The sequence below is a fragment of the Furipterus horrens genome, unplaced genomic scaffold (genome assembly GCF_987537825.1).
Source record: "Furipterus horrens unplaced genomic scaffold, mFurHor1.1.pri manual_scaffold_12, whole genome shotgun sequence".
NCBI classification, from domain to species: domain Eukaryota; kingdom Metazoa; phylum Chordata; class Mammalia; order Chiroptera; family Furipteridae; genus Furipterus; species Furipterus horrens.
In genome coordinates, this window is record NW_028327182.1 from 88892948 (window position 1) to 88965036 (window position 72089).

Sequence of the window (72089 nt, forward strand, 5' to 3'; positions counted from 1 at the left end):
TGCCGCAAGGCAGCAGAGGTTTTTTGGAGTCAGAGTTTTCCTTCTCTGATGTGCCCTGACTGGAAGATCGAACCAGCGACACTTAGCTCGCAGGCCGACGCTCAATCCACTGAGCCATACCAGCCAGGGGGAACTGACATTATAAGCACAAAATGGCACTGGAAGACGAAGGTCTTGAGTAAGGTGAAAAATTGTTCTGTTGATGAAAATCAACAAAATGGCACCATGATTGCCAAAACCTTTTACAGGTCTTAATTCAGTGGGTACAGTATGGTTGATTTCTATTTATTGCCCAATAATCACCAGAAAAATTTTAAACTCTTTCTGCAGTTTCAAAAATTTGACAAATTAATTTTGCTTGGAGACAGACATTATGTTCAGAGTCCATTTTCCCCCCTCTCTAGTCAGATATTCACATGTTCATTGCCATAGTGATTTCATAACTGGGAGATAACAACTCCTTTTCACTTGTCTGGTACCATGTTGGTATCAGAAACAGAATCACTGGGACTCTTGAGATGAATAATCTTGCTTGGGTTGAATAGCTATTTCTCAACTCATTTCTCTGATAGATAAGGTTGGACTGCTTCTGTCCACTCCCATGGCTTCAGGCCCCCCTGTGCACAGACATGGGTGTGTTGTTTTAAGAAAGAGGATCATTGTACTTAAGCATTTTTTTTTTCCCTTTTCCGAAACTGTATTACAAATACCTTTACTCATGCTCCTCCTGGTCCATTCAATGCTATCTCCTTTTTCCCTTCCCAACTTCCATCACGTTTCCTTGTCTTCAAATTATCTCAATCAGAGTAACTCAAATTGTGCCCATAAAATGTTTAGACAAACATATTCAAGCTTATTAGAGAATGGTGGAAGACAAATGAAAATAATGATAATGATAAAATATAACTTTTATTTAAGGTTAACCTCTGCCAGGCATACAGTATCTCCTTTAATTTTTTTCAGTCACCCAGTATGGTAGGTGACATGTTCATCTTGGTTTTAAAGAGGGACTAGGTAACTTAATCAGGGTTGCACAGATAATAAGTGGGTGGCTAGGACTGAAGAACACATGCTTTAGCGATGATGCTATATTGTACTTACTGACTTGTATATCGAGGGATATCAAATTGTGGGGGATAAAAATATAGAAATTTTATCTGTAAATAACTGCTTCCAACTGTGCTAGTTTAAATGCCCTTGCATTTCATAGTTCAGTGAGATTACATAATGTTTTCTTTTTACTTTAAGTACATTTTATTGGTTATGCTGTTATAGTTGTCCCAATTTCTTTTCCCTTTGCTCCCCTCTACCCAGCAACCCCGTCTCTCCAGCAATCCCACCCCCCTTAGTTAATGTCCATGGGTCGTGCATATAAGTTCTTTGACTTTACCCTTTCCTGTACTATTCTTAGCATCCCCTGGTCTATTCTGCACCCTCCTACTATGCTTCTTAATCCCTACACCACTTCCCCTCTTCTTCCTCTTCCCCCTCCCAGCTGACACCCCTCCAAATGCTCCCCAAACCTATGATTCTGCTCCCACTCTGCTTGTCTGCTTAGTTTCTTTTTGTTTTTATTTTTTAGATTCTGTTTTTCATTTGTTTAGAATTATCTTATTTTGTTATATAAAGCTCAATTCTGATCGTTTTCTTAGTGACATATAATATACATTCAGAAAAGTGTATAAAATGGAAGCTCATAGATTTTTACACATGTACAAAAGAAGTAACCACCATTAGATTAAGATAAAGAACATTTTCAGCACCACTGTTAGGCCACTTACCAGTCAATAGCTCTCCTCCAAGGTAATTACTATTCTGAATTCAATAATTATCAATTAATTTCACCAGATATTGAACATCATATGAACAAAATCATGGAGTATGTGTTCTGTAGTCCCGGCTTCTTTTGTGCTGCATAAATCCTGTGAATCATCTGTGTTGTGTGAAACAGTAGTTAGTTCTTTTATATCCTATATTTTGAGAATATAGTTACTGATTTATTCATTCTCCTGTCAACGGACATTTGTGTTGACTTGGTTTTTGGCTATTCTGAATAAAACTGCTATAAGCATTTTTGTAGATGTTTTCTGGTGAACATATACATTTATTTTTTATGGGTATATATTCAGGAATGGAAATCCTGTGGGTCATGATGTAGTGTATGCTAGCTAAGTATATATTACCAACAGTTTTCTAAAATGGTCAGACCAGGTATATACCCATCAGGAACTAATTAGAGTCTCTATTGTTTCATATTTGTAACTTTGCATTAATAGGCCTTTTCATTTTAGGTATTATTGTAAGTGTGTAGTGATATCGCTTTGAAACATTAATTTGCATTTTCCTTATGAGTAATGAAGATGACTTCTTTTTGTATACGTATTTATTATTTTCATATCTGATTTGCTCAAGTAGATATTAAATACTTAAGTTTTCTGCACACTAAAAAATTTGATTTGTTTGTTTTTCTTATTGATTTGTAAGAGTCCTTTATATGTTCTAGATATGAGTTCTTTTGCAGGTGTGTATATATATATTATGAATATCTTCCTCAAGTATGTGACTAGCCTTTTCTCTCTTTCAGTGTCTTATGTGAATAGAAGTTCCCAGTTTTAATTCAGTTCATTTTATTAATTTTTTATGTGCAGTGATTTTTCTTCCTGTTTAAGAAATTTTTGGCATACCCAACGTCACGTAAGTTATTTTCCATATTATTTCCTCTAAGAGATTCTAAAACTTTCTTGGTTTATGAAGCCTTTAAAAGGTTAGCATTTTTTTTTCTCCCAGAGAGCTGCTAAGCCAAAAGAAAGAACCTAGCAATTCTGTTTATTAATTATATAGGTACAAACAACTTAGTTTTTTATGAGTGCGACTAGAATGCAAATGTTAGGTGTGCGTTTATCTGAAAAAGCAGCTCAAACAGGTGACTCTTGATGCATCATTTTTGCTCTATTGTACAAAAGGAAGCATATTAAACCTTGGAAGTCTGAAATGATTGAACTGCAACCAAAAGTGATTTTTTTTTTTTATTGGATGCTGTAGAGACTTCTGAAATAAAGACTACCATTATGAAGTCAGCAGTAGACCAGTAATTCACTTTTATGTTCCCAGAGTTACTTACCTGTTTCTTTGATGTAGAGAAACATTGAGAAGGAGCATTCGAGATAAATAGGAAAGAAACAGAACAGACATTAAGCTTATTTCATTTAGCTTGTTGACTTCCAAAGTCAGGAGAAATTTCCAAAAAAATGTATATTTCTTATAATTCGATTATATTAAAAGTTGCAGGGGGAATCTGGCAATATATAAAAAAAATTCAGAGTCAAAGAAACAAAATCATAATTTCCTTATGTATCCAAAAGAGTGCAAAGTAATTTCTTCTTTCAAATGTTCTTTCTCTTTTATCTTATTTCTTTCCATGTTCCTTCCTTCCTCCCTCCCTCCTCTCCCTCTCTCTCTCCCTCTCTCTCTCTTTCTCTCTCTCAACACCCACCATTTTTATTAGATGTACTAGTGATTCTTCCCACATTGTTTGGTACTTTTAAATATTTTGATTATTTATTTATTGGTATCAAATTTTAACTTAGTGATTATGGCACAATAAGGTTGACATATACTTTGTTCTATTGGAGAAACTTATTAGAATTTTTACATTATTTTGTTTTAATTTCATAGACATTATAAAAGGCCATAGTCAACCTGACCAGAATATGGTTTAAACTATCATATTATCAGTTGAAGCTTACATTTTCTTCATTAGGATGTTGGAAAGTTTGAATTTATATTTATCTCAATGTATAATTAATTGGGTTTTGCTTTTTGATGCAAATATAAGCTGTGTTTTATTCATATAATAAAGGCCTAGAAATAAATCAATGCTTTTATTTTATCACATAGATCAGATGGGCCATATAAAAATTTACAAGGTAAGTCAAAGGCTTTTCAGGTACAAAATTAAAGTTGATGAAGAAGCTCCTGAATCAGAGAGCAAAGTGCAAGTTACAATCAATGAAGTTTTCTTTAATTTTTATTGTTTTTAATTTGATGATTTCATGATAATGTTAAACTATACACTTCAGACTTTTCTGTTTTTCTAAATTGGTCATCTTAATGACATTTCTTATTAAATATAATGTTTATCTGTCTCTACTACAAAGCCATGATAATTAGAACAATTGTACATTAAGGCTTTCAAATGGGTACTCTTGCTTCACCTTTTCAGTTAGAAAGTGCTTTAGTGTTTCAGATATGGGAGACCCTTACTATTTTATGGAAGATTTTTTAACTCCAAAAGACTAATTTAAATGATTTAAGAAATTATGTGTAGAGAGGAATCATTACTTTTAATGACTGAATATAAGGAATTCAATCGAATAACTATTGAAAGTAGTAATTAGAAGTTCCAATGCAAAACTGTCTTATAGAACTTTGATTTTACTTCCAAAATGAAAGACAAAGCTTCATCTTAAGCAAAAAGATGGATCCGTGAATCTATATGAGTTATCTATAGAATTACTTCTTCTTTTCCACTTAATCCCAGAACTATAATTAAAACAATTTTTCAGCTTCATTGAGATACAATTGACACATAATATGTAGGTTTAAAGTGTACAATGTGATAATTTCAGAAAGTATCTATTGTGAAGTAATTACAACACTATGGTTAATTTCTCAATCACCTCACATAATTACCATCTTTTAGTTACAACTTTTCAAATCTATTCTTTCTGCAACTTTCAAATACACAATATAGTGTAATTATTATATATGCAACCATAGTCAACCTGTATATTAGGTTCTCAGAACTTATTCATCTCATAGCTGGAAATGTACACCCTTTGACCACGTACACCTGTACCTGCCATCTTGCCTCTGGCAACCAACAACCTACTGTTTGTATTTTTGAGTTTGATGTTTTCAAATTCCACATACAAGTGAGATTTAGTAGTACTTGTCTTTCTATTTTTGACTTGTTTCACTTAGCATAATGCCCTCAAGTTTTATCCCTGTTGTCACTAATGACAGGATTGCCTTTATTTTTATGGCTGAATAATATTTCTTTCAAAATATATGCCACTTCTTCTTTATCCATTCCTCTGCTGTTAGACACACAGGTTGTTTCCATGCCTTGGCTATTGTAAATAATGATGCAATGATCATGTGTGTGCGACTATATTTATGTAGTGCCTTTATTACATTCAGATACATATTCAGTAGTGGAGTTGCTAGATCACATGGTAGTTCTATTCTTATTTTTTTTGAAGAAACTTCCTACTGTTTTCCATAGTAGCAGTACTGATTTGCATTCCCACCAACAGTATATAAGAATTTCCCATTCTCCACATCAGTGCTAGCATATATTATCTCTTGTCTTTTCGACAATGGCTTTTCTAACAGGTGTAATTTACATCTTTCTTATGATTGGTGATGTTGAGCAACTTTTCATGTACCTGCTAGCCATTTGTATATTTTCCTATAAAAATATCTACTCAGGTCCTTTGCCTACTTTTTAATTGATTTTTTGAGTTTATTAGTTCCTTGTATATTTTGAATATTAACTCCTTATCATATATATGGTTTGTAAATATTTTCACCCATTTAGTTGATTGAGTTTTCATTTTGTTAATTGTTTCTTTTGCTGTGCAAAAACCTTTTAGTTTGACAGGGTCCTACTTGTTTATTTTTGCTTTTTTTGTATTTGCTATAGTTTATAGCTAAAAAGTTCATTGTGAAGACTAATGTCAGAATAATTTTTCCCTGTTTTCTTCTCATATTTTTCTGGTTTCAGATCTTATATTTAATCCTCCAATTTATTTTGGGTAAAATTTTTGGTAGTGTAAGACAGGGTTCCAGTTTCATTCCTTGCATGTGAATATGCAGTTTTCCCAACACAATTTATTGAATAGACTATCTTTTCCTCACTGAGTAGTCTTGACTCTCTTGTCAAATGTTAGTTGACCATATATAAGTGGGTTTATTTATTTATTTATTTTTAAATTTATTTATTTGTTTATTTTATTTTTAGAGAGGGGAGAAAGGAAAAAGAGAGGGAGAGAAACATCACTGTATGGTTGCCTCTCACTCGTGCCCCTAACTGGGGACCTGACTTGCAACCCAGTCATGTGCCCTGACTGGGAATCGAACCAGTGACACTTGGTTCACAGGCCGACACTCAATCCACTGAGCCACAGCAGCCAGGGCATTATAAGTGGGTTTATTTATGGGATCTTGATTGGTCTAGTTTCTCTGTTTTTAAATTAAAAAAAACAAAAATGTTTTTGTTGGTACCGTGCTGTTTTGATTACTATTGTTTTGTAGTATAGTTTGAAAAAAGAAAGTGTGATGTCCTCAGCTTTCTTTTTCTTTCTAAAGATTGGTTTGGTTATTTGGGGTCTTTCATAATTTCATATAAATTTTGGGATAGTTTGTTCTAGTTCTGTGAAAAATGCCATTGGAACTTTGATAGAGATTACATTGACTCTTTAGATGGCTTTGTTTATGTGGACATTTAAACAACATTATTTGCTTTGATTCATGAGCATGGGATGTCTTTCCATTTATTTGTGTCTTCTTCAATTATTTTCATCAATATGTAGTTTTCAGTGAATACATCCTTCACCTCCTTGGTGAGAGTTGGCACTCTTGTCTTTTTTTTTGACCTTCACCTTTAGAAAATGAAGAAATGAGGAACTAAGTGGAAAATTAAGAACTGGTTACGGAAGCCACATTGTGTCTGATAGGAAGAGCTGGCACAGAATGCTCACTCTGTGCCATATGCTATATTACAAGAAGTTGTAGTTTGAAGGAATTTCCATTACATCACGACTACTCAGCTTTCCTTTCTTTTCCTCTTGTCCAGGTGATAGAGGCTCAGGGGATTGGGTCGGCAGAACTGGTTTGCTGGATAGAACTCAAATTGCCAAGAAACAACACACCTTTTAGGACTGAGAGAACTTGTCAGAGCAAATAATGGTGGAGTTAGAAAGAACCGTAGAGTTTACTTATTCCAACCTGCAATTTTAGATTAAAAGTCACTATCACCACTAAATAACTAAGGTCCAGAAATTTTAATTGCTTCATCAGAATCCCATAGCAAAATGACTATGGACATATCACTTATAGTCTCAGATTGTTCATTTTGTTAAAAAGTTTAAAAATACCTAGTATAAACTTTGACATATATGAAGCTCCTAATGAATACAGGCTTGTATTATTCTAGTTAAACTGTGCTTTGAGCTTTAATCTTATTAATAGTTATCATGTTGATCATTGGTCCAGCTGAAAGAAGGACCCAAGGTCTTCTAACTCCAGGTTCAGTTTTTTCCTACCCCTTTGCACTTCCCTAACAGCCCGCAGACTCCTTTGAGATGTAGGCATATGTTTGAAAGTAGGATCCCCCATGGCTAGAAAGGTGCAATTCAAAGAGAAAAGGAAGCGTGGCTGGTACCAACCTGAACACTAATTGGAGCTTCAGAAATCCCAGAGCCAGGGACTTGTCACACATGTGAGATCTAGGCTCATTTAAGTTATGATCAAAGTTCTGCCTGGTTCATGCTGAGAGGTAGGTTTTTTTTTTCCCTCCCATGTGCCCCTTGCTTTTGTTTTGCTCAGCTTTAAAACATTTGTTCTATTTGCATGAATGTATTCAACAGGCAGATTGCTCCCCGCCTGAGAATTCTTCCCCTGAATGCAAATAACATTTCTTAATCTCTCACAGCTGGTTCAGGAGGTATGCCTGATGAATCACCTAGAAGAGATTAAAAAAAATAAGGATAAAGAGAAGAAAAACAAATGCAGAACATTATACAACCCTTGAGCAGCCCATTAACTATTTAACTTATGCAAAATATGCACTGCATGGGAACTGTTTGAGGTAGAAACCACAGGGCTTTGTCTTGGGCAATGGAGAGACAAGTCAGAGAGCTTTGATGCTTTTAAAAATGCAGAAAGGTTAGGATCAGTTGAGAGTTCCATGCCAATCTTGTGAAACACACTTGGGTTAAGAAAATAAAGTCTTATTAAAACCATAAATGCTCTGGATAGAGTTTTACTCTTTTCCTGCTGGAGGGGGAAGGTATTTTTTTTTTTCAAGACACCAGGACTTAAGGTCTTTCTTTTGGTCCTCGCAAATTCTTTTTATGGAAATTTGGTACCTATAAAGACCACTAGCATGCCTCTACTTTATTTACCAATAAAGACAGCTACTTGTCTTAGGTTTTTTGTTCCTCTGCTCTGAGAGGTGTTAGGAAATTGCCGGAGGCGGCCAGCAGGCCAGTGAGCAGACACGGAAGGGCCAATTTGACACTTCAGCTGCGTTTGCAGAGCTTGGTAACATATTTGCAGGCAGAACTGAAGTAAAGAAGATGCACATCTGTTTCCAGGGGATTTGCCTTCCAGTAGATCACTATTCCCATGGCTAGGGAGGAGACCAGCAGTGGGGAGTAAGCAAATAGCAAAATAGCTTCTTTTCTCAAATGCAGAAGTCATCACGAAACTCGGTGTGTCTCCATATCTTTCAAAGGGCAACTATGTTGGCGTGTGGCTCTCCTCGCCTGCGGAGGTGTGTATGTGGAAAGAAGTGAGTTTGACGGGAGAGAAAAGGGTTGGCTTTCATACCGCCCAAGTGTCGATGAGGAAGACAGCAATCCTGAGAAGGGGGACTCAAGAGGCACCAGACGTGTCTGAAACTGTGGGGCTGGGAGGCGGTGCATTCGCTTATTCATTCCTTCATCTCTTTAGCAAATATTTATCCTAATCCTGTTCCTCCCCTGATTAGGACCCCTCAGTGTTTTTCTTTGCTACCCAGAGCATCAAGCAAATTTCTCTTCTAGATTCTCAGGGCTCCAGTGATATGGCCCCTGCCTCCTCCCTCCACTTCATCTAATGCCATTTCTCCTGTAGTTCTGAAACCTCATCCACCGGACCCAATGAGCAGAGACAGGGATTGAATCTTCATGGCACTTTATTCAGATGGTCAGTGATCAGAGAAAACAGCAGCTTTGTACCCTAACAGACTATCTTACATTCCATTATAAACAGGCCCTTTTTATAAGGAGAAGAAAAGTGTAGGTAAGTGGTTTGGAATTCAGGGAAAATGTTAATCAGATAAAAGCTGCAGCATTCTTTCCTCTGTGTCCCTCCCGTGGTCCCTGTGCCCTGGGCAGTGGTCTTTGTGTCCTGGCTGTTGTTCATCTCACCCTGGAGCACAATGACTCAGATACCATCTTGATCGCTGGCAGGGCTCCTGAGGCACAGAGGTGGAGCTGCTTATGGTCTCCTCAGTCAAGGTGGGTCCTACCTCCAGTTCCTGAAAGAGTAGCTTTCTACATACACTGATTACTAAGCTTATTAGCTATTCCCTGAAACTAACATCTTCCAACATTTGAGTCTCCCATCACTCTTACAGACCTGGCACTGAGATGCTCAGTAGTGGATGGGTGAAGGAAGGCTGCAAAGCCTAGGGAGGTGAATTACGGTGCAAGATGCTAATCCAGGAAATCTAGGTATTCTCAAAAGCAGCCTGTGGCTTTCATTCCTAAACTTCTTCAGAGACAGAGCCCTCAGGCAGAGCAGCATCCAGCAGTGGGGGGGAGGGAGGGCCTCAGTCAGGAGAGCAGAAACACAGTGTATCAGGGTCCCTAAACTCTAGGAAGAGGTTGCTGCTGGATCCCGATCTGAATGTCTTCGTATTTATGAGAACAAGTTTCGCCGATGTGTGTTCCATTGCCTGTGTGGCCTATTTGTCTAAGGCACTTGTCCATCATCCTCGCTGTGCCAGAGGAAGCCAGGAAGTGCTGCTGCTGTTAGACACAGAAGGCTGCTGAAGTATGTGTTTTCTGCTCCTGGTCCCTGGCATCTCACTGAACCGAGGCCAGCGCCTGCATCACCATCGACAGGGCTGTCCTAGAATGTCCCAGCGAAGCTACCAAATGCCCTGACTTCACTAAGTGGGTCTTCCAGGAATCCTATCTATAGTTCCTCGGGGTGCATTAGGGGAGCAAGTGGGCGCTCCTCCCACCCTGCCCTGATGGAGCCTCCTCCCCCCAGCAGGGGTTCCTCTCCTGCTCCACAGGCTGCCACATCCTGTATGGTTTCATGTCTGAGCCTAGGACATTCAACTAATAGCATATAGCTCTGGCGGCTAAAGAACTTGGCAATACTCCTTATTTCTTCCAGAGTTCAAGAACACACACGCAAATCCGTTTCTAAGAGTCTGATGGTTCTCAAGGTAGTGATGTGAAGTGAACTCCGACAGTGATTGCTTTGGCTTTGCCTTTTTTGTAGATCGGTGTGAATTTAGAAAGGACCTGGAGGGAGACCCCTGTAGTGACCTGTCTCCGTGCCCTTCTCTGTTTCCTGACTTCTTCCATTCCTGATGTAGAGATAGGACCAGAGCTGAGATCTGTAAATCCCAAGGCAACACACGGCGTTCAGAAGATCAGGGCTGGGTGAATGAACTAGATCGTAGTGGCGACACAGTCAACCTACCGTGGGACAAAGAAACAGCGTGGCTGCCTTGGGAAGGAGAGGGGCCTCTGCTCTTTGGGGCATGTCCTGTGCGTTGGGACTCAGCTCCTTTGTAAAGAAGCCAGTGCGTTGGCAAAATGAACGGCTGGTGTCTCTGCTGTGCGGCATTCCGTGGGAATGAATCTGCATGAAGAGGCGCCAATAAATGCTTTGTCCCGGGGGGTGCTGAGAACTTGTGTGCTGTGCCAGAGGGATATAAAGCATTGACTTTTAAAAGCTGAACCTTAAAAAAAAAAAAAGCAGGGGTTCCTCTCCTGCTCCTCAGGCTGCCACATCCTGTATGATTTCATAGCTGAGCCTAGGACATTCAGCTAGAATTAAGTGTTTCCCACCTGGTCATTTCTCCCCCGAGAGGGAAAATTGGTTTTCTGTTGGAACATGAAAGCCATTGAAAGCAGAGCTCACCAGAGAAATACAGGCCCTGCACAGCACCTGCATGGCCGTGAAAGGAACTCCCAGGCTCTTCACAAAACGTTTCAAACTACTTTTACATCAGAGTCATCATTCCTACAAAGTGCATCTCTCCCGGAGAGGGACTAATCAGCCTAAGGACATGGCATCATGTATACTATTTAAATAGCTGTGTAAATAGGAGTTCTCAGTAACTTGTTTCCATCTGCCTGTTAGAACGATTGTAGATCACGGAGTCTCCAGGTATGAAGCAATAAAGCAGAAATTCAGATGATAATTAGGTATCATGAACAGAGCCCTGAAGGTTGAGCATTGCCTGATGTATAGTAAGTGCTTAATAAATGTGAAGTAGTTATTATTGGTGGTGGTGTTTTTATTAGAAGGTTTATTAGCACTATAAGTGGGGTCATGCCTTCTCTGCGAGAGTTGGGTTTCTTCTGGCTGTTCTCCTTGAAAGAGGTCAAGTCTTTCTCCTCAGTGAAGTCTGTCTCTTAATGTGCTCTTTTCACAGAAACACTCTGGTGGGTGTTTCCTGGGATGCCTGTCTTTCTTTTTTCTCAGTTCTCTGGGTTGGATGGCTTGGAAAGACAGAGCTATATAAGCATCTTGCATGTCATCTAAACTAATCACTTTTTAAATTAATCGACTGGGGTAACAATGCCTGATGCCCCAGAGTAATTACAGAGAAACGTCTATTAGTGTTTTATAAACTTTAACCGACAAAATGAATTCGATTACTTTTGCTTAATTGAATTAACCTTTAAGAATCTGTACATTTATATTAACATTGGGCTAATTCACCTCTAATCATGGCATGAACTTTGAAGAATATCTGTGGGAAGCTAGATTTTTATGAGATGAGCCTAAAGGTAGCACAAATTTTCCACTTCTATAAAGGTTCTTAATGTCAGTTTACAATTATATTTAAAAGTGTCCAAATTAATGTAAGAATTGCTGGTTATTAAACTTCTTTTATCTATTTAAAAGACTGTAGCTTATTAGGATAAGCCAAACACAGGAAGTATCTATAGCTGAGAAATACCTTCTTTAAAATCAGGTTTGTGTTTCTCTAAGCTGTTAAGATTGTAGCTGCTTTTGCTTTTACTTGGTAATTATATATGAATCAAAAGTAGAGTTATAGTTTGGTCATTAATTTCCTAATTTGTAGAAGTTCGATATTGTTCTTAAACATCTATACCTACATTTTTCTTACAAGGTGACTGTAGACCTGTTTCCTTGTGACAGTCCCAGTGTGCCTGAAGTATCCTGGTTTATGTCTCCCATCCCAGTGTGTCATGGATTGTACTTTCTCCACTTGCAAAAGTGTCCGGGTTTGGACAGTAAATCTTTTGGTCACAGTATTTATCCATCATTGGTAGATAAAATTCTCAACATATGTCACACCAACAATGACATAAAAAACAGTACTTATGGAGTAATGAGGAGAAAACGATTTGGGGCCACAAATAAAAATAGCATTAAGGTGAGTGAGGGGAGGCTACTGGGAGATCAGTTCATTTGCTTTGGGTGATGTGAAAGTAGAAGCAATTAGTTTGGATGACAAGGGTCCAATCATGAATATGAAATCATCAATCATGGAGGGTCTATATTTGTACAGCAAGACGTGGGGAGTTACTGACGCTTTCTGAGCAGATATGTGGCACATTGAACACTGTGGTAGGAAAGTTCCTTTGGCCACAGTATATGGAAAAGTTTGGAGTGGCTAATGAGCACGCTCCTAGACCAGGACCACTAACAATTGGGTCCATTAGGTATTCTAAAAGGAAGTCTTTGAGCAACAAGCAAGCAAAACTCTGGTCCACCATCCAAAGGAGTCATCATATGAAGGGACTGGGAAGAGGTAGATAATGGTTACAGTAGAAATAAATTTGGAACATGAGGCTTGAATAATGGGTAATTCCCTTGTCCTACTAGCATATAGTGTCAGTGACCTTATTATGGTTTTTGTGGCTACAGAGAAACTTGTGCCTTGAACATTTAACTCAGGATCTAAATAAGTGATTCCTTCCCATATCCTTATTGATTATACAGGGCCGTATTTGAGACATATTGGCATTAAAGTGTTAAAAGACTTGTGGAGACTTTGAAGTTAAAATCAAATTGAATTTTACTTCATAAAAGGGTTAAAAGATCTATGGAATTAGTACAAATTTAAGTAACATTGTTAATGAGATCTATATGGAATGATTAAAGTTTCACTTAATATGCTCAGGAGAAAACTTAATCTTCTGAGCTCGCCAGCATGGAACACCACAGTGAGGTTCTTCCACACTCATCCCATAAGGCCTTTGACAGAAGCAGTATACCCAGACCAAGATTACTCTGTCCTTACCCAGGATTGATTTCTTACGTTAATAAATTATCTGCTCCTTGTGCACAATTCCCAAACCAGGGCTGATAAGGCTGATGCACCTATGCATATCAAATGGCAGTTTCCCAGATATTCCTTCGCTTATTTTAAAGTGGTAACTGGATGGATTTTTATAATTCACCAATGTGTTTATCACTTATTGTCTTTCTTCTTTAAGAATTTCATCTTTTATCTTCACCACCTTCGTGCTAAGTCATAGTAAACCTTTCGGAAAGTAGAAATCAAACAATACATTGAAGGGGAGTGAAGAAAGTGCCCACTTCCATGTGGTTTATAATAACATCTAAAATTCCCAGCTGACATTTCAGAAACTTGTTATATATATAGGCAGCAAAAGTGAGAGGCAAATGCATCATAATTATTGAAAGATACTATGTCTAATGCAGACAGGAAAGTCTTAATATATGGGTAATCATTTATACAGTCATAATTGAATCCACTGTCTTTTATTTATCATCTGATAGAATAGGCTTTGTTTAGCATTCATCCAATATTTATTAATAATCAGTAAGTTCAAATTCCTTACAATTAATAAAATTATATATAATTATGTATCATTTTAATCGGTGAAACTATAATATTCTTCAAATATAAATCTCATTGTAAATAGCTTAATAAATGACAAGCTTTACTTTTTATCTCTCAGGAGATTCTGTTTGTAAGCAGTTTATGTGCAAAATTATGGTATCACAGTTGGTGAACTGAGAAATCTAAAGGAAAAATATTTAAAGGTTTATACCCAATATTACATATGTATTAACAGTTGCAGAACTTTCAAAATGGTAAACTGAGGATCTCCATAAATCTGTCCCAATGTAAAATCAATGAAAATGGTGGCAAAAATTGTCAACATCAACTTTTTCAGAAATGTGGAAATCAACCAAACGCTTGTAGCATGGGGTGTGTTTACTCAAGAAACACTGTGGAAGTTCGGTGTGAATCTCAAGTTTTGGGACATCGTAATCTGATCCTGTCCTCTTCTCCCCAGCTTTGCAGTCACCTTCAAAACCAGAGCCTGGCAGTAAGTTGAAGGGTCACATTGGGTTTGGAGTTTCTCAAAAAAGCTTCATTCCCAAAGGACTGTCAGCATTTGACCTGTCTAGCGTCTCCCTGCAAAGCTTCACTGGCAGGCTACTCTCATTATTTGACCTGACTCAGAGTTCCCTCTGTGGGAAAAGTCTTACCCACAAGGCCCTTGTGAAAAACGATCACCAAGATTGCTTAACTTGCAGCTGCAGAGTCTGTGATACCACTTGGCACAAACCAGAGTCTGGTCAAAATCTTACAAAAATACCTGGGGATTGAGACGCCCACAGGGACATTTGTAAAGGTCCGTTATATTCCTAGGGATGCAGAAGGCCATGGGCATGTACAGAACTGTGTGCATGACAAGGAGACCTGAGACGTCCAAATCCTTTGCCTCTGGCTGACCTAGAGGCTCTGTACAAGCCTCATGTTTAGACTAAGGTATAGCTGTAAACTGCCGGAATGTTGAATGCATGTTTCAACACACATATAGAGATTTCTGAGAAGTCTGGGAGACTTACTGGTTCAAGGAAATCTCTGAAAAATAATTAGGTCATTTAGCAGAGACCTCAGGTGCCTCACATTACAGGGAATACAGGCTACAGAATTAGTCCTGGAAAGTCACTAAACAAACAGCGGCAACAATAAGAACAATAAAATAGCAGCAACAGTAAACCTGGACAGGGGTATCTGCTTTATATAGTTTCCACATTATATTTGCCAAAATATTCAGTTTTCAATAACAAGAACAACATAACTATAAGACATAAAAAAAGGAAAGGCCATAAACAGGGAAAAAAAGCACTCAATAGAAACTATCCCTGCAAAGTCATAATGTCAAACTTACAGGAAGAAGACTATATAGCTATTATAAATATGTTTAAAGAATTAAAGAAAACCTTGTCCAAAGGATTAAAAGTAAGTATGATATCTATGTGTCAACTAGGAAAGAATATCAATAAAGAGATATAAATTATTTAAAAAATAGAAATTTTGGAGTTGAAAAGCACACTGATTGAAATGAAAAATTTGTTAGAGTTGCTCAACAGCTGATCTAAAATAGCAGAAAAAAGAAGGACTGGAAAATAACTTAATTGAAAATATCTGGTCTAAGGAAGAGACAGAGAAAAGAACAGGAAAATAAACAGAACTTCAGAGACCCGTGGAACTGTATCCAGCATACCAAAATAGACATAATGAACATTTCAGGAGAGGAGGAAAGAAAAGGAACAGAAAGAATATTTAAAGAATTGAGAGCCAGAAACTTACAAAATTTAATGAAAAATCAATCTGTATATTTAAATAGCTTAATGAGCCCTGAGCAGGACAGACTCAAGAAGTCCATACATAAACACATCATAGTTAAACTATAGAAGGCTAAAGATAAAGAACAAATTTAAAAACATCAAGAGTGATTCATCATGTGCAAGGGATCTTTATTGAGAATAACACCTGACTTCTCATCGGATACCATGGAGAACAGAAAAAAAAAAAAAGGATGGCATACTAAAAATGCTGAAGGAAAAAACAGCTGCCAACCAAGACTACTATATTCAGCACAAAAATCCTTTAAAAAACGAAGGCGAATTGTGCTGGCCAGCTAGTTCAGTTGGTTAGAACATCATTCTGATTCACCAAGTTTGCCGGTTTAGTTCCTGGTCAGGGCACATACAAGAAATCAACCAATGAGTGCATAAGTAAGTGGAACAGCACACACACTCTCTCTCTCTCCTTCCTCTCTCTTTTCAAAATCAATAAACAGAAAGAAAAAATGAAGGGGATTTAAGATATTTTCAGATAAACAAAAACTGAGAGAATTCATGGAAATCAGACTTGTCTGACAAGATATAATACAGGCATTATTTCAGACTAAAATGAAAGGATACTAAATGGTTGCTTGAATTCACACAAAGAAATATTCAGCAAGCAAGCAAGAATCAATTTAATAAAGTCAGAAGTGTAAGAGGGTACATAAGTATCAACCTTACAGATATGCAAACATTTATAAGGGAATACTCTGAACAACTTTATGCTAACATATTACCTAACTTAGAAACAACGAAAAAAATTCCAGAAAGACATAAACTTCTGAAACTAACTCAATGAAGAAATGAAAAATCTAAATAGATACATAACAAGTAAAGCAACTTAGTTAATAATTAAAAAACTTGTCATGAAGAAAACTTCAGGCCCAGATGGCTTCAATGAAGTTTGGAAAACTTTAAAAAAGAATTAAAGGAAAAACAGCTCATGGACATGGACAACCGTATAGTGATTGCTGAGGGGAGGGAGGTATAATGGGGCTAAATAGTAATGAAAAAAAAAAGCAATAAAGATTAAATTAAAAAAAAAGAATAATAAGAATTAATACCCCAAACTTTACAAACTCTTCCACAAAAAAGAAGAGGGGGGAACTTCCTGACTCATTCTATAAGACCAGGGTTACCCTGATTCTAAAACTGATGAAACGTCATGAGAAAAGAAAGCTATAGACTTTTTTCTTTTCTTTTCTTTTTCTATCAACATTTTATTGTGAACATTTTAATATAAAGATAACTTGAAAATTATACACTGAATACCCATGTTGTCTGTGGATTCAAGAATACCATATATCTACCAGTTAGATGCTATACTTGTAAACATTTTGCTATATTTGATCATCCATCTAACTCTAATTCATTTTTTTTCCAGCTTGTGAAATAACATGTTATGAAATGTATTGAAGTCTTCAACCTGCTTTAAAATGTACCAAAATTAAGAAAGTTAATGGTAGGTAGACCTTTCCAATTAAGGTGCAAAAACTTTAACCAACTACTAGCAAACCAAATCTAGTGCCACACAGAATGGACTTCTCACCATGATCAAAGACAATTTATCCCAAGAATTCCAGGTTGGTTTAACTTTCAAAAACCAATGATAATACACCATATTAATGAAATAAATGACAAAAGCTGCATGATTATCCCAACAGATGAAAAAGAAACCTTTGACAAAAGCAAAACCTTTTCATAATATAAAATACTCAACAATGAGGAATAAAAGGGAGTTTTCTCAACCCTATAAAGGGCATTTATGAAAAAACCACAACTGACATCAAATGTTCAGTGAGAGATTGGATGCGTTCCTCCCAAGATTAGGGTAAGACAAGGATAGCCACTCTTGCCATTTCTATTCAACATTATATCAGAAGTTTTAGAAACATTAAGTTCAGGACATTTAGAAAACAAACAAACAAGCAATCAAGAGTCATCACATTAGAAAGGAAAAATTAAAACTATCCTTAATTATAGATGACATAATAGAAAACCCTAAGAAATCCACTAAAAAGCTATTAGACCTCATATATGAGCACAGTGATATTGCATGATTACACCATTGATAAAATAAATAAATTGCATTTGTATACAGTATCAATGAACAATTTGAAAATGAAATAATGAAAATAAGTCCACTTATATTAGCATTAAAAAGATAAAATAATTGGTAATAAATTTAATAAAGAGGTACAATGCTTGCATATGAAAAACTAAAATGTTCTTGTTAAAAAATTAAAGAAGTTCTAAATAAATGGAAAGACATTCCAAATTCATGGATTGGAGAAAAATATTATTTAAGTGAACATACTCCCCAAATTTATCTACAGATTCAATACAAACTCTGTCAAAATCTCATCTGGCTATTTTGTAGAAATCAAGAAAGCTGATCTTGAAATTCATGTGGATATGTAAGAGACACAACGAAACAGTCTGAAAAAATGACAAAAATTTTGATTACTTACATTTCTGATTTTGAAAAGTAATAGTCTACATGAGTTAAGATACTATGGTGCTGGCATAAAGAAGCAGTTGAATAGAACAGAATAGAATAGAGAATACAGAGACATTTCTTTACTTTGTGGTGAATTGATTTTTGACAAGGGTTTTAAGACAGTTGGAAAACAGTAATCTTTTTAACAAATGATGCAGGAGCAACTAGATATCCATATGCAAAAAAATAAAATTGGACCCTAACTTACACCATACAAAAAAGAAAAAAAACTCTGAGACCTAAATTTAAGAGCTAAATCTATGAAGCTTGAAGGAGAAAAGAGAAGAGTAAATTTTACTTGACTTTGAGTTAGGCAGTAGCTTCTTAGACATGACACCACAAGCACAAAACAGAAGTGAAAGGTTATATAAGTTGTATATTAATTTGGCACTTGGTAATTTAGTAATTGAACAAATGATTCAATGAAAAGTGAGCAAATATTTAGTAAATGGTTTTCATAAGAAGGAATACAAATCACAAATAAGCACATGAAAAGATGCTCAGTATCATTAGTCATCAGTGATGTGCAAATTAAAGTTACAATCAGATATTACCTCATACCTAGCAGGAGAGCTATTGCCAAAAAATATATAATAAATACTGATGAAGATTTGGAGTAACTGAATTCCTCTACATTGCTATTGAAGTGCAAAAAGGTATAGCCACTCTGAAAATCAATTTACCAATTTCTCAAAATGTTAATAAGCACACTTACCATATGATCCAGCAATTCTACTCCTAGATATATACCCAAGATTAATGAAAACACATATTCACATAAAGACTTGTACATGAATAATCATAGCATCATTATTTGTAATAGTCAGAAAATGGCAATAACTCAAATATCTATTAACTGATGAATGGATAAATAAAACGTGATTTATCCATGCAGCAGAATATTATCTGTCAATATAAAATACTAAAATATTGATATATGCTACAATATGTATGAACCCTGAAAAGATTATACTAAGTGAGAGAACCAAACCCAAAGTATGATCTCACTCATATAAAATGTGCAGATTGGGCACATTTCTAAAGACAGAAAATAGATCAGAGGTTGCCTGGAACACTATGTGGAGGGTGGGGAACTGGGGAAAACAGTGACTATGGATGGGTATAGCTTTCTTTTGGTGGGTGATAAAAATGTTCTAAAATGGCTGTGGTGATGATGATTATACAACTCTGTGAGTGTGTCACAAAGCACTGAATTGTATGTTTCTCTAGTGCTGCCAACTCAGGAACAAGGACTTGGGGACATGAACCATTCACTTCTGGTGCCAAAGGAAAATTAGGCTTCTCTCTCCTCTGTGAGATATGGCCAAGCTTAAGTTGAACACTGGCCAGAGGAAAACCTGAAAGCCCCCTCTGTAGACATCTCAGTATGAACACAGGCCATCAGCATCAATTCCACATGAAAGCAGAGATATTTGAATGAGTCATTTTTATGGTATGTGAAGTATATCATGATAATTTTATTTAGAAAAGTATACTGGCTTTTTTTTTTTTTTTTTTGGTTTTCAAAGCTTTCTCTTGGTTTCTCATCCTGGGGCACTGCTGCTGTGCTTGAGTACAGATCATTTAAAAGGTAGCAATGAAGTAGGTTTAGAAAAGCACAGAAGGTATAAAATTAGAAGGTCCCGTATTCTCGATTCTCACATCATTGGAGTATAAAATAAAATGATTGTTTTTTCATTAACATTTTCCAACAATCCATATTAAATCTGACCCCCATACCCCATACAACATATTCAAGTGTCTGTTCACTTTTGCTCATTGAAATAAAAATATAATGGAGGTCAATTTAGAGAGAGCACAAAGCTCATATTCATACACGAGTTCAACCCATTCCTCTTGCAACTAGAGCTTTGATCGCCCTGCAGCTTCTCCAGCTGTGCAGTATCAAGACTGATGCCTCACATGCCCATGCTTGCACATGCCCTCAATCTCCAGCCCTTCCTCCAAGCTGAGGATGAGACTGCTGCTCTCCACATAAAGTCACCCCTGCTAGTATCCTTTCGTAGTCTGGGGAGAGTCAAGGGTAGAACTGCCCATTCCGCTGCTTCATAGTTAGCCCTGCCAGGAGGTACTGGGGCTACCAGGCAGTCCTCTGTAGAGTAGGGCATTCATTAGTGTCTTAGTTTTTTTGGGGGGTGGGGCCTTACCCCCTCAGCACCTTGTTATGTAGGGTAGTTCTGCTTACAACAGTTTAGAACGTCCGATGTTCATAATGCCATGTCTGAAAGAAAGCTCTGTAAACATCAGAGGCTGGTTATATAATTTCTCTGATTCTTCTTAGAAGAAGTGGAAAGCAACAGTGAAAATACAAGTTTATCTTTTTGATGTTATCTAATGAAAGTTCTGGTAGGGAAAAAGATCAAAATATTGTATTAAATTAAAACAGTTATGAGGATTATCTCTGATTTCATTTATATATTTTAGTTCCAGGTGAACCATCAGGCCTCATACTCTTGTATTATATTGTAAATCTTTTTATGTCTTGCCTTCCCAACTACTTATGAGCTATTTGAAAGTTCATGTATTATGTGTCTGTGAAACTCCCATAATGCTGTGCACATAATAGGTGCTCAGTATATAATTTTTTAAATTGTCCTTTTCTTCTTATTTATGAAGTAAAGGTATGGTACCAATTCCCTGGTGTATGATTTTTCAAAATGTTTTGTTTTAATACAAAGAAATAGTAATTCTTCAGACTATTAAAATACTGATACTAGAATACAGAAGTTATGTCCAGAAAGTATCCAGCCAGTACCATGAAAAATGGAGACGTTTATTGAAGAAGATACAAAACACAAGAAACATTGTACATAGGACAGTGATGCCTCTGGCCCCTTCAAAGTTATGACCTTCTTGAGGAAATCCGGTTCATTGGTAGCGGTTTGAGTCAAGGCATTAACAACTGCAGCACGATGTTCCTTCTGCGCTGGTAGCAAAAGCTGCAGAATGAATTTTGCTGCATGTTTCATGGCAAGATCCTGCTCAAAATCTCAGATGTAGTAGTTTTTTGAATGCCCAGATCAGCTTCCAGTCCTTGCACTGTCAGTCACCAATCTTTATTAATTACAGCCCATAGATGGTCAACATTCTCTGGTGTTCTGCTTATTGCAGGCCTTCCAGAATGGGGATCACTTTCAACAGATTCTAGACCATTTTTGAAGTGTTTGTGCCACATTTTTATTTGTGCTGCATTTATTGCAACATCCCCCAAAGCCTTCTGCATCATCTGAATAGTTTCCACGGAGGAATGTTCAAGCTTAATGCAAAATTTGATGCAGATTTATTGCTCTAGTGGCTTAGTCATTTTGAATGCAATGGCCACATGGTACACATGCTCACTCAATGGCATCTACCAACCCCACAGACTAGTACAGTGAAGTCGTCATTGTTCACACATGCACAGTCCAGTCCACTCTCCTGGCTGCCAGGTTACATCGATGTCGCTCAAATCATTCTCATTATATTAACAATGGTTGAACTTTTTCTGGACAGATCTCGTATAGCAGAGACTTCTTAGAGCTGTAAAAGCTAAAATAAAACTTTATGGCACCTGCCAAAAATCCATATTGGCTTTAGTCTACTATCTGAACTTCGCCATTCTCATTAGACACTTGAACTTGGTTTATGTAAATGAGATTAAATATATTAGCCAGTTGTGTGGAATGTAGATACAGAGAAATTTCCTTTGGCCCAACTTCCAGTTGTAACTCAATATACATATTGTACGCATAACAGAACTGGGCAGGAGGATGATGAAAAATCACTAAGTCACTGCAAGTAATTTAATTATAATAGAGTTTTTATGAGGGGTGTTAATGTGTGCTACCTCAGCTAACCTGACAATAAAGGTTTCACAAGCTACAATGACATCTGGAACCAAATCACATGTAGAAATTATGCAGCAGCAATAAAAGCCACTTAATTAGCATTGCAAATAATGTTCCAGCATTTATGAGTTGCCTGCAAATTTGCATACAGATACATAATTACATAATTTGCAGCTGTGTGTTTGTTCCATAAGACCTTGTTACTTTGTTAGCAGAATATGTAAATCAGGTATTAATTCTCTTTATCTTTCTCATTATCAGTTTTCTAAAGATGTGTGGTAAGTCACCATGAGTTGGTCCAACTCTTTATCTGGATTTCATCACCTTGTCTTAGACTGGTTTTAGAGAAAACCATATCCCATGACTTATTTAGCAAGAGAGATATTTTGAATGATTTGTAAATACCATTTGCTAATGAGTGAATATCATTTATTAGCTAACTTTGGCTTTCCCTGTTCATCTTTGAAATTCTTTACTTGCTCTGTTATCCTAGAAATATGGCCTAGTTATGTCTTACTGGTTTAAAGAGGCTAATTATATATTTACTGTTATCTGTATCTTTCAGATAGTAGCCACTGTTTAATATTCTAAATTAATACAGTTCACTGAAGTGCAGGAATCTAATCTAAATGGAGTCGTACCTAGTAAGAATATTAGATACGGAAAGCTAAGCAGATCTGACAACTAAACACAGAATTGAGAAGAGGTGTACCCAACTTCATTTATTGTCCATCCTTCTATAGGAAAGGCTAGTTGAACAATTTTAATAAATTTTATCAGTACAATTTCAGGCAATAGGATTATAACATTTTTATATTTCCGATCCAGAAGTGGTGAAGAAAAATGTTTTATTGTTGGTTTGTGATTCACTACCAGTAAATGGTCAGATTAGCATATGTATAATAGTTGAGTGTGTCATGATGGCCTGAGATCGTCTGAGCTTAGACATGATGAGTACAAGATATCTCAGAGAAGTCTAGGGTATCTTTTAAAATTTTTTAAAAAGATGTTAATTATTTGTTTTTAGAGAGAAGGGAAAGAGAGGGAGAGAAACATCAATGAGTGGTTGCCTCTCAGGTGCCCCCAACTGGGGACCTGGCATACAACCCAGTCATGTGCCCTGACTGAGAATTGAACCAGCGACACTTGGTTCGCAGGCTGACGCTCAATCCACTGAGCCACACCAGCCAGAGTTAAGGTATCTTTTGAGATAGGACACTTCTGTTTTACACCCTTGGTACTGGAGCAAAAATTATTTCTGGATGTCAGATTAAACCTAGAAATAAATAGGCTTTAAGAAAAAGTGCATGGCGAGGATGGAATTTGAAAATGTAGACTTTGTTGTTTATTCATCCAGTTATCTATTTATTTAACATTTTTGGAGTAGGTGCTAAGGAAGAGGAAGGCCTGAGCTAGGTAATTAAACTGGGCGCTGAGGATAAGGATGACAAATATGTTAAGTCTGATCTATAAGGCTTACAAGGTAATATTCTTAGTCACAATCAAGTATGTTTTCTGGATGCTCATCTTTAGGAAGTGCTGGGTTGGCTATGTATAATTCAATTTTAGTAAAATAGATACTGTCCTAGTTTTATAGGAATTTTAATCAAAGGTAAAACCCATGTGCAAAACATAGATAGCTGTTAAATATAAATATGCAATATGAAACTATGAGCATGTATATTTTTATGGTTTATTGAAGGGGTACTTCATACTGAGACAGAGTTAAGGGAAGAAAAATCTCCATATCCTTTGGTACTAGGTTTCCTGAAGTTTCTTCTGCTTTCACGGTAATAGCCACTGAGTTAATGCCTTTAATCGCAGAGGAGAGCAAATATCTTGCATGTGGTTGAATTCACTAAGAACCTAAGGAACTGTCTTTAGCTTTTCTTTCCGCTATTCTACTCAGCCTTTTAGAGAAGGTAATTATGCAGGGCGGGGCAAAGTAAGTTTACAGTTGTTTGTATGGAAAACACAATAATTAATACATCAATAATAGAAGAATAAATTGTGCTTTGCATACTCACAACTGTAAACCTACTTTTGCCCCAGCCTGTATGATAGGTTTCAAGACCTTCCTGCTCCCTAGATGCTGTCTCTGTGCTCGTGAGTGGTCTGCTGAGCTGAGCCCCACCCACCAGCTTCATGGGCCATGGAGAGTGTTACCATAGCATTGGGCCTTGTTGATTTGGGGATAGAGATTACATCATGTGAAAAGATGGACCATTGTTTACATATGGCTTTTGTATAAACAGGGATCTCATAAATGGAAAGTCGTTGTTTGCTTTCTTGGGGTAGCCCTTTGTTCTCTCCAGGATATTTTAAATCTTTTACAGATTATTTTAGCCATGATAGTGAACATCTGGTTGTTAATGTTACTCTCTTTTAAAACTACCTTTGCGAGGAATATATCATTTCGTTGATAATGGAGTAAGTAAAATAGAAAGGGTCTTGCCTCAGACTTGCCTTAAATTTTTGATCACTACACTCTTCAGTGAACCCCAAACTCAGAAACAGTTATCAAAAGAAAAAATCTGACTCTGGATGCTTGATATGGTTGCACAGTGTACATTCTGAAGATTGGTTTATTGATCCTAGCTGTGTTGCTAGGAGAGTACTTTCATAGTGACTCTTCTTTGAAGTGGAAACCGGCCATGACTCACAGTGATGGTGAAATTTTTCCATTATGTGCTTCTGTGATTAGTTCTCCCTTTTTTTCTTAATTTAGCTCATGATAATTTTTAAAGTTTTGCAGATCATAATATTGCACATAAAACCAGTCCCAAGAAACCACTGGTTCATTTTCTCAGCGTGGAAGCCTGCGCATGTCCACAGAAGCCATGGTGGCAGCTTCAGGGTGGTTACGTCTGTGGCAGGCCAGCATGCTTTTTGTCATCTGTTGCATCTCTAGAATCCCATGGAGTCAACCTCAGAAGTGAAATTAGGGTTATTTCAGTCTCTCCTCCATTCCCATTATGCCACTTTGTTCTTTAGGTTTTTCTTACTATTTTGTAGAAAAGCTGAATGATTATTATAACTGGATCTGACAGTCACACAAGCAGGAGCATGAAATTAGGAGGCAGCTCAGAATTTTTTGTGGCTACTCTTCCCGGCCTCCAGGGTCTACTTTGGCAAAGCCATTCTGGAGGCTGAAGACTTGCCCTCTAGTTCTGTTACGTGCTAATGGGTCACATCTTTCTCTGTATGGAATGAGCTGCACTTGTTTGGATTGGGTAGAATGATTTATCTGGTCTATAGCTCTAAAGACACTTATGAAATAAAATCACTGCTCTTTTTTCTTTAATATCAGAAGTGGTGATTAAGATAAACATTTTTTTTTCTAATAGAAATGTGAGAAAAATAGAGAAATACTCAAAGAATAATTTGGCAATTTTCAATTTAGGTAACAGAAATGAGTAAAATTGTGCCTAAAATTACAAAGATTATAACATTATGACATTAACTAAAATTTTTCTCTATGACCTTAATCAAGTGACTGAGTAATTATCTCCTGAACCCAACAGTACTCCCTAGAAAGAGGCAGAAAGTGTTCTTCTATGCCAGACTAGTCCCTAACTTCTTTCTTCTCACCTATTATGAAAGAACCAGTTCTTGAAGTTTATGTTTTCTATTAAGTGATACAATGAAGAAATCTCATCCAAAACTTGTAAAGTTGGACTTACCCCAAGGAAACAAGTATATTATTAAGTCATTTGATTTTGTGATAGCAAGAATAATGTGTCAATAAGTTCTAATAATATGCTTTGTATAATATTTCAGAGATATCTTATTTAATGTTTAATCTCTGGCACTTTCATTGCAAGTAGTAAAAAATAACTCTAGCTTACATAAATAGTCTTAAAAACATATTATTGTGCTAAAAATGACCAGTTTTCATGTTAAGATGTGTAGTGTAAAGGAGAAAAAAGCATATCAGTCAGAACTGCCTGAAAAACAGAAACCACTCTAGGTTTTTCACACAGGATGGTATTTAATTCAGGGTGTCAAATGGTTGAACACTTTATGAAGTGCTGGGAAAGGAAGGACAGGCTCACCAGGCGAACTATCCAGAGCAGTATATGCTTTTAGAGAATCAAAGGGTCCCAGACCCAGCAAAGAGATGCCAGGGAGCATATGTTCCTCCAACATTTAGGAAGATCATTTTCAGGAGAACAGTTACGTCCACCACAAAAGTCTCACGTGGGCCACACACTTGCATGTTTGCCTGCCACGCCCCGAGACACGTTAATATGGCTTCTGCCCTTCTCCATTCCAAAGTCTTCATGAGAGCCTCTCCTGGGCAACTCCGCTAGCTGGGGATGCTGGTGGAGGCACTTCCCAGGCACTGCTCCTGCTGGGCAGCTGCCGAGGGACAGGGCAGTGCTGTGTGGCCGTGAGAGAAATCACAGCGTCGTTTATTATGAATCCTCTGGAGTCTCCTAATAAGGTCAAGCATCACTCAGTCGGAAGGACTTGGCATGGCTTACAGAAGGAAGTGGCCTAATTAAAGAAAGCAATAACCTTAAACCCTGCGTGATACCACATTCCTAGTGTAATTTAGTGAGAATGGGAAGGCCCACCTACCCCTTCCCCAGTGGTCGCTGTCATCTGTCTTTCTCGTCACCTGTAGAAGACCGCGTTCTGTACAACTGCTTTCCATGGGGTCCTTCCCACTCTGATTTCACTTCCCATCCCTTTTATAGCGTTTGGTACACAGGTGTACACGTTCTGTCCTGTTTCCTCATAACTTCTTCCTTCCTTACTTCACTTGCACCTGCTGTTTTTCTTATTTGTATCACTTCTCGCTGTGGGAATCAGCTCAACAGCAAGATGATGGTTAAGAGGTTTACATCCGGAAAAGGCCTGTGAAGTAATCTTTAATCCATTACCGAACTGAGGCAGGTTATTTTAACTGAACAAATGGGGAGTCTGGCGCTTGTCCATCTCAGTTATAGTTTGCTCCCATCTCAGCCACGTTTTGGAGAGCGTGAAGACTAAGGTGGGATATAACATCTTCTGTTTTGCCTGTAAATTTTCATTTCACACCGCGGCGTCCCGCACAGCATCCGTCTTTCAGGCCTTTGAATCCCTCTGTTGTTACAGTGTCCCTCTCTGCTCAGTTATTACCACTCATGCTTATACTCTGGACAGGGCTGTCACCTGGAATAGCTTAATATCGGAAATGTTTTCTGACACTTTTTCCACTGACTTTTACTGCCTGTATCCCCCTCCTTACTGACCTGTCCTCTGATCTCATCTGGACCGTCAGTGAACCCCATCCCTCCTTGTCTCCTAATGGACTCATATTATTTACTTCCCTGTTGATTCTTCACAAATGCTCTTACACCTACATGTTGTATTAGCTTGGCTTAACATTTAGTGACTGACATTTAGGAGAAACTCAATTTTTAAATGACTAAATGAAACCCACTCCTCCTTTTCTCTCCTTTTATTCCTGGGACCCTGGGGAAATAATCCTATCACTTTACTTACTGACTAAATATAAACTACAATTTCTATCTTCAACTAGGCCCTTTGTGAGTTATTAATCTTTCTTATTATTCCTAGTTGGAGAGTGTCTCTGCCCAAGTTTCCTATAAAATAGTACGTGAGGCAAATATTAGGGGCTACATTTTATTTGAATGCAAGCAGAGGAATGCAAAACTTAGGGAAAAGGGGAGTGAGGCAGGGGCTGAGGGGCTAAAAATACACTGGCGTTGATGCTGAGCTGGCCGCAGCTACATCCCACAGAATAACATCAGAAACACCATCCGTCCAAAGAGTGGAAGATACCTGAATACACCTGCTAGTAACTGTCTTCCATAGGTCAAGTGTCAGCTCATGGGGCATCATGTCCTTCACATTTTTGGGTTCCACATATTAGGATGTTGAGAAAATCTTGTGGCCTCTGGCACTTGAGCATCAATCAAAGCTCTGGTGAGGGAAGAGAGAGGTGCACGACATTGGTACCATGTGGATGCCATCAGGGTTAGTTCATGAGTGATGTAAGGGACCTTGAATAGCCATCGCAGGAGATTCCTCAGTCTTATACCAGCGGGAGCAATCCTGTTCTAGGGTCAAGGGGCCAGCAGAAGCCCTTACCAGGGATTCTCTGGCTGGAACAAAATCTAAGTTCACATTTCTGGGCTGGCACACGAATCAGTCTGTTCCTTTTCTTTCCCCATAGAAATTGTCTCAAGTTATTACTATTATCAGCTCAGAGGGAAGTCTGGTCTATTCCAGTACGAGTGGCATATTTATAATGTTTTGATATTGTAATTTTTATTATTTTCAAGGGCAGAATATTTTATACTTATATTTCATGTTGTACTTTTGAGTAAATGTGAGTGTCATGTGAAAACAGCCCAACGAATAGGTTTGGTCAGTGTTATTATATTAATTTTGATACTGACGCAGGAACTCAGGAAAGTTGAAAGTCTTATCAAAAGCCATGGAGCTAAAGTGTTTCGGTGAAAAGGACTTTCCATCAGGAATCAAAAGGCTTGATTTTTAATTCAAGCACCATATCTTACTCTCATGTTATCACTTTTTTCTTATCCCCGGGGCACTAATATCCAGACCAGCCTGGTGTGCTGGGCTCAGTGATCCTTTGACTTGTGGAGCGCGCTTATGCTAAACAACCCACCAGCATTTTATGGAAGTCTGTCTGCACAGATAAGATTAGGAGAAAAAGGGAGTGAGAAAAATGTGGATTACCTGGCTTATGACTTTGATGCGTTAGAAGCAAAGGCAAGCCAGTTTGGCCTATTTATTTTGAAAATGTCCATTGGTTCAAATTAAAGAGAATCTGGTTCTCCCTAAAACAAAACAAAATGCATACAGCTCTTACCTCTCTATCTTCTCTCTTTTGACAGTGAAAATCATTTTGGTTTTTAAGTTGCAATCGTTCATGGTATTGAAGATAATATTATATAAATACATCTTATTGAGTGATTACTTTGAGGTTGAAATGTGTAAATTAAGGCTAAAGTCAAGGTTTCCTTTTCCTTCAAGAATGAGGTCTTCTGAAAAATTTCAAAACTAAATAGGCTTTTGTAAAATTATAAATAGCTGCAACCAGAAATAGCAGAATCTGGTAAATCTAGGCTGCAATTGTAAACACTTCTGGTCTTAATGATGTACAGGTATGAAGAAATAAATGAATAGAACGCCACAAAAATGTTAGCCTCTTTCTGTCACCAGGGAGTGGTGTAGTTTTTATGTCTTAAAAATATATAGATTGAAAAAAAACACATATAAGTTGTTCCTTCCTGGTGCAAATAACAAGATGATCTCTGCACGTCCAAAATAGATTGGATCAGTCCTCATTGCTTAAATTGGATACTGCAAGCCTTCCATCCCATTTGTCCTTTAATTTCCTCACCATTTTTTTCTGGATTCACATGGCCATTACAACCTAACAGGTGGCGACCTTCCACGATCAATCATATCTGTTAGTTGCTTGAAGAATTTCTTAGTAATTATTTTCCAGAATACTTTTCTTTCTGTAGCAAAAAAACAAAACAAAACAAAACAAAAAAAAACCAATAAAACAAACACCAAAACAAGAAGAAAGAAAAACTGAAGTAACACACAATAGCCCACGCTTCTTGCCAACATCAAGTAAATTAACCTGTGTAGTTGGAAGCTGACTCAATATTTTTTTCTTGATGAAGAAGAGATAATTAGCACATCTACAAAAAGCAGGTAATTTTTATTATCTGTGAAGACGGCCACAATGAATCCATCATTACCTGCACGAATAAGAAAGCAGTATGCTGCAATTCATTTTCTGAGCTGCTGTGAGCGGGGAAGAAAAGCCATTCAACCATATCTTTTTCTTTATAATTAGCATTGCTGAAACAACTTTAAAGGCAGAACCGAAAGCAGATAAAAGTGTAGACTGGTAACAAGTTGGGAAGAGTTTATTATATAAAAAAAAGACCTGTAATTATTTAAAGAACATACTGAATGGAAGACCCGGGCTTTGAAAGCGTGGACTGTTGAACAATAGGAAGTCCTGGAACAACTCATGCTGTAGTCATAAATAAGAGAGGGAACCTAGGCAAGAAATTAGGCTCCCTTAGAAAAAGCGAGCTGCAGAAAAGGAATATATTAATAGCTTGACAATGAAATATGCAAAATGCATCTTTACATTGCAGAAAAAGTTTGCAAGGCCAAGCTTGATAATTGAGCAGAAATCAGGACCGTTGGGATATAGTCTTTGATCTTGTGCCATTGTTTATATTCTTAACGCATCTTGGTTTTATCGGATGTAAAATTATAACAAAGTCCATGGCATTCTCTAGTTTGCCAGTGGGTCATGTTCCAAGATTATTTGGATCCTAAAATCTAAACAAAAGGAATTGTGTAGAGCTTCTCTGGTTGTGTTCTGACATGGGGTGCCAGGAACAGAGAAGTACCCTCTTCATACATAGCAAACGGTGCCTATGGCCAGAGGCAGGAGCACCTGCCGTGTGTCCAGGTAAGTGGTCGTGGAGACTCCTGGAAGTTAGGGACTGAGCATTATGGGCAAATAGGATGTTCTTCTTATAAAAACTCCTAGGACTCTTTTGCAGCCCTGGGTCAACTCCCTGTGGTTGTCCGACTTCTCTAAAGTGTCATGTGACTGGCTTGCCTGCTCCTCTTTTAACTGCTGCCATCTTCAGCTTTCAGCCGTGACCTCTCTACTCAGCCTGCTGGAGGAGAGGGTGCAGCAACTCACCTGTCCTCCTTCTGTCCTTAAAGAAGCCTAAGGCCCTGTTGAGGTTTTATAACAGTTGTTACCAGTTGCAGCATTTATTCTTTGAGTATTTTTGGAAGATTTGTTGTGTTCTAGGCATATGATTAGACATTAGCAACATACAAATAAAAAGGCATGGTTCTCTGTTTGGAAGGAAGTTGGTGTCAGACAACAGCTGATTGAAATAATGTGACAGTCACCGCACATGTATTAGGATGGCTACTCTCAAAAAAAAAAAAATTAATTCTTGATGAGGATGTGGCAAAATTGGAACTCTGGGGTGTTGCTGTTGAGAATGTAAAATGTGCATTCATTTATACAGTGGTTCCTCCCAAAATTAAAAATAGAATGGTCACGTTGGTGGTGTGGACTCTTCTGATCTGGGGATTTCGTTGATTTAGTCCTGGGATGCCTGATGTGGAGATAAAAGCATGTCTGACGGTATGTTTATTTATTTCTCAAGTATATTTTAAGTGCTTTCATGAAGCCTTTGTACGATGAAGACAATGGACAAGTAAATAGATGCCGTGGGAATTTCAGATCGAGATCATGTTAAGGAAAACTATAGTACAGTCATGTGGGGAAGACTCATTGGGTGAGAACCCTTCGAAGGATTTTTTAAGGAGGAGACATTTGAGCTGAGATTGACAAGAGTCAGTTTTGTAAAAAAAAAAACAAACAAAAAAAAACCTGATGAAACATTCCAGGACACAGAGACTGAAATTCTACATCTATAGAACCCTGTTTTTCACTAGGAGTTTGCACTACATACTCTTACAAGAAAATCAGAAAAAATATGCCCATTTGTATGCGAGGCTAGAATTTGCCGCTGTGTGGTACCATTGGGCACATGCATCTGGGGCAGGGTTTACAGTTTTACGCAGGAGGAATGTTCTCTTTTAGAGAAATGATCCCTCACTTTTATATAGTTCTTTAGAGTTTATAAAGATCATTTATATTCACGATGCTGTTTTGGTAGATACCGGTTTCAGCCCTAAGATGATTATATTACAAATGAAAGAAGATCCAATTCAAGTCAATAGTAATTTATATAATTTTACAAGATTCTGAGAATTTCTGGTTTCAGGCAGAGTGGATTCTGAGACTATATAATACCACCAGGATAGAGTCCTCTCTCTCTCTCTATCTCCTCTTATTTTCTCCACTTTCTTTATTCTCAGTGATGTGTTCTGCATGGTAGCAAGCATGGTTACCAGCACTTTGGGCTACCAACCTCCTCTAGCTTGCGAGCCTAGCCTACAGATGGCAAGAAAACACTTTCTCTCTGAGAGCTGCAGCAAAGGCCCACGGTGTGACTCAGTAGTCTCCGTGGCCAGGAGCATGATGAACTCCTGCTGGTCAGGAGTGAAGGTCACCCCCATCCAACCCACAAAGACTGGAAGTGGGAGAGGCTTGACTCTCAAAGGGAAAGAAAGGGGCAAGGAGCAGAAATTATAACTACCATAAAATTATAACTACCCTTTTTATGTATGAGGTTAAGAAGCTTGGCACAGAAAACAGAAAACTTAAGTTTCCGACTGTACAAACAGGGTTCTTTCTACTCGAATATTTCATCTCTTCTATGGGAAGCAAAGGCCAGACTCCTAAGAGAATTCAACTAAAGGGTACAAAAAGCACATGATGAGTCCTACCTTTAGGGAGCATCCACATTACGAAGGGAACTTCATTTTGGTTGACTCAGAAAGCAGCTCTGTACTTCCTGCCTGGCTTGCTCATGAGATGTCAGCAGTGGTTTGACACAGCCTTTTCCACACAGGCCTGCTGTAGTTTTCCCTGATGTATGCAGGATATTGTCATGTGAGCGTGGGTGCTGTTGGCTGAGGAGCTCAGAGCCCGGAGGACCATGTGCCACATGGAGGACTTTGAAGCTATGGGCCAAAAAGAACCAAGTTCTTTTGTTTCTCTTAAAGATTGTCCACTCCACCAGGTCCAGCAGATTTCCTTCCTTTTAAAAGATGAATGATTTATACAACAGACTTTGAGAGAAATCCCAAGGTAAATTTAGGACTAGGTACATGAAGAGGCAGCACCAAATATTTTGGGAAAATGGCAAGTCTGTGTATCACAGCCCACGTAGAAATAATTCCATTTGGCATATGTGACCATCTTCAGATTTCAGGTCAGTCTTGCACTAATGCAGAGAAAAAATCTAAATACAGTGTTGCGAATGCACAGGAGAACTGAGAACCAATTATGTTTTCTACATACTTTTAAAAGATGTTTCCTAAGTATTAAATATATTTTAGGGACTATTAGAAAACACACAAAAAGTACAACTGCAAAGGCTTTGTTTGTTTGTTTCTTCCACCTATAGGTTAGATCAAATTTTATCTTCCCTCAGAGTGTTTATCTTGCATTAAAAGGGCTCAGCAGCCTTCCCTAAAATTGCCTTCATTTATCCTAGGAAACACTGATGGTGTGAAAAAAAGATCTACTCTGATTACTCAAATTTCTGAGCTAGGTAACTTACCTCATGAAAGTTCTTATTGTAGATAAAGAGTTTCATAGATGTAAGGGTACCTCTTCTAGAAATTTCTGATTGAGTTAAATAAAAATAAGATTAAGGACAAATTTAGGCTTGCAAAAGAGCCCAGGTCACTGCCTAAAGCTCTGCTGGATGCTGAAAAATTTTTACTAACTTGCATATATCTATTCCAAAAGACTTGTCCACCCCTAAACATTTCTTCCTTCCTTCCTTCCTTCCTTCCTTCCTTCCTTTTTTATTCCTAAACTGTCTGGTAAGTGTTCCTCCTCCACCTTCTCAAACCTTCACATCATTAGACTGAGTCAGGTGATCATGTCAAAGCTTGTTGAGAACCTGGGTTTCTGCTTTATTTGCCCTTTGGTCCCAGAGAACCGTCTTCATGGTATGAAGCCACAATAGCTCTCTGTGGCCATGTAGGGCCACCGGGCAGATTTCTCGCACTCTGATTGAAATCCCCAGATCTAACCTTTCCTGTTTGCTCCCACGCAGACCTGTATTCCCTGTCTGCTTCCTCACAGCCAGCCTCGCTACACCGATCCCTCACGGGCCTGTGCTCTTCTGTTCAGGGACGCAGCTTCAGGCTCCAGTGCTTACCCACTTCCTGTCCTGATTTAATCTGTGACCTGAATGCTGAGTGTGCATGCGAATTCTTCAGCTTCATTCAAAGAATTTCAAATGAGAAAGCCAGGCCTTGGAAAGGGCCTATTTCTGTCCTTGCCATGCATGCTGTTCCCCATAATTACCTCCCAGAAATACAAACTAACATAAATCAGAGAACCAGAGCCAATTTGTTTCATCTCAGTGTTTGTAACCCTCTTAGAACCCAGGGACTTTGTTGGGAAAGCCTTCCAAGTGCCCATCCTTCACGTGGGTAAACTGGGGAGGATCTATCCTGAAAAGCGTTTCTCAGAATCAAAGCTGGAGATGTTCCCTGGTACAGCTTCTTGACAGTAAATCTGTTTGTCTATTTACCTACCTATCATCTATCTGTCCTCTCCACTTGTCTGTCTAAATAACCTATCACTAACATCATGTCTAGGTTCGGGGGAGTTATGCTTTTAAAATCTTAACCTATAGCTCAGAGTTCTTGCTGTTGGACATGAAAACACTGCATGATTTTTAGGGTAAGATACAGGGCATTATTATGGTTTCTTAGCTGTTTAGGCTGATATATTTTTATTTTGCCTCTTCCATTATTATTCACCATTAAAAAACTGTTAGAAATTTCTACTTCAAAATTGAAGCTTCCAGACACCTACCGAGTTTAGTATGCTGGAGGAGAACATTTCAGGTCAAAATGGAATTGTGAAATTTATCAAGCAGTTAAAAAATAAGTCAGTTAAATTAGCTTTGAAAGGAATGAAATCCATTGAACTATTTAGTTGTAATATATTCTTTTTGATGATGATTACATATTAGGCTTTATGAATTTATTATAATAATTTATGTTGTCAGAATAAAACATAAAAGGCTCAATAGGTCTGGGAAGCAAATATAGCAAATATGCACTTTAAAATTACTTAAGTAAAGCAATTACCTGATGGACTTTGAGTCATGTCTATATAAAAGAATATATGTTTTAAAGCATTCACAGGTATAATTTGCTCTCCAGGTACTAATGATGCTCCAGGGACATTGAATGTCTCTATTCTTAGGTTCTCATTATCAGAAATAACTGTTTCTGAAACTGCTTAGAGTTCCCAAAATAAGAATTCAGTAAGAAATTTAAAAAGCCAAAGAAAGAAAGATTAAATTTTTTTGTCACAGAAAGCAATGGAAGAAACCCATCTGTTTTCAGATTTGAGTGCTTCAAATTCTTGGATTTAATTCGGCAAGGGAGGCCAGGCCTGTTGGGAGCTCTCCCGCCCCCTGTCTCCCCGGATGAGAGCATTTTGACTTGAATTCCACAGTTTTGATTTTTACCTGCTAATTCTTTACTGTCTAGTGCAGAGTTGTGTCCTGAAGACCAGGGCCGTGATTTCCACTGATGTTCAGAAAAGCCGCCTAGCATCTCATAGGATTAATGAAACCTGATCCAGTAGTTCTTATGCTAATGTTCTTTAGACATGTGGTATTTCTCACAAACCAGGAAGAATTTTTCCCTGAACAAAGGGGTTCGTGGGCAGTCTGGGCAGTCGATCTGGTTTTCTAATCCCGACGCTTACAGTGGATTTCCAATTTGAGGATGTGGATTCAATTGTCTTGTGTGGTGATCTGGCAGAACTTAAATTTGGGTGAAGCCTAAAGAAATCATGTTCTTCCTGTACTCTTAATTAATACCTGTCAAGAGTCTGGGAAAAATCTGATCCTGAACATAAGGAATTATTTGAATGTAAATTTGTATTTAAATTTTTAACATATTTTCCCATGGAGAAAAATATGGATGCTAAGACTCTGCCTTGAACAAATGACAAACTAAAATTATCTACTTCATTGTGATAATCATCATTAATAAAACAATTTATTTTCTTTGTTTTGTGGGAGAGGTTCAATCTCTATATATGGTGATTTTAATATTTTTACTGATAAAATTATATCTTTATTTTCATAATAATAGCTAAAACTTATTTAATATCTCTTATTACCAGAAATTGTCTTAGAATGTATATATTCTAAGGAAGAACATTCTCTGTGCTTTCTGGACTTACATGTTTATTTCCTTCACCAAATTAGGGAAGTTTTCTTTCATTATGTTTTCAAATAGGTTTCCAATTCCTTGCTCTTTCTTTTCTCTTTCTGGGACCCCTATGATATGAATGATGGACCTCTTGAAGTTGTCCCAGAGGCTGCTTATACTATTCTCATTTTTTTGGATTCCTTTTTCTTCTTTTTGTTCTAATTTTTTTTTTCTTCCTTATGTTCCAAATCATTGATGTGATTGTCACTTCATCCACCCTACTGTTGTTTCCCTGTAAATTGTTCTTTATTTCAATTAGTGTACCCTACATTTCTGACTGGATCTTTTTTATGCTGCTGAGGTCCTCACTGAGTTCCTTGAGCATCCTTATAACCAGTGTTTTGAACTCTTCATCTGATGACTTGCTTATCCTCATTTTGTTTAGTTCTTTTTATGAAGTTTTGATTTGTTCTTTCATTTGGGCCATGTTTCTTTGTCTCCTTATTTTGGCAGACTTCCTGTGTTCATTTCTATGTATTAGGTAGAGTTGCTTTGACTCTGTGTCTTGGTAGTATGGCCTAACGGAGTAGTAACTGTCTTGTAGAGTCCAGTGGCATAGCCTCCCCTATCACTGAAGCTAGGTACTTGAGGTGTGCCTTTTGTGTGGGCTTAGTATACCCTCCTCTTGTAGTTGAGCCTTGGTTGCTGTTGGCAGATCAATGGGAGGGACTTACCCAGGCCAGTCAGCTGCAAGGACTGGCTGTGACCACTGACCACCAACTTCCACCCTCTGTGGAGGATCAGCTATGCAGGGGCAGGGTGGTGGTGCTCCAATGTGGTCTGTAGCTGTCCACTGGGTGCTCTGGTCCTTCGGTTTCCTGGGTGGTGCAGGTCAAGGTCAGCCCCTACCTGTGTTTTGCCTGGGGCCACCCTGCCTGAGCTACCAAGCAACCTGAAATGGCTGCTAGTTGTGCTGGGTTTGGAGATTCCCAGGTGAAGCCAGGCTGTGAATCTAGGCTGGCTGCTGCTAGTGCTGGGCTTGAGGCTCACTGAAGCCAGCTATTGCTTGTTTGGTAGGATTAAGGAAGTTGTGACTCATAAGCCAAGACCAGCCATTTATATGGAAAAGAAGCTTGGGTGTGCTCCTAAGTTGGGTGGGGCAGAGTCTCTGGGGATCTCCAAGGTGGGTCAAACAGTGTTTCCAGGTTGATGGAATCTCAGACCGGGCACCAGCCTGCCAGGTGTGTGTGGAGAATGTTTTAGAAAAGGGACAATGGCCTCTGCTCATCTTGATGCCAGACACTTCAGTTCATCCCTGTATGCCACTGGTGCCTTTAAGCTGCTACCCAGGTGTTGGAGCTCAGAAGGAGTAAGTCTGACTGAGTAGGTGAGTCCATGGATGGGTTCTTTAGGAAAAACGGTTTGGGGCTCCAGTAGTTTCTCCCACCAACTCAATCCCCCCTGGTTTTTGCAGCCAGAAGTTGTGGGGACTGATCTTCCTGGCACTGAAACAGTGGGGTGGGAGGCCTGGTGTGGGGCTGGGACTCCTTGCTCCTGAGACATCTCTCCCAAATTTTTATCCACCACACGTGGGTGTGGGACCAGCCTGTTCCATGTCTGCGCCCCTCCTACCAGTTTGGATGCACGTGGTCTCTTTAATTCCGTAGTTGTCAGACTTCCATTCAACTCAATTTCTGATGGTTCTGAGTGATGGTTGTTCTATGTTTTAGTTGTAATTTTGATGTGGTTGTGCAAAGAGGTGAGCCATGTCTGCTTACACCACCATCTTGACTGGAAGTCTCACCAATTTTATTTTCATCAAGCTATTTTCAAAATAAGCACATCTATGTGTGCTTTTGTATTTCATAAATATTATTTATATATGTACATTTTTGATACCGAACAAAATTTGTCATTGATAAGTGGCTTCTTCAACTAATTTTCACTTTAAAAGATAGTAAGCAGAATCATATCTTGCTGGCTTATGAGCTTACTGGTAACAAAATTATTTTCTGCTTTGTGGTATAACAGACTTTCTTGACTTAATGATGTCCACAGGACATTAGTATTTGTTTTTTTCTACATATGTTATGAGTCGCTTGCATGTGTACATGTGATTGTGCGTACATATGAGAAAGGTGGAAATGCCACTTATATCAAGGGATAACATGATATTTACCAGTGGCTTACATGAATGTCACCACTTCATCAATATCTTTTATTTTTCCAGCTGCCCCATCCTGAAAGCTGCTGATTCAAATATTTTCAAATACTGTTGTTTTGGACTTGGAGGTCTTTTAAAAATAATTAAAGCAATTTGTGATATATAATAAGTAGAAGACATATAGTTCATGAGACCCTGAGGAAAATATAATAAGATACAATTTGGGCATCTTTTTAAAAAATGCAGTCTCTTGATAAGAACTCAAAAATAATGCATATGGGATGATCATAACTTTCATTATATTATTTATTAATTTCAATAAAGTCGGTATCTAAGCTCATGTTTCTCTTATTACACCTGCTGACCATTAGATATCTGAGTTTACAAGTCATAAATTTTCATACTTGGGGGGTTTTGTACATGCTCTTCGGAACAAAATGTAATTGGTGTATGGAAGTTCATATATCTAATCTCATTCAATATGTAGCCTTAATTTCTACTAATTATTACTTTTATTTGAAACATTTAATAAGTGCGTCTATTTTACTTTAAGATAAATACACTTAATATTTAATATTTGCTTATGTCTATGTCTAAACCATTAGCTTTTATTATTTCCATTACTTTAGCTGCTCTCATTGCTTTTCTTCCCCTGGAGTCTTGGAGGAAATAACGGACCATCTTGAGCACCATGTTTTGCAATTACAGATTGTCTTAGGGTGACATTTTCTAAGAGAACTTTCTCTTTTGAAGTCCATCTTTTATGACCATTACTATTTAAAAACTGATGATCAAATGTAACTTGGAAAAATGATTGTGATAGTCAAGTAACTGTTAAAACCAAACTTTACTTCCAAATTGAAAAATTCAGTAATCCTGGTTTGGGGAATATTTGCATTGTCCTTATTATGTTTTTCATATTTATGCAGGGGCATTTTGAGGCAAGAAGGAAAACATTTCTCTCTGAAAAAGAATAAAAGATGGTTTGAGATGACACAGTGTCCTAAGAAAATGATCTAACAAAGATGCATGTGAAAAACATGCGATCCGATAACTGGCATGTAGCATAACATAGTTTAGTATATTTTACGTGAATCAAAACCTTAGCTCGGTGACCTAGTAAGAGTTAAGGTTTCAGCTTGTTAATATCTTGAGTTTTGATGACCAACCCCCACCGTCCAGCTTCTAAGAAGTAGTCTGACAATTCCAAGAGCACAACTTTAATTTTAAATATTAGCAAAAAAAAAATAAGTGTACTGCTGCAATGTCTGTTTTTAATTCTTCATACGCCACCCTTCACAATCACTATCCTTTATATTTCAATGACACAACATTGAGGAACCATTTGTGTATTTCCTAGGCCTCGCCTCAGACTTGCCGTCCTTAACTTTTGTCTCTTCCATGAAGTAGGTCCTACATTGAAAAGTATTGAGGAATACAGGGACAGCAGGAACTGAAATAAGTTACTTTTATAATAGCTTGCACTATTTCAAGATTATACATCCAAAGGTTAGTTAGGCAGGAGTATAATATAGCCTGTCCTCATTATCTATTGAAAACTACCCAAAACATTGTGGCCAAAAACTGTAGTGATCATCTATAGTGTTCATGAATTTGCAATATGAGCAGGGCTTGGTAGAGACGGTTTGTCATTGTTCTGAGTGTCATCTCATGGGACGACTTGCCTGGGAACTGGAGCATTCTCTTCCAAGTTAGCTCACCCACATGGTTGGCAAGGTGGGCTTTCTCTTACCGTATGGTGGCTGGCTTCTGAGAATGATTTCTCCTAGAAGCAGAAAGTAGAAGCTGAGCATTCCTTATGGCCTGGTTCATCCTCCACTGCACACTCTTCTATGAACCAAGCAGTCAGATAGCTTGGATTCTAGGGGAATGAAGTGGGACACACACCTTGAAGTGAGAGGACCATCAAATAAAAAAATGCAGCCTGGGGCAAAGTAAGAAGATGTACTGGTTTTCCATAGTCTAGTTCAATTATGGAGTTCATGAGTCAGGCTAAAATATAAATTTATGTCGGTAGGGTACTGTAACAGATATCATACCCAGAAAGATGGTTGGACGTGATTGAAGGTATGTCTCTAAGCTTTTAAGAAAGATATAATATAGGCGACAATTCTATGTATTATATCATACCTCTTAGTGACATTTCTCAGACAAGGATATAAAATTTGAATGACCATGGACCTGAAGGCATTTCTAATAAAACTTATCACTTTCTTAAGTTTGGGGGGCATTTTATTGTTCATAGAGTATTATATGTTATTTATTGTCATCATGGTTTTCACTCATGCACCTTTACTCTAAGTACTCAGGCTTTGAAATTCATAATCAGGTCCTCAATTGTCAAATTTGTTTTGTATAATGGATTGCTTATACTACACATTTGAATGTTGATATATAATTTAGGTTCTAAATTAGAATGTTCTGGGAATTCTCAAAAAAAAGGCACTAAATTTTAAAGTTTTCTGGCCTTCTGAAATCTTTTATGAGCTTTATTTCAGCAAAATGAACCATTTAAGCCTTGAACCCAGCACGTTTGTATTTTTTGAAAATGTTCCCAAAGTCTATATCAATATATTATGTGTACATTTGAAATGAGGTTACACACTTCATAAACCTGTGTTCTGTATTAAACTTTATCTGGGGAAGTCTGTATCAGTTTTCTAGGGTGTAAAGTGATGGAAAAAATGAATCTTGTTTGAATTGATGTTAGCTTGCTTATGAAATGGCCTCTTGGGGCATGAAGGAGAGTGGCTGGAAATTTGTGTTTGCAAAGTAGGCTGGAATCTGTTTAAAATTACCTTCAGATAAGAGGAATGAGCCAGGTAATGAAATGATTTCAATAGTATGAAACATTTGTTTTTAATGTAGAAGTCATTGAACATGAGAATTGTCTGCCTCTAGTTTTTTTTTTCTTCTCCCTGACAAGGGATTTCCTGCACTTAAAATATCCTTTCTAAATTTTGGTGGAATTGTTTGCCAATGCAATCCAGAAATCTTGTTAGTCTATGGTGAGAAAATCGGTATTAACTTTCTTGTGCTAACATTTCCACTATTGACCTAGAATTAAAGGGCCAAAAGGGGTTCAATCCTGGAAACAAACTTGAAAATGACTGACACCTGTGGTAAGAGGACGCGCTCATAGAGTAAATGTTAGGAATAAAATCCAAGTGAATTTTGAGTACATGACTTGATTATCATTGTGAGCATCATAGTTTTCTTATTTATTTTATTTATTTATTTGAGAGAGAGAGAGAGAGAGAGAGAGAGAGAGATTGATTTGTTGTTCCACTTATTTATGCATTCATTGGTTGAGTCTTCTATGTGCCCTGACTGGGGATCGAAACCACAACCTTGGTATATGGGGACAACACTCTAACCAACTAAGCTACCCAACCAAGGCCTAGTTTTCTTTTTCATTCTAATTTTAAAACATGTGATATGGTCATTTTGTACAAAATACAGGTAACACTGTTAGCTCACTGAAAATGTACTTTTTAAAAAATATATTTTATTGATTATGCTATTATAGTTGTCTCAATTTTTTCCCCTTTCCCCCACTCTGCTCAGTACTCCTATTTCCTCCAACAATCACTCCTTTAGCTCATGTCCATGGGTCATGCATATAAGTTCTTTGGCTTCACCCTTACCTATATTATTCTTAACTTCCCCCTATCTGCTTTGTACCAACAAATTATGCTTCTTAATCCCTGAACCTTTTCCTTCATTCTCCCTCTTCCCCCTCCCAGCTGATAACCCTACAAATGACCTCCATATCTATGATACTATTCCTGTTCTGGTTGTTTTCTTTCTTTGTTTTTTTTTTGTTTTTGTTTTTCTTTTTTGATTTAGTTATTGATAGTTGTAAATTTGTTGCTGTTTTAATGCTCATAGTTTTGATTATCTTCTGTTTCTTAAATTTAAGTCCCTTTAACATTTCATATAATAATGGCCTAATTTGGTGAAGGAAATAGACATACAAGTCCAGGAAGCACACAGAGTCTCAAACAGATTAGACCCAAAGAGGACTATGCCAAGACACAAGATAATTAAAATGCCAAAGGTTAAAGATAAGACAGAATCTTAAAAGCAACAAGAGAAAAGCAGAGAGCTACCTACAACAGAGTTCCCATAAGACTGTCAGCTGATTTCTCAAAAGTAACTTCATGGACTAGAAGGGGCTGGCAAGAAGTATTCAAAGTGATGAAAAGCAAGGACCTGCAACCTAGATTACTCTACCCAGCAAAGCTATCATTTAGAATGGAAGGGCAGATAAAGTGCTTCCCAGACAAGGTAAAGCTAAAGGAGTTCATCATCATCAAGCCATTATTATACAAAAATGCACTTTTTTTTCCAGCATGTGCATTTAGGGAATCACTAATCTCTGAAAGAAATTGGGGGACTGGGTGGAATAGGTGAAGAGAATGAGCAAAAAAACAAAAAAACAACAACTCATAGACAACACTGTGTTGATTACCAGAGAGAGAGAGAGAGAGAGAGAGAGAGAGAGAGAGACAGAGAGAGAGAGAGAGAGAGAGAGAGAGAGAGACAGAGAGAGAAAGAGAGAGAGAGCTTGGGGGAGGTAAAAGAGGGTGAAGGAGGGATAAATCGTAAATGGTGATGGAAGGGAACTTGACTTGGGTGGTGAATGCACAATACAGTGAACAGATGATGTACTATGGAACTCTACACCTGAAACATATAATTTTATTAACCAATGTCACCCCAATCAATTTAATAAATTTTTTAAAAAAGAAACATTGATTTTAAGACCCATAACTGTGTCTTTCCTATATGCTATTTTTTGATGCCTCTCTGTAACATGATTTCTATTGCATTTAGAATCTGGGTAAATTAAATAGAAAAAAAATGGCCTCTGTCACCACAGGCATATTTTAAAAATATTTTTAAAGTCTAATTGGCAGCTTCATTTGCAATCACTTTTCATTTTTCTTTTCTTTGAATAATAAATTCAGGAATCAAATAATAAATACCATTTCTTCTTGAATACTATTTGCATATAATATTTCCTAATGTTCACAATGATTTTATGTTGAAAAACATCACTAGTAAAGGAAAAATAGTCAAACTTCCACTAAGAGTCTTTGTAAGTCCTCCTGTTTATGACTTCTGTTCTTTTCCCAGAAGAATTCAAATGACATGCTCTGGCAGTGCAGACGCTGCTCTCACCTTGAGTTTGCCCAGAAAGAAAACCTTTTATTCTGTTCTCTTACATTGGGGTGCTCTTATCCTAGATATAATTCAAACTCACCCAAAGGATCTTGCCAGAATTGACAACTGTCAGTCAAAATCTTACTTTTCACATGATCTTTCTGCACCAATATGGATACTTTTGACACTATTTTGTTATCAGCTGGGGGGAAGGGAGAAAGAAGAAGATGAGGAAAGAGAAGAAGGAGGAGGAGGAGAAGAAGAGGAAGGAGGTGGAGAAGAAGAAGAAGAAAGAGGAGGAAGAGGAGAGGGAGGGCAAGAGGGGAAGGAAGAGAGGGGGAAGGAAGACTGGCTAGAAGAGAAAAAAGAAAAGAGGAGGAGGGGAGGACAGAAGGAAGAAAATATGTCTGAGTGAAAAACAATATAAGAACAATCACTTTCTGATATTTTTTAAAAAGGCTCAGAAGTAAAATAAATCATGGCCAAGCAAGGGGACACATAGAACAACTGTTCTTTAAATATTAAATTCTTTAAACTTGATCTTAGAGAGCTTTCCTTCATCCATGTGGGTCTCTGGGACAGGGTAGATTTTTGGGCAGTTTCTTGCAAACTTTCTTGGCATTCTGAGCACTGAGAGCGAAACATGGTTATGGTGTTGCATTCTTCCTTTGGCTTGTACTGCTCCTTGGTGTTTCCTTAGGTGCCAGACCTTTGATTTTTAAAGGTAATTTCTTTTTAAAGGAATTCATGCTTTTCAGAGTTCCAAAGGAGATGGAGTATTTAATTGACATGGCAGGTCTCAGGACCTTTTTTCTTCTTTGAACTTCCAGCTTTCAGTAAAATGACACGGTGTTGAAGCTTTGTAGCTGCATCCATGTCTCATTAGCTGTGTCTTTATTTGGAAGTGGGTGCTCGCTTTCTCCCAACTTCATCTTTTTCAGTTAATTCTAACCTCTTTCCTCCATGTCTAGGGTGTATGCCAAGGGTCAGAGATGGAAACTTGAAAGATGTTTTAATGGTAACGACCTAACGTGGCAGTGTCTGGGACAACTTTTCATAAAGCTGCCACTCATTGCATTTGATTTTTCTCCTTTTTTTTTTTTTTTTTCTAGCGTGGTATTATCACCTGCCAGATATATTTTTACATACATATTTTCTCAGCTGGATTCACTGATTCGGATCCTATTGATTGCCTTCTTTGCAATAAAAAAATCGAAACCTTCTTGATGATCTTAAATTGATTTTTTTCTTGCTTCTCAAGAAAGAACCTAATTTGGTTTAAGACACTCATGGCTGCTGAAATTATATGCATCTTTCTACTCTCTGGAGCTTACATTTAAAAATCACAAGAATATTTTTGATAATCATAAATATTTGGACAATATACCATCACATATTCCCTTTTAAAGTTCCAGTGGTTAGCTTGATTACTTCTTGAGTATAAGAAATGCTGTAGGTAACAGTTTTTGAGTGCATTTTTTGAGAGTGGCTATTACTACCTATCATCCCAGTGTGTGATTATGTTGTTTAGCTGACTCACTTGAAAGTGTGTAAAAGGAATTCAAGAGCATCCAAAGAGATTCAATAGAAGTCATTATGGAAGAAATGGTAATAACACATTTTGAAAAGGAAAATTTTGTCAGATAATATCTGAGCTTAAAAATATATAAGCACTTTTGTATCAAACAACCAATGAGTTGTGAAAATATAATGAACATTTATTTTCCACACAGGAGGCTACCTTTTTCTTAAGTTCTTTTGCAAGATAATTTTCCCCCCCAAAATATTTGCATGGATTAAATAGCTCAATTGCTGGCGTCCAGAGCAGGAAAAAAATTTAGAAAAATGTAGCAAGAAGACTAATGTTAACAAAGTTGGAAACATTGTAAAAATTCAACAAAAGGAAAATGGTTAAAGAAATGGTATAACTAAAAATACAGAAGTAAGGCGGCCATTCGAAACCCTATTTTCAAAAAAGTAATGGCAATGGAAGATGCAAGTGAAATCATCCTCACCCAAGGGTATGTTTTTATAGATTTTAGAGACAGAGAGAAAGTGGGGAAGGGGGAGAGGGATAAGGACAGGGAGAGGGGGAGAGAGAGTCTCACATATGCACCCCCTCCGGGGATCAAACCTGCAACCTCTTGGTGTACAGGATGACACTCCAACCAACTGAGCCACCCGGCCAGGGCAAGACCATGGCATTTTCAAGGGGCATAGCTCTACACACACATAAATATATACATAATACATACATATACAAAAAAGAAGGAAGGAACAGATGCCGAAATGTTTACGTTATGGGTGGGGAGAGAGAGACTGGGTCAGGAGGCCTCTCATCCAGCCTCGGGTCTTGTCCCGCTTCAAGTGATGAACTCCATCGAGAGACAGCACGTATAGTGGAAACGAGACAGCAAGCTTATTTATGAAACTCATACCAGCACAAGGCTGCAAGCGGACACCTGGCTAGTCTAAATGCTCTATGTAAGTTCGTTCTATACACTTGAGCTGAGGCTGCTAGTGGGTACTTCGCTAATCTAAGTACACCGACCATTGGGGTTTGGGGGTTATATACCTTACTTAGTCAGCTTCCAGAGGTACCCCTCCTTCTCCCCCTTCTAAATCTTGGGAACAATGTACAGCTATAAAGGCTTTCTCTCTCCATTAGTAAAGGCTCTTCATCTTAGTGAAATTGTTACAGAGGACCCCCTTTCCCAGCATAGGCAGCCCCTTCTTTCTTCTCTGCAATTTCCCTTTGTGATGTTCAGAACACCTGGTAATCTTAGTGAGATTGTCACAGAAGCATAGTCTCAAGGACTCTCCCCTCCTCCTGTGCTATTCTGCTTGCAATGCCCAGGACCCCTGGCAATCTTATCAAACTGGGCTCAGGACTGCTGAGTTCACTGGTGAGACATGTTTTCCTTTTGCTTCTGGCCTCCTTTCCTGTTAGATTGAAATGGCGAGGGCCCTGCCTTTATTTCCCCTCTGGCCACTCATTCCCAGCTACGACCTAACACTTACAGGAATTATATCTTCATAATGGCATTGCAGTGTTTTTTTTCTCTTCTCTTGAGCACTTTTCTTTATTTTTCTAGTATAGGCATTGTTCTTCCTCTTAATAATCAGAAAAATAATATCACTTGAAGTAGAGAAAATAGCAAGAGAAGATGCTTTCCATACTCTTGGTATTCCTACTAGCCCCAGAGCAAACCCAAATCCCTCAACCACTAATTCAAGGATGACCTATAAAGTGTGACTTTATTAAATGACTTTAAGTTTTGTTGTCAACAAATCTCATGTCACAGCCTGGTTCTCCTGGTCTTTAGTCGGTCACATGGCCTTCCCCTAAGGGCTACTTAATATTGTTGGGCCTTGAAACATTTCCCATATTATAATTTTATAAATATACTTGTTTTAGTAAATTTTGGCTTATGGAATTAACTCCATAATATTCGTACTTCTATTAGTGATATTTTTATCTTACCCCCCCACCCCCCCTTTTTTTTACTGTGGTATCAAAAGCTTCATCTTTACTAAAAATAATGGACATATTTAGCTAGCAGGTAGGAAAGATACAAGGGGCAGGGAGAGAAAAAAAGTTTGAGTTCTTTAATTTCTGATTTTACAGCATCTTACCAGCTATATATTGAATCTTATGTCAAGTGAGCATGGGAATATTTCATCATTGATTGCTGAGAATATTTTACAGGTTTCAGACATTTTCCTGGGGCTACAAATATGAGTAATGGTGTCTGTAGACTCAGTGTTGAAGAGAATTTGCCACCATTTGAAGTAACCTGTTGTATAATTTAAAAAAAAAATTAATGGGGTGTTATTTTTAATTGCTACTGAAAGATTTTGACAAGACATTATTTTCTTATTAATTAATACTTTCATTGATTTGAAAAAATATATATCTAGTATCTACTCTGTTGTAGGCAATATACTAATTCCTTATATCTTGGTTAGACCAAAATAGAAAGAAACTGGTTATTTCATCAGTATTTCAGTAGCTGGCAAACTCTCTCCATCCCCATTCTTATACTTAATACTTATATTTGGAATAGTTGACAGTTAAGAATATATAACAACATATTTGACCCTCACAAAAAACCCTAAATAGAGGGATATCAGCTCAGATAAGGTACCTGGAATGCTATGCGCATGGAATAGATTTCAGAATATTTTACTGATAGTGCAACCAAGGCTCAAAAATACTAAGCAACTTCTCTTATATGATATGTTGCTTAACTTTGATTAACAATCTACCGTCTGCTGTTAACAACATCAACAGCCTTGGGCAAGCAAGGCCAGGTAGACCGGGCGTTGAGACAGTCCTTTTCTGATGTTTCCAGCTTGAAGCAATACTTGACTTAATCTGCGACACTCTCCCACATTTGCATTTTCCCACACGCTGGAGGGGTTTGATGTGTCATGTGAGTGAACACACTCTGCCCAGATGTTGTCACCAATGCTGCTGTCCGGGAGCCTATTGTCTGTCACTGCGCCAGACAGAACCTGTGCAGAATCGGATTCCTGGCATAGAGTACTGAGGCCGTGGGAGGCAAGCGTGACTTCACAGGTAACAGTCAGATAATGGATAGTTGAGTGATGTAGCTGCAAGGAATAAAACTCAGAAAAAGGAAAGAAAGGAAAAAAAAACTAATTCTTGGTAGCAGACATAGTTACACTATATAAGTCTTTTAGATAGCTAGCGATACTTTTATATTGTTTGCAAACATAATAATAACAACATAAATATCATTCTTTATATTTTATGTTATTTACAACTTATAAATAGATCCATATAGAATTTTAAAATAATTCACAGAGTCTCTATAACGTAGATGATGTCACAGAGCAGGGCCCCCAAGGAGATGGGAGGGGCTTTAACCATAAAATAGTGACAAAAAGCTTACAGGGTCTACGTAAAATTCTACAAGTGGCTGCAATTAGTCTCCCTGCTCACTGCATCACAGGACGCAGTGGGGGATTTTAAAATAAGGCGGCAGGCATTCTGGAGAGGAGGACCATGTGGTTTGCAAGGAGGTAGAAGGGGAGATCCATTTGGCTTTGAAAGGGAAGGGAGAACTCCATGCGGTTTGCAAGGAGGCTGGGAACTCCACGTGGCTCTGCATTAAGAGCTGGAGGGCACCACAACCCAGGCAAAACCTCCCGATTAGGATCGAATGACTGGGAGCTGCCGGTAAAACGGAACTGTGTCTGGAAGTCAGAAGACCGTACCTCTGACTTTTCTAAAACTAGTGTGGTTTGGCAGGGGGAGGCAGAACTATGTGTTTGTGGGGGTTTTAAGGACTATAAGACTTAACGGCAGAAATCCACAAATAATCTAAATCTATATAAACTTCAAATATACTCTGATATTGAGAGTTATGCTTCTGGGGGCAGGCAATCGGGCCCCTTGTAACTGAACAGCCCGTGGGTTCTGTTACGTTATTTTGGTAGTGAAGAATCTGAGATCTAGGACATTGAGGGACATCCCTAAAACCACACAGCTCGTAATGACGGGGCAAAGACCCAGAGCTGGCTGGTCAGCCTTTCTGGCCTGCCCCAGTCCTGTATACTATGCATTTTTGAATCAATGTTGACCAAGTGGGAGGGTTGTGCAGAGCAAGATTCCTCTGGCAAGGTGAAATTTAGTAAATAAGACTTGCAAAAAAAGTTTCCAGGTGGAGTCATCAATCAGCCTTGGTTTAATATATCGATAAGGGCCTAATCAAGGCTTTTGATTAAGTCTTAGTAAATAAGGAAAGGGAAGCACAGAATTCACTGATGCAACTCATATCTACTATAATATTGACTAGCTATATGTCTGAATGGTCATTTGATAGCTTCTTCCATGTAGAAAATGATTTAACACATGGTTCATTTAAATAGAATGGAGAATTTTAAGTATGTTTTGATTTTTTACAAAACTAGGAACAGACTAATTGGACAAAACAGTATACATCTGTAAACATAGGTAAGAATAAGGTAACTGCATAGAAACAATGATCTGACAATCTCAAAAAAACATAATGTAAGTAAAGATGTGTTCTTTTTATTTCTGTACTCAAGGTTAGAAATGTTTGCGCCTCGGTCTTACTTCACTCTAGTTATGAGTGAAACTTATTTGGACTCCAAGCCCTCTGCTTGATCGGAGAATGAACTGGGCAGTTTGCCTACTTCCAAATGAATCATGGATGAGTCCTGCACATTTTTCTTGGTGTGAGGACCATCAACTACCAAATATACTTAGCTTGGCTTGGAAACAAGGAATAATGCAAAGCTGCTCTGACAATAAAACATATTGATATTATACCAGATCCCAATATTTAGTCCAATTTTCCAACCCAAAGGACTAAAAAGGCAAATCTCAATTTGCTGTCGGGACATTTGGTGTCTATAATGGGGGACAGTGCACAAGCCGGAGCTTCTCTGGGATGGAGAGGAATGCAGCGGGTTTGCTCCTGTCTCTCATCCCATGGAGATCCACGTTTCCAAAGCACAACATTATACACAACTTTGCTCAAACAAGATAGAGTGCAAGGAGGATTTTTTCACTTATGCAGTGATAAAGTATCTTTTTACTTTCTCTTTTTAAGTTTAGTGGATAGTGAGGGAGGCATCCCCACTTGTTCATTTGCTCCTGTCAGCCACGGAGGAAAAGCTATTTTTCTCAATAAAGCGCAATTTAAATATGATAGAGGCTCTGACTTTTGGCTATGGTAGAGGAGCAATTAACACACTGATGGTCCTTCTGGGAACAAATATAAAAGTTGAATAAATTATTAAAATCCATCTTTTGGAAGGCACCAGCGTGCCTCTGAGACAGCCAGACTTTGAGGAACAAGCCACCTCTGAATCATCCAAATAGTTTCTGCAGAAGGATGTTCAAGCTCAATGCAAAATGTGATGCAGATTTCTTTATTCACTCAGTCATTTGAATGTGGCGGCCACACAGCACACATGCTCACTCAGTGGCATCTACTGCCCCCACTGACTAGTACAGTGAAGTCGTCATTGTTCACGCATGCGCATTCCAGTCTCCCCTCCTTGGCTGCCAGGTTACATTAATGTCACACAAACTATTCTTTCTATATTAACAACGGCTGGGCTTTTTGCAGACAGACCTTGTATATAGTCTGAAAGCACCTTTATTTCATTTTTATTGAATACTAATTAGGCAATTTTTTTTAACAAAGTATTTCAAATATTCTAGTCTCTTCTGAATTCTTTTAACTTCTATTTTGAAAGCAGTGAGTCTTAAGTTTCTCTCCGTTGAGAGTAATAATTTTTGCTCTTTTGCTATTTAAAATTTCCCCTCCCCACTCTCCTTTTAGCCATTTTAGTGTGGTCTGTCTAGGTGTTTCTCTTGAATTTATCCTGCTTGTTTTAAATCTTGAGTTATTTTTTTTTTTTCAGTTTGAAAAATTCTTGGTCCATGTCTACTTAAATATTAACTTTTTTCTCATTCTATTTCTCTTCCTCTGGAAATTTCTGAAGGTTTTTATCTGTTTCTTATCTTATCTAGTTTTATATTTTTTACTTCTTTTTTGTGTGTGATTTAATTTAGTTTTTAATGACCAATCTTATGGTTTGACATTTCAGTCTTCTGTATCAAATGTACAAACCCAGTTATTAATGTTTTAAAATTAGTGTTTTTTAATTCTAGAATTCATATTGTATTACTTATTAGTGAATCACACAGTCAGAAGAAATTCTTCTCCTTTTTATTTATTTCCATCATTTTTTCAGAAAACACTGAACATGATCACAGCTATTTTAGATTTCTCATCTTCTAAGCTCAATATCTTATGAATTTGTAGATCTGTTTCTATCGTCTGTTTTGTTTGATTGGATTTTTAGTTAGAAAATCCTGTTTCTTGTTTTTCATTATTATTTTTTTTTTATATTGGATACCACTGGCAGTTCATAAAATAATTATAGTGGATCCATATGATGTTATCTTTCTCCATGGATGATTTCTCTTTCCCCTGCCAGGTTAAGTGGGCTAAAATAGAGACAAGAAGAACAGATTGATTGAGATGCCTACTATTTATAGAATCAGCAGGACTTGCTGATGGGTCACGATGGGTCAGAGGATGCGAGGAACCAGAGTTGAAGGCCAGCATTCTGGCTCAAGCAGCGTGGTGGTGTGTGGAGCTGTGGCCTGAGCTGGGGATCACTGAAGGAAAGACTTGTTTGAAAGGTGGTATTAGCTGAATTTAATTGAAGCAGAGGCAATTTTATATGGCAGTTTCTATATGAAACTGCATCCACGCGTATTTAGCTTTCCAAAGCCTCTTAATTACAAGCTTGCTTCTGAGAAAGGGTAAATAGTGTAATAATTAAAAGTTACTGCGTTTTACTATGTTTTCTTCAGTTAGGACAATCTGGCTTCGTGCCGTCATTTTAACAATTACGGAGAAATCTGTTAACTTGTACCATCTGCACCATCACCAGAGAGGCATGCTAACTGTTGTTTGATTTAAAATGGGGGGTCTTACTGTCCACATCTACTTTCTTAGTGTGCAGTTCTTAAGTTGCCTTACCTGGTGTTGAAAGCTACATCTGCATGCAGCAGGCCTGGTACAGCTCCCCACGGGTACAGCGTGGTTACCCTGGGCTCTGGGTTTCTTTGAGGTACAAACTTGTATTACAACCATGTATTACAGCCTTTGCAGCATCCAAGAAACTTGAGGACTTTCTCTTTGTCATTTCTCTCTGCAGGAATAACAATTAAAACACTCCCTGGATTTTAACCAACAACACATTTAGTGCATAAATAACTCTCCACCTCATGCTGACTCCTATGTGTTGATAGAATATTGCTTATTGTTTAGGCACTTTGTTGAAGAAAGCAGAGCTCAACTCATTAAAATCAGTAGTATTCTTGTGACAACAATAAAAATAAAGTTAAAAAATCAGTATTTTTAATATGGAACATATTTCAAATCCCGAATTTCCCAATGTTCAGCCTGATCCTGAACTGTTTTCTTTATAAATAGTATTTGGATCGAAGCTATTTATTCCTTGGAAAATAAACAATGCAGTTTTATTTTTCTGAAAAAGCTGCTACTCTACCTTTTAATTTTTTTTTTTTTTGCACTTCACCTTTTCTTAGGGTTTTTTTTTTTTCTTTTTTTTTGGTCATGAGAGAAGAAATCTTGCCTGCGTTTCGTTTTCAAGCTATCTTTTTTTCTATTTTTATTTCTAACTGTAAGACCTAACCTTGTCAGAATTTTTGAGAAGCTTAAATACTAGGTCCAAAAATCCAGTTCTTCAAGGCACAAGGCATTAGAACGCCAAGAAATGCCTAACACGCAGAGGCATTCAGTTTTTGAATGAATGGATAAATAGATCAATGTTTCTAGAGCTTCTGCTTGTTAATGAAAGAAAATGGTGGACTCAGTTAGACCTCCAAGATCTGAGCAACCCAGCTCCACCAGCTCATGCTCAGTCTATTTTTCCTCGAATTGTTTCCAATAGACAGGCGATAAGTCTTTTTCTGTATTTAGGGTGGAAAGGTTGTGTAGCATAAAGATAGTGACTTGGGAGGTTTCAGGCTAGTCCACAGTAGCCTTACCCTGTTTATTTTTTATTGTACCTGTTATCTGCCCCAGGAAAAGAAACAGGTTGTCTGCAAGGAAAATATATTTTTGAAACCCAGTCTTGTCAGGATATAGGCTTTCCTGGGATCAGCCCGAATCTCTGGGGTAGAGAATCTTTTTTGGGCAGCTAGGGTGAACACTTTTCTGTCAACTTCATTTAATATGTATTAAATTCTCAGTGAACTGTCAGTGGAGAAGTATTGCCTGGGATCCAAAGGTGTGCGATAAAAAAAAAAAAAAAAAAAAACAAACAATTTCTAAAATGTGGCCCAGTGCCCTTGACTGGGTTAATGGCCCAGACTCTCTATTCCTTGTCAGGGAAGGTGCTCACGGAGATCAGCGAAAACTGTAATAGCAAACCTGACGAGGGAATGGAGGCCACGGTCAGAGTGAGCACAGAAATGTTTAGATGAGAAATTACATTATGCTTCAGCAGAGACATCTGGGCCCTGGGAAAGGCCAGAACACAAAGGCACTTTGAAAAACAGGGAATTCTGATTTAACCTTCATGCTGTGGTCTGTAAATGGTGCCTTGATCGTGTTATTAAAGGAAATAATGTGCCAACATGATCAAGATCCCCCTTGACCTTAAACCCTTAAGTGTTGTTAGCAAGTTAATTTACTTAATATTCTTTACTACATACAACGTAAATGATGGATTCGATTCCATTTTAAACAAACTGAATAAAGACAACACAATGTTTTTCTCTCTTGTTCCTTCTCTAGCTAAGCAGGAGGTAGAATAAATTTAATTCCAATACATACTAACACTATTACTAATGCTTTATGTACTGAGGACTTAATATATGGCAGGCGCTGTTCTTAGGCCATTACCTTCATGAACCTCACCTCACAGTAACTTGTGAAGTCAGCACTATGATTTGACCACTTCACAGGTGAGAAAACAGAGGCAGAGAGAGCCAGTTATTTGTTTAAGGACCTAGTGCTGTGCAGGTCAGAGTAGAGATTCCAATCCAAGCCCTCCCTGAGCAAGCTATACGTCTGTGGCTTCCTTGTTATCATTTGGGTGGGGTGCTATTAGTCTAAAATAACAATTGTCAGTCACTGATAAGCACAAATAAATTTGAAAAGCTTCAAGTCATCAATCAGAATACATGCTGCTATCTTTATAGGAAAAATGGCCCCACAGCTGACATAATATCAGTGAATGAAATAGAGAGCATTACAATGCCAGGATTTCTGCTTGTTTCTAGAACATGCACCTGTCAGATCTAAAGTCTATTATTAACTAGGGTCTATAAAACATTCATTAATTTTGTCACTGTTGATACTTCAGGGCTCAGCTTAAAGGATTATTTATTCATCTGCAGGCTCTTTATTACTAAGTCATCAATTGGAAATATTAACATATTAATCTGTGTTTATTTGTTTGTTCTTGAAGCTAATTATAATTGTTAGCTATCTTGAATAATTTTCTGAAGGATAAAAATTGAGGCTTTCACAAAATAGTTTCTTTAAAAAATGCATCCTTATACCACCCTGGAATCTCCTAGACTGTTACAACTCTTCCTGTAGAGCCTTTTCTTCCCACGCCCCAGACATGCAAAGGCTTTGCAGTCAACCTTTCAGTCTGGGGATGAAAATTAGAAAATTCTGGGTTGTAAATGACTGAGGATTTTCTCCATGGCCACACTCCCTGTTTTTTTGTGATTTCGGGATTTGGTCCTGACCCAATGCTATCACTTGTTGATAGTCCAAGGACAGCCTCTGCCTCATCCCTTGGCTCACGCATGTGAGCCTCGTGTCTGCAATCAATACTTTGCTCCCAGCAGGCTGGATGGCATCAGTGATGAGTGTGATGCAGACAGAAAACCTCTGTATAGCCTTGATGAGCAGTGTTGTGTGAGCTCAGAAGGATCGGTGCCTTGATGCTCAGAGTTTTAGTCACGTGAGCTGGTGCCAGGAGAAATGTAATTCTGGAAACCATGTGACTTCAGTAGTAGAAGGTTCTACTGTTACAGTAATACATGGCAACAAAACTCAAATATAGTCTTTCCTCAGATGATACATGTGTATTACTAATTAGATGCTTTATTGTTATGAAATGAACATATGTAGTTGGTAGACATTTTCCAGACTAATGTATTTTCTAGGCTGTCTTGGCCCCCACATTTGAATGGTTTTTGGCTTGAAATATGTCTTATAATTAAGATGGCTCTTTAATTTGGTACTTTATCTTTCCTCGTAAAGTTGTTACCTCCAAATTCTAAGCCATTTGAAATTTAAAAGAGAAGGAGAAGGAGGACAAAGAAATTATATAGAGATTAAAATATCTCTCTGTGCTGATTCATCTGGACTGGTGACTACATTTAAGAAGACATGCCTGGCCAAGGATCATGCATCCTTTTACCACCCAGCGGTAGGGCACGGAAGTCTCCACCCTCCTTTGAATGAGTTGAGGGAAAAAAAGAACAAACTTTGAGAATTTCTTTTCTAGGGCCCAAGTTATTACTCATTCCAGCTTCCATGGGGAAGAGTAAGGTATGGAGAGAGACAAGCAATGCCCTCCCACACTTTTCTCAACTAGGAGTGGGGTGTAAGTGTTCCCCCTTCTTGGGAAATATCACCAAGTGGGACGTCATTGTCCCTATTGCTAGAATTGAAGAAAAGTGGAATATATAAAATGTTGTCTGTCAATGGGCCAAATCAGGGGAAGCAGAAAGAAAAAAAAGTGATTTTCTAAAACATCTTCAAACCCAAATGTAGCGATTAGAAACATTGAAGAAGCTACAGGGTTTTCCTCCCATAGGTTAGGGAAAAACATCTAAACATTTTGTCTCTCTTTGTCAATCTATGTTGGCAGCCAATTCAATGCATTCAGGCCTCGAATAAGTAACATTTTTAAATGCTCAAGCGTTTACTAAAACTTGCTTAAAGATCACTTTGGAAGTAGAATAAAACTCGGATACATATTCAAAGCATATTTTATACTTAACGAATGAAACTTTCTATGTAAGCTTTATCTAAAAGCCCACGTCTAGGGGGTCAGGCATGGCTTACAGAGGTTATTCTTGAAGCAGTGTGGCTATTCAGCAGAAGGGACAATCTAGTAATTAGAAGAAGCTGCAGTCTTGGTTACTTTTAAATATGCAAACCTCCCAAAGCTTCTGAAAAGTTGGCTCAACATTTCATTCCTATATTTTTATTCCAAGAATTGACCTCCTGAGGTTATGTACCAGTAATACAGAGTTCCCAGAAGGAGACGAGGGCTGAATTCAAGCACCCAGGGTAGGAATGGGAGTTCATCTCTAGTGCAGGTGTCACGAAGAGAACAAAATAGTCTTAGATTTAATATCCTAGTTCCATGGCTGTTGTTCATGGACTCATTTTTCTAGTCAATAATTTTTATGTTTGTGGGAATCATTCTTTTGATGCCATAAATCCTTGTGATTGGAAACAGGTAGACTTTTGTTATTACATGTTCATGATGTCTAAAAACGACAGTCTATTTAGCCAATTTAGAAAGTGTCTATAAGCATTTCCATAGAGAAAACACAAGAATTTAGATTTTTTTTTTTTTTAAGGATTGGTATAGAGAATGAACTGGAATTCTGTTAGGCTGAATCTGTCTTTTGATTTCTGTTTTTACCAAGATGCCATTAACAAGCGTTCAACTTTCAGGGCACTGCATATTCCCACAAAGGTTGATCACATTCAAAGTGCTGCATTAAATGATGTTAAAAAAATTAAATAACCCCATATTAGTACCCCCAAGGCATAGTGCGTGTCTTCAAGGAACTTATCCAAGTGAGGCAGTAAATAATACACATGAAGTTATGAGCTGTTTGTGTGACCTTGTTAAAAATGCCTCCAACTTTCTTATCCGCAGACACCTCCTCTGAGAAATGAGAGCATTGAACCACATGATAACCAATGTTTCTTCGGCTCAATAATTCAGAGTTCGGAATAATTTCAGAGAAAATGGGTAAAATAATGAAAAGGCCAGTTGTATATTTATAGGCTAAAAGTACAAAGAATTGTGTTGCTCTGAGTCTTGCAGACAAGGAAGAAGGGCTGTGATACCTTCTGCTGAAACAGTTAGGATTGTCTTTCAAACTGTGCTGCCCAAAGCGATACTCTAACCTTACAAGTATCCACACTATAGTCTTTCCTGTGAGTGAGGCTCCAGCCTTTGTCACAGACCAGAGGTTCTGGGCTGCCTATATGGCTACCAGCCCTACAGGAAACATTGGTACCAAGGAAAAACAGTGAGTCAACTCAGGTGACTATGCTATTCACTTAGTTTTTATTAATGCAGATTCCATCCAAGTCTACAATAACAATAGTAATCACTCAGAAACAATCAGCAATAACATCACACATGAGAACTGAGGGATAACAAATCTTAGTCCCAAGAGTCTAGATCAGGGATGGGTCTGGGCAGCAAGCATCTCTCGGTTGTCTTAGTTCCTCTTGGCTGTCTCAGCTCCTCTTGGCTGACTCAGCTGTCTGTTCAAAATGCTTTGCTTTCATACTCTTGTAAGATGCAATGTTGCGTCAGCCTCTAAGTAACACATTTTTTTTGTGTGTGCTACCTTGATCAGCACATGCTGATTATGTCACTCTACTGCATGAGCTTGGAGAGAGTGGTGTTACCCTTCAGATAAGCATATGCTATATGCCACATTGTACTGCACATGCTCAAGGGATTGCATCATCCCTCTGAGTCATTGCTCCACTGAGCATGCTCTAAACATGGCTTCTTTGTTGACAGGACGGACGCCATCTTAGTTCAGTCCTGCTCTCCACACCGGTTTCATCCCTTTTTCTGTTGCTTCTCTGAGGATTTCCAACCCAGAGAGGTCAGTGGCTCTTCATTGTCTACAGACTGAGTTTCAACTTTATAGAAAGGCTACCATGCATGGATTCTGACCCAGAAGCCTTGAACACTAAATTTCTTGTGCTTCGTCAGCTCTGGCACCTATGTACACATATTTGTCATTTACTGTTTCTCCACTATTTCCTGTTTTTCTGTCCCTGTTCCTCTTCCTCACTATACCTTCTGCCTCTTGTATATCTCAACATGTATAAAAACAATTCATCTGTTTAGGCACTTGATTTTTCCTTGAGGGACCTTCATGATCCCAGATAAAAGCTATCTTTAGTGTGTGCGTGTTAAGAGTTGAGGTGAAGGATACTGGAAGAGGTTTTGAGAGACCATTTAGTAGGGTTATTTTCAAAATGGGTCTCCTGGATCTCCTCAGGGACTACGGTGTGTGTGTGTGCATGTGTGTGTGACAGTGTGTGTGTGCATGTGTGTGTGTGTGTGAAGAGAATGTGATACCCTGTGTCCTGACACCTTATTTTAATCAATTCAACACACTAGACTCCTATATGTGATTTCAGTTAAAAAAAAAAAAGGCTTAGCGGCTAAAAGAATTGTTTAAAAACTAGACAGCATAATATCCAAATTGCCTAGAGTGATTAGAATGATCTTGGCTTACAGACAACTTAAGGTGCATATTTTAAACATTCATTCTGATAAGTAAACCGGAAACCTACAAGCACTGTCTTCTTTAATAGCTAATGCACTAAAATTTAAAAAAAATATTATGTTGAACCCTTTCCCTAGGAAGTTAACAGACAATCTATGCAACTTTCAATAGCATAAAATGCAGTGAATCCAAAGTTCAGAAAGTGTTTTCCAAGGAAGGCAGTTAAGACGCCAGATAGAAGCCGGGAAGGTGTGTTTTGTGTTGGCTACAAATCACAGTTCTGCTTTATCTTCCACACCTGAAGTGCTCAAGCTATAAAATCAGGTTATGTCCTTGCTTGCTCCTCCAGCTTCCATAGATCAGAACTTATATTCACATATTTTGTTTGCATCCATGACCACCCCAAGGTTCTTCTTCCTTCCTGTGCTTTGTCTGGTGTCATTAGTAGAAAACCCATAACTTCCCGTGTATTATATTTACCACTTCTGTTTCTGTAATGTGGGGGTAATGGCTATTCTTCTAGATCTTGAATTCATAGGCTCATAAAAAATAAAAGTTGCCAAAACTTCAAGGTCAAGCAAGTAATTACCTAGATGCCTTGAGAGAATTATAAGGCAAAGTGTACAGAAAGGGGGCAGTATTTAAATGCTAGATAGATTTAATTTCAGGACAGATAAGATTTCAGAGCAGTTTTTTTGTATTACTTCAATAGGCTGAGAAAAGATAAAAAGGCTGGAGAATAAATTACTTGAGGATTAGAAACACGACAATCAGCAAGCAGATATGAATATACATGATTCTCAGTAATAGGGAACCTTAAAGTTCTGTAATATTTGCTTAAGTTATGCTAATTGCAAATCATTATAAGATAGGTTTGACAGCTTTATTTACCTTTAAATTTCCAGTTCAAATCAACTTGGGTTTGGGGAAAAAAATTAAACATAGATTGTTGCCTCTGCCCTGAGATTTAAAGGAATGGCTTAAATAAGCACCTAACCAGTTAATTAAAGAGAATTATTTTTGGAAGAATAAACTTTGAGAGATACTTGAAGAAGTATATATTTTAAATTTCATATTCCTATTCTACAGTAATCTGTACCTTTAAGTTAACACCTATATATACATGTTTATACTAAATTTTAGCAAATTATAAGCAGCAATGCATTCATAGTTTCCAGCTATAGGGATGATATTTTTCCCATCCCAATTGTTGATTGCTTAATAAGTAAATAACTGAGCCTCCCTTGGAGTAAGCATTCAGTTTGACACATTATGAACAAAAATTTTCAATAGCCTGGAAGACTTGAGTTCAAGTTAACTTTTTGATTGGAAGCAAAAGGTAAATACCAGAAGAAGTGGTCCAACTTGTCTGGAAATCGAGTTATGACTAAAAGCACACACAACCAGTTTTGTGACTTTCAAAGAAGCCAGCATCATGTGATGATTAGTAATTGAACAAGAAAGGTCATTCCTCTTTCTACCTTACTTTGTGATGCAATACTTTCCAAGCCATCTGTTCTTTAGTATATTTGTTTTAAGAAGATGAAGAACTCTTGAGATTTATGCAGAAATCTTACGCTCCATCCACAGCTCACTCATAGGCTTTCAAAATGCATCAGACAGACATCAGCTATCCCAGGGCGAAAGTGGACCGGAAATACCCGGGAAGGAAGTGCTCCGGACGGTGGTGCATCTCCCACGCGCACCTGGCTTTGTTCTCCTGTGTCGAATCCTTGATGATTTTCTTCAATAGGAAATCTTACCCATCTCATATGAACTGGCAGAATCACACTGTCAATGATAATGCAATTAGAATATTAATCCTAAAGAAAAATCAAACCAATTTAGAAAATAGAGACTCCCCTAAAATAATAAAACACAATGAAGGACGAAGTTACCTATTTCTCCTGAGGGCCAAAAAACAAAACAAAACAAAACAAAAAAAAAAACAAAAAAAAAAAAAAAGAAAAAAACAGGAAAAGGCAAGTTACAGACAACCAAAACCTCTCTGGAGCGAATTTTGTTCATTTTCTCACGCTTTGTGGTCAGCGGTTCAGGCTGGAGGTTGACAAACACCACTTATCCCAGGCAGTTGGCTGTTTCGGCTGGAGCAGAGGTTGCTGAGAGATCTCGGATAAGGTTATGCTTTGAATCAACAGGTGAGCAAAGTTGAGGTGCCAGGAGGAAGCGCAGCTGTGAGCGAGACCCGTGTTGCCGGTGCATCCGGCAGACTCAAAACGCTGTGTTTTTATGACGGCGCCTGGGTTTCATTTTCTTAGTTTGACAAAATCAGACGGCCTCTGGCAGAGCAATCTGTCCATTTGACACATTTTGGCTGGAGTAGGGGAATTGACAGTTTTAGTTTCAGTAAAAAGAAATCTGACTTGTAGATCAAAACGTGCAGCATTAGGGGAAAGAGGACTTGAAGGCCTATGTTTTATGCTTGATCAGAGAATGTACTTGGTGTTCAAGGTGAGTTCTCAGCTCCCACTTCTTCACGTGTTGGTGGGATGAGGGCTCATTGGGTATACAGAGAAGTGAGTTGGGGTTCTTCAAAAGGTGCCCCAAATCTACAAATTCTCTATTAATAGCCATCATTTCTTCCCTCTGCAAATCTTAGAAGTCACATGGCCTTAAGAAAGAATATTGTCAGCCTTTGCACAGGGATAATTACTTATGCAAATTTATTTTTATGAAGTACTTTACCAGAAAGTATACAGATAGATCAAATATAAATTGTGTGTGGATGGTTTTTAATTTTGGAAATGAGTTTGAGGATTCAACATTTCCATTTGTCCTGATTTATTTCCTCATAGTGTCTGGACCCTGTTGGGTTATGCAGTTCACCTAACCAATGTTCTCATAATGCGCATGACAATAAATGCATCACTTGAACAAGTGACGTAGACCATAGGTGTTTATGAGCTTTGAACTAACATGACTGTGCTCATGCAGAGATGTTTAAGAGGGAATGGTGTTCACCAGCACCCCAAAACCTGGAATCTACGAAATATATGAAATGAAAACCCAAACAAGAAGAACTCTGTTCTCACTTCCTACCTCACCCTAATAAAAGTTTCTAGTTATTCTGTATACATACTATCAAGATGAAAATCATTCATGGTTAATGTCCCTTTTCATACGATCGGCTTGGCCTCTTTCAAAATTCCACATGTCACAGGTGAGCTGGTATTTCGGGAAGCTGTAAAATGAGATAATAAAAATAGCCAGGTGATCTAATTAAAGAAGGTCCAGAGTATCAGAGGACCTTGCACTTTGGCTAAATATCAAGGTGGCTCTTATTGTGATGAAGATTGCCATGAGCTAGGAGGGCAAATTGGGTGGTGCCTCTTTCTCGCTCCAGCCATGGCCAGGCTAAGAGGTCTTCAGAATTTCTTCACTCTCAATAGACTGGTTTCAGCTTGTGTCTTCTCTGGTGTTTCAGTCAGAGAATTTGAACACACAACACAATTTAAAGATCATTCCTGCTGTTAACAAGACACAGGAAGAGGCTCATGGTTAGGAGCTTCCAAACACAAATCTATGTCCTTCCTGCCTCTCCTGGTTTTGTTTGTCTTTGTTTTTAAATCACTCCCTGGGTATTCCAAGAGGCACAGTGCTCGGAACTTGGGTCTCGAACAAAGATGTTTCAGAGAAGTTACTTTATTCTTTACTTGTCCTTTGTAAGCAATAATTTTCAAATGCTTGCTAACATATCGATAGGGTAGCCTCATAAAACTCTCAGCTAGAAGCAGATTAAAAACCGATTTCTCAGAAAGAACAAAAAAGCTGCCAAACCCGAGAGGCTTCATAAGAATCATGGGGATTAAGAGCTTAAATGGGCTTTGGAAATGATAAACCAGGGGCCCAAAGAGGTGCAATAAATTGCCTAAGATCAAACAGATAAATTGCGGAAGCATCTTTTTATCCTTGCCCAGTGTTCTTAACAAGTCTCTAGGCGAGTGGTTAGGGGAAGGGGAGCAACAGTGAAATACACTAGTTAAAGCAGCAGGAAAGAACGTTCGATACAGTGTCAGAAGCCATCTCTTTTAACCTGTGCTTCTCTACAGTGTCATTTGCAAGTCTGATACACCGGTGTGTGTGTGTTCATACTAAAATATAATTCTCATGGCATGTACCTGAGAGCTTCCTTTTAGGATGTTATCAATCAGTTAATTACTTCCTCTTTTGAATCCATCTCACATTTCTTAACCCTGTGTGAATTGGATTTAGACTCTGAGATAGGGTGCCATGAGGTTGTGTAACAGCAAGATCCAATACAGGGGGTGGCACGTGATATTCAGGGAAGACCTTGAAGAGGAAGTAACATTTGAGATAATTACATCTAAGAAGGAATTAACCCAATAAAAAGATGAAAGAGTAAGTTAAGACCCTGATTCAGAGGCAGCACAACATGTCTGAGAAGCTGAAGGTCAGCATGGCTGGAGTTAGAAATCAAAACGCACAACGTTAGTGTTGTTCTTCTGTGCATGGCTATTCTCTACTGAAGCCATTCCTGCCAAGATCAATGATGACCTTCATCCAGTGGGTGTTTTCCATTCTTCTCACTACTTGAACTCTTTCCAATACATACCACCCCTCCCCCCATTGTGAAACTTCTACCTTGATTTTCAAATGGCCCACTGATTATCCTACTTCTTGGTCTTCTCTTCTTCTGCAATGACATGTTAGCGTCCTCGGATTTTGGCCATTGTCTGCCTCTTCAGTGCTCTTCCTGTCCTCACATAGTCATGAGTGATGTCATCATGTGTAATATGTTTCCAACAGGAACGTGCTGTTCTTTGCTGCAGTTATTGCAGGGGTGGAAGTGGGTCTTCTAGATTTTAGAACTAGTTGTACATCCAAGTTTCAGTTAGGTAAAAATGGTTTTCCTCCTGTTTTATCTTTCTAACTTAAGTAGGCCTTGTTAATCAAAGCTTTATCGTTACTGTTTACTTATAATGCACCCAGGCACTGTCCCAGGTGCTGTGGAACAAGACACTTAAGTTTTCTGCTGTAATTGTCCTTCTGGACACAGCTCATGGGTCACTTTATCCAGGAAACCTTTCTTGAACCAGGTACTCTTATTATGAGGCCTCAAAGTATGATGTGCCTTCTCTTTGCATATTTCATATCATATGGTAAGGTTTAGTTTACTTTTTAATCTTCCTGTCCGGATTGTGAACCTCCTGCTTTATAAATCCACACTGCCTAATTCAGCACAGGACAGGTGCCTAGTACTCATACTCACACACACACACACACACACACACACACACATGAGTCTATCATTTTTATTCACAGATCCCTTATGCAAGTTTGCCTAATCATTAGACTTTATTTGTTATACCAAAATCAATAATCATTATACTTCTGCATTCATTCGCAGACACGTGCAGAGCAGTGAAAAATTTAAGTTGCCTGGTATGCACACTCTCAGCTGAGGTTGACCAAGGAGATACACTGCCTCTTAATTTCAGGTCCCACACTGTAAACAAATGTCCTTTTTACAGTCGTTGGGTGTAGGGGCTTCAGTATATGAACTTGCGGGAAACCTAATTCAGTCCATAGCAGAGAGCAGTGTTGTAAGGGACAAAAGGGAGCAATTTGAAATACTCCATTATTAAGTACTTGAAATGGTACCTGGCTGGTTTGGCTCAGTGGACTGAGCGTCGGCCTGTGAGCTAAGTGTCGCTGGTTCGATCTTCCAGTCAGGGCACATCAGAGAAGGAAAACTCTGACTCCAAAAAACCTCCGCTGCCTTGCGGCATACCTCTTCAGGGGAAAGGCTAAGGGAGTAAACCCCGACAGAAAATCCGGAGCCGGAGTCCCTAAGGCGGTTTGACGTTGTAGTCAACACCGGCAACTCCTGCGGCGCACCTGAAGCCAAGCTGTATTGACTCCGTCTTTCCCTTGGACCCTTCAGCTGCGAAGAGAGGGGGGGTCTGCTGCATGGGCAACAGCAGACCCTCCATATCACCCTGCCCAGGCTCTGTAGCTTCAGCTTCACTGGAGAGGACACTCCAGCGTCATCGCAAGATGTCGATTCAACACGGGAGGAGACAGATACCGTGTCACTCCCGAGTCGGACTGCACAGCCATTCTCGGCGGTGCAGATAGACTCTTAAGAAGCTACACCATCATCTCTTGAGACGGACGGCTGCCGACGAAATGGTAAAGTGCTATTTAAAGGTATATTTACACAATGGAATATTACACAGCAATAAAAAAGAAGGAACTCTTAGCTTTTGCAACAGCATGGATGCACCTGGAGACTGTTATGCTAAGTGAAATAAGCCAGTCAGAGAAAGACAAATACCGTCTGATCTTACTTATCTGTGGAATCTAACAAACAAATGAATGAGCAAAATAAAATCAGAGGCATAAAAACATGGAACAGATTGACAGCTGTAAGAGGGAGGGAAGAGGTGGGGACTGGTTGGAAGAAGGTGAAAGGATTAGCCAAAGAATAAAAGTGCATGACCCGTGGACAACAGTGGGGGGGAGTGCCTGAGGGAGTGGGGGGCTGGAGTGGAGGGGAGCAAAAGGAGAAAGTTGGGACAACTGTAATAGCATAAACAATAAGACATGATTTAAATAATGAAAAAAGGTGAAATTGCCTCAGTTAAAAATGTATGTTCCATACTCTAAGGAACCTACTAAAAATTCTTAAGAGAAATGGCTTTCCATTTTGAACTTCAGTGTTCAAACAAATACACAGTTTCTTTCAACTCTGTCTCCCCATGTGACTCTAAATATACTCTCACTTCTATTTTATTTATATTTTAAATTAAAGTTTGCATTTGTTGTTTTGTAATAGTTTCAGGTGTAAAGCATAGTGGTTAGACAATCATATACTTTACACAGTGGTATTGATTAAAATTTTTTAAAAGCATAACTGATATGCTAGGAGAAGAGATAAAATGGAATCATAAAAAGCTCAGTTAAAATAAGAGAAGGTTGAAAAAAGAAAGCAAACAAAACAAAGAATAACATAGCAGGAACAGAACAGTTACAAACGGGATAGATGTTAATCCAATTTTATCAATAATCACTTTAAATTTGAATGTGTTTTTGACAAATAGAGAGAGATTATCATAGTAAGTAAAAGGATAACACAGAACTATGTGTTATCTACTTGGATCCTATTTTAAATATAAAGACCCAGATAAATCAAAAGTGTTTTTTTTTTTAAAAGAAAAAGGCAGAGAAATGTACCATATCGACACATGCTGTATGTATGTCATGAGTAAAGAAGTGAAGCCAGTTTATATGCTGTTGATTATATTATCTGCAAATTCAAAGAGAATCAAGCATGCACCAACATTGGGATGCTGAAAGGAATGGAATAATTGCCAGTTTTAGCATTAATGAACAGTGCGGGGGACGGCAGTCTCTTAACTGCAATTAAAAGCCACACATCAAAATACATTAGATTAACTCGTCAGAGAGTTACCAACAATTCCCGTTTAGTGATAAAGGGAAGAATAAAAGAAGACCAATGTGACAAACAGAAAAACCCCAAAGCCGACTGCTAATTTGCTCCTTCTTTTGCTCCTTTAAAAGTGGCTGCATTAGTTGCGGGGCCTTCCCCTTTAGAATGAAGGGCTTCTTTTGGATCTGAAAGGCACAATCGCTCTATAGCATAAGTGATCACAAAGGCGTGCATTCTGGGTCTCAGAGGAGCTGTGAACACCGTCCTGTCTGACACGCTGTTTTTTCTTTTGACACTTGGCTGATCCGTGCCTCAGCAGAGCGCCACCCACGGAGTACTCCTCTCTTTGTCTTGTTAAGACACGATGTTAAAAACATGAAAGATTGCTAAGTGCTTTTGTGGAGCTAACAAGGCAAAGTACATTATTTTTAAAGTTTTCCTGGAGAAAAAAAAACCAAAAGAGCACATCCTGTACCATCTCTCCATTTATAATATAGCCCTACAATGCATATCTGGCTAATGTATATTTTATTAAAATGACTCCTTTTAGAGAAAGTAACACACGTATGTTTCACCTTGACTTTAATACATACACAATTCCCTTGCAATGACATTGTAAAGATTTGGAAAAGTTGTTATATGGCAGACTCCATTTGGGAAACCTGTCTGGTTCATCAGGCTGTAAGTACACTGGGGCCACGTAAACGCAGCTGGAGTTTGCAAGATGGTTGTCTCCTGCTACCAGTTTATAAGCTTTTAGCTGGAATTAACGTTATTTGTTCCATGAGAATATTAAAGAGCCGTTTCGATGTACAACACACTTTTCTATTTTCTGTACGTGCATTGTTAATGCAAAAGGGTTCAGAAGGCATTCGGAATCCGTGTGCTCAGTAAGTAAAGAACTATGATTGTCCCCAGAAAGTCAGCCTGTCTTACGGTGGGCCTTCTCTTCCCTGGGGTGGCAATAATCAGGCAGACATGTTTGGTGTGTGTATGCTTAGAAAACAGCGAAATGTCTCATGTTATTGCAGTGAGTCTTATTGCTGTAGAACGTCTTAATTCTGGCCTCTTTCAGTGTGGTGTTGGCCAAGCAGTGCTAGGTAAAGAGAGCCTGCCCTCTGATCATCCAGCAATAATCAGAGAGGTTTCTCTTCACTCCCCTCCTCTGGGGACAATATAAGCAAATACACAAGTCGGCATCCTGCATGGGGCTTTTTATTCCAGAAATGTCCTCACAGGCAGCCCTGTTTTGCTGCATGTCTGGGCGAGCAAAATTTTCTAGGGTCTCAAGAGCCCAAACTGTTATATGAAAACAATGTATTCTTCAATTGGTGATTTTATATGGGAGCAGCGTCTGTACCTTTGCTGACACTGACAAAGTTTAAAAGCAAGTGAGAAGGGGGCTGCGGGCCGACAGGCAGGTGCACACGGAATTGAGAATCTCATCCGAGGTCACGTTGGAGGTAAAGGTTGCTAACTCTATTACGAGAATTCAGTGTTACTGTCCTGCCTTCTGCTTTAGTTGTAAGAAAAGCAGCTACTTATGTCACACGACTCTGTAACCTCACTGTTTGTTTAATCATTTCTTGATGAAACTGTGCTGGTTTCACTTACTAAGAATCCAATAGGCATCAACAGGAGAGAGTCCTTTATCATTCCACAGAAGCATAACAAAAGTTCGAGTAGATTCTATATTTAATTTGCCTTTAAAAAGTAATCCACAAATACAACATAAGCCTTGGCCATCTTGTAGTACCACAAAGTGAAGAAGTTCTCAAAAAACAGAACAGAACAAAACAGAAGAGTGGGTTCATGTCAAAGGGACACAGGAGCCAACTGAAGGAGCACCCAATGGCCAAGGTTAGAGCAATCTGAGAGACAAAACAGATAGATGATGTACTATTGGATTATCACCCAAAGTGTAAAATGACTAAACACATGTCCATACCAACATAAATAAATGGTTAAAAATAAATCAATGGGGGAGAAGTTACAGAAGAATTCCAAATAACATATGCAGTGATTCTGCTTTATAGAAGGTAAAGCTTGATTCTCCCCACTCCATCCCTAACTCACATGACTTAAACTCTGTGACTTGTATTCCATAGAATAAAGTAGAGAAAGGGAAACAAAGGTAGTGCCAGAGTGGGGAAACCTAGCAAAAACTACCTTAAACAAGTGATGAAAAGTTCATACCCCCAAGGATGTCACACGGCTGTCATGCACACCTGCTTTGTCATGAGTCAGACTTAGCTATTTCTGTGAATAATGGGACTGCTGTCCCATTTAACATCCTGCAAATTAAAGGACGCATTTCTAGAAAAGAAGTCTTTCAAACCTGGCACTGGTATGGCAAATGCCAGGTTTGAAACAAGTTCACATATCTGGATTTCATGACGCTTCAGAGCTAGCTAAGTTGCATGGTCTTAACTGGTACTGTTGGTGGCGCTGAACTCAAAACATCACTGACCTTCAGTTGAATATAAACTTATACTATCTTGCTTCCCGAATGCTAAGCTTACCTCATTGATAACCAGTCAGGATTTAACCACTGGTCCAGATCAATTAGCTTTTCTTATGTTTCCTTATTGTAACTGAAAGTACATGACTCAAAGTTTGCAAGGAAAATGATATCCTTTGTAGAAGTTTAATTAAAAAATGTGGATGTGCTCATCAAGATCCTTTAAGTACTGCTCAGCTCAAAGATGGACCACATAGACTTTAGGAACCAGCCTGAAGAATGTCCTGTAACATTAGGATTTGTCTTAAAGTGTATGAATGACTCAGGGCAGAATTGGAGGATTGTGGCTTAATTGATAAGGAGGTAGGGGGGAGCTTAAGGAATGGCTGGCAACCAGTCCATTAAGAAAATCAATCATCCAGTTTCTCAGTGAGTGAAACTTACAGAACTGTGGAAATAAAGAGGTCAGTTAGGTACTTAAAAACAAGTGTGTAATACTCACGGAAAAAAGAGAATCTCTTTTTTGACAGCATATTTATAACTATAAATCACCACAGATAGCCTTGCAGTTGTTTTAGAGATATCATTGGCACTTTATTGATTACTTTGTGAATTCTCTGTGGGCCCATCATACTCTCAGCCCTGCCCACTGCTTTGATCAGGATAAATTATGAAAGACTGCATGGAAAATGCAACAATTTTTTTTTTTTACTAGTGGAGAGGCTTTGGTTACCTAAAGTAATAAATATGCAGCTATGAAAAATGGCCAGAAATTGCGATGGGCAATTTTTTATGGGAAATTAAGACATTGAAGACTATAAATTTTTAGAATAATAAATATACTTCTTTTTAATTTAATTAATTATAAAACAGTGCTATTACTGGGGAAAGCCAGATTAAATGAGTCATGCTCATACTAATTTTCTGGGTTCATGAAACTTAAGCCAAGTGCTTTTAAGGATGTCTCCTTAATTTATTACTTGTGAGAATACTGATTTTTAAATCTATGGAATGTCTGGTTTTTCTATAGGGATATTTAGCCAAAGCACCCTGCTTTTCAAAGATGAAGCCTCATTTAGCTTTAAGGCTACCATAGGCTCTTGGGTTGAAAAAGAACAACCACCAAAAAACTCATGATCAAGTGATTTAGGCTGATAGGAAATTAAAAAAAAAAAAAAAAAAAAGTCCTGTGTGTTATTTTCATTGTCAACGTTTGAAGTTTAAGTGCTAAACCCCTGGCCAAACAAATGTTCTCATGGACTATTATGGAACTAAATACAACCGACTGGTGATCTTTCTCTTTCCATCTTGCCACCTGAGGGGCACACGTTGTCCATCAGTGACATCGACTGTGTGCCCGCCGTTCTCCGAGTGCCTTTGTTGAAACCTGGGCTGGTGTCCCTGGAAAGAGTATAGAAAACCTTTGCCTTCAAGGTGTCCCATTGGGTCCACCTCTGTGGAGAACACTGAAAAATACCGAATTTTGGTACCGAGAAGTGAAGTTCTGCTTAACACACACCTAAAAATTGGGGAGCGGCTTTGAAAGTGGGTTTGATGGTTAGAGGCTGGAAGAGTTTTGAGATGCTTGTTAGAAAACATATATTGTACCGGAAAGATTGTTGGTGGGAATCCGGACGTTAAGGGTGTTTCTGGTGAGACCTCCGATGGAAATGAGGAGCATGGCGTCTGACATCAGAGGGAAGCTGATCCTTGTTATAAGGTGGCGAAGAACCTGGCGGGATTGTGTCCTAATGTGTTGTGAAAGGTTGGACTTTTGAATGGAGACCTAAGGTATTTAGCTGAGGATATTTCTAAGTAAAGCACTGAAAATATGGTTTGATAATTCTTGAGCCTTACAGTCTAATGGAATTGTCCCTGACAGGTTTTAGACTTGATCGGGACACCCGAGTCTTAGCTTTTTTATTTTCTCCCTTTTGAAATGAGAATGTTTATTCTCTGATTGTTTCAACATTATATTTTGCAAGCACGTTACTTGTCTGGTTTCACAGGATCGTAGCTGGAGAGGACTCCCTGCTTCAGGATGAATCGTATTTTGAGTGTCACTCACACTCGATGTAGATGATATTTGCATGAGATTTGGAACTTAAGAGTTGATGCTGTCATGGATTAAGATGTTGGGGCTCTTGAGATAGGGGTGAATATATATTAATTGTGAGAAGGTCATAGATTCTTAGGGTTTAGAGGATGAAGTGATACGGACCAAATTGTGTCCCCATCTAAATGCATGCTGAAACCCTACTCAGGGTGTGATTGCATTTGGAAACAGAGCCTTTACTGAGGCAATTAAGTTAAAATGAGGTTATTTGGGTGGGCCCTAACCCTATCCAACTGAGATTAGAACACAGAGCAAGACACTGGGGGAGTGTCCACATGGAGAATAGGTCCTGTGGGAACACAGCAAGAAAGCAGCTGTAAGTAAGCCAAGGAGAGAGGCCACGGGAGAAACCAAACCCTGTTGGCTCTTTGATCTTGAACTTCTAGCCTCCAGAACTGTGAGAAAACAAGTCTCTGTTCATTAAGCCACCCAGTGAGTGGTGTTTCGCTACGGCAGCCTTAGCAAATGAACGAAGCCAGCCCCTCGACATCTTCCGGCTAGATTCTAATAGCATCTCTCGCCCCCCGCACCCTGTCTCCACCACCTAGCCATGACAAACAAAAAATGTCTTCAGATATTGCGGAATATTTTTAGGGGGACAAAATCCTCCTGGGTTGAGAACCCTGGAGATGACTCGTATGAACATCCCAGAAGAACAAAACCCTCAGTGAGCTGCGTATATATCTGCACCCTGTACAGTACAGACATGGGAAAATGTAACATGGAAAAAGAAAACTCACTTAACAAACCACCGTTTCCTACTGAAAAAACACCTTTCGTAGGAATGTATGCTTGTAGCTGTCGCTTCCAAAATGTGTGACCTGGCTCCTCGCAGGAAGTGGGAGCCTTCTGGATACCTAGAACCGTTACTGTGATTAGGGGCAATGCTTTGCCTCGTTGAAGCCACTTGTCCTGTTCACCTCGAACCCTCCGAAGCTCCCAGCAGACAGCTTCCTAGTCTGCCTTTGGAAAATCTGCTCACAAACTTTGTTCCGGCGGAATCCTACAAAAACGACAAGATCTTGTTGAAAAGCATTCACTCAGCACACTGCTCTAATAGAGTTCTCATTTCTCGGACACCAGGGCTGTAGGAGAATTTTTCATTTAAAAATTAAAAAAAAAAAAAAAGTTTTGTCAATGGCTTATTTGATCGCTTTAGAGAGGAGCAGAGATACAGACAAGAACTGGGCAGACAGGGACCAAGCTTTCTGGGGACGACGGATAACGAGAACTGCGGTGGCAGGACAAAGGAGGCAGGAAGCGGAGGGCACCTGGCTCGGGGTGCTGGGCGCAGCCCGGAGGCCCATGGTTTTCCTTAAATGAATTTCTGTTGCCTTTGAAATTTTGTCACCAAAAACCTACAATGAGCACGGTTCAGTATAGTTTTTTGAATTAAATGAAAAATGAACTTGCTGGTGTGTAACTTAGCACAGTTGGTGAAATTAATAGCTCAAAGAACTGTTTATTCTCCTGGGGGCTGTATGGCCGCCCCAAACTGCTGACCAGTGCGGGGAACAGGGGACTCGCGCCTCCAGAGCACTGAAGGTAAGGGTCACCCCAGATTGCATCCCTCACCGAGAATTGATATCAGACGCAATGATTAAGCCTTGACAATTTTTCAAGCGTAGGAATGGCCTCCCTTTGCAGCCGTATGGCAGACTAGTATTTACGAGCACTTGGTGAGTGCGGCGACAGGTTTATTATTTGTTGGTTTTCTCTAGCATTGCACAGTAAAAATTGTTTTCCGAGAGTATTCAAAAGTGGAGCTGGCTGTCA